The sequence below is a fragment of the Balaenoptera borealis genome, assembly GCF_965194805.1.
Source record: "Balaenoptera borealis genome assembly, chromosome: 15".
In the NCBI taxonomy this organism is placed as follows: Eukaryota; Metazoa; Chordata; class Mammalia; order Artiodactyla; family Balaenopteridae; genus Balaenoptera; species Balaenoptera borealis.
Genome location: NC_138871.1, coordinates 82326816 through 82398904, shown reverse-complemented (window position 1 = coordinate 82398904; position 72089 = coordinate 82326816). Strand labels below are relative to the sequence as shown.

At 35.8% G+C, this 72089-nt stretch overlaps 1 long non-coding RNA gene across 1 annotated transcript; it reads right to left on the bottom strand.

Annotated features, from left to right (window-relative positions):
* Positions 1-35392: 35392 nt before the first annotated feature.
* LOC309612173 lies at positions 35393-63056 on the bottom strand. The gene is made up of 2 exons (XR_014235027.1): positions 54944-63056; positions 35393-54374 (listed from the first exon to the last, which is right to left on the bottom strand). It is a non-coding gene; the product is annotated as an uncharacterized lncRNA (long non-coding RNA).
* Positions 63057-72089: the final 9033 nt, after the last annotated feature.

Below are 72089 nucleotides of genomic sequence, written 5' to 3'. Positions count from 1 at the left end.
AAACGGAGCCACAGACACTTCATATATTTCCAACACCGATATCATTATCTTGCTCCCATAAACCTACTCTTCACCCTGTATTATCTAGATCTACAAATTTCACCAGTTATTTATTTAATAATTACCTATTGATAAACTAATATGTGCAAGGCACTCTGGTAAGCTTATAGAAAGAAAGAAAAGTAAGTGCACTTGCAAATACAGCATGACCTAATAAGGGTTTTGGAAGGTCATGGAGAAGTTAGAAGTCAGGAAGTCATTTTATTTGCCTTATTTTCATTACTCCCTGCATCTAATTAGGCAACAGGTTCTACTAATATTTGTTCATTAAAAAAAGACACACACAGCTCTGGTATTAAGCTACCTATTTCCATGTCCATTTGCCATTATTTCTTTCAGGTTGCCATTGACTCTTACCCTAGGTTGTTACAAAAATCTCAACACTGGTCACCCTTGTTTTTTTCCTTAAATCTTACAAATATCTGTTTCTCAGTGTCCTATTATTGAAATAATCTTTCCATTATGCAAATATAATCATGCCACAACACTGTTTTAAATTATTAAATAAACCTTTATTAACAGGAGCATACCTTAAATTCATTGGTTGGACAAATAAAGATCCAGCCTGCCTAATGAGTACTAACACTTGCCACTTAACTCCCAATCTATATTTTACAGAAATATCAAGCCACTTGCTTAAAAACACAACAGTATTTCTCAACATCTTGGATTTTGCTTATGTGTTTTCCTTTGATTCCATCTTCAGGTTTGTACGTCTGGGGAAAAAAATGTGTACAACTTCAAGTCTCAGATCCTAGTCTTTGAGTTTTGAAGCTTCCCCATATTCTGCCAGGCAAATCATTTTTTGCTTCCTCTATGCTGTCATTGCCTTTTTTACATTTCTTAAGAAAAAAAGAATCATTCATGGCTTTGTCTACTAAGTAGCCTATGTCATGACTCACTTATTCTCTCATCTCCAGTTACTTCTGCTATTGTCCAAAATGTATTTGAAGTTACTAATTTTTTCATCTCTTGAAGTCATTATTTTTGTACAGACTGTTTCTAGCACAGTGCTCAATAGATATAAGGTGCAAATAAAATATTTTTGAAATGAGATAGAAAACAATGAAAAACGGATTTTAAAAAATATAGCCTCAACTTTAAGAGAGTCAGCAACACTTTAAATATATTAATAACCCAAGAGATAACAATTACTGAATGCTTATTACATGATTTTTTTCAAGAGCAACTGAGATTATAGGGCTGGTAATTATTAGAGATTAGAGATTTGAATAGGAGCAGCTTGATCTGAGAAAGATCTGAGTAATAGAAATTAATATATGTATATAATTGCATATCTATATGTACACACACACATACGTACATCAGATGTAGCAGATAAAACCTCAAGTGGCCTTTACTTGGTTTGGCCTGTTTTGTTTGTTTTGTTTTGTTTTTGTTTTTGTTTTGAGATTGGTCTGATTTCCTTGGAAAGTCTAATCTGTATAAGTTACGGATTAAACCTCGATGCTCATCCTTGATTTAAAAAAATAAAAAATAAAAAAGGAAAGCAATGAAAGGAAACCACTATGTAATGTGAACTATAATTTTCTAGGCACTCTCCTAGATGCCTTACATTTGTGATTTTAATTCATATTCCTAATAAATCTGTGAGGGAGGAATCACGACTCCCATTTCACAGATGGAAGCATGGCCAAGACCTGAATAAGGATACCTAGCTAGTGCTGACAGACGTTTAGTGGACCAGAAAATACCTATTGGTCTAAGGCCTCAGGGCATAAGAAAAGCAGTCACTATTAAGTGACTTAGGTAGCCTAAGTTGTTCAAGGAGAAACTGTTTTAAGAAATTTTTAGAGACCATCCAACAGCTTTTAGCATGTGTTCATTTTATCCCCTGGTGAAAAGAATCAGAGTTCAGCAAATTACATATTCTGATTTGTTGCACATTCTTGGATGATTTATGAGTATCTTTGAAGAAATAATATGGCATCTTTCTGAATCCAATAATAGACACATGTTTCATCTTGATTACCTAATTGATTCTACCAAGAAGGAATAAAAATGACTATAATAAGCTGATTACCCAATGCAGCAATAAATCCCAGGCCTAGCCATAATGCAGAACCAACCAATGAAGCACAATTCTTTATATCCTAAACATACTGGAACGCAAAAAGAACATTTTTTCTCTCTAATGTGGCCTAGCAAGGAATGAGTGTGACAAGATCAACTACCCTTGTGCTTTAGGAACTGGTCATCTAGTCAATGAATATTTATGGACTCCTTCTTGGTGCCAAATTCTCTGCAAAAATTTGGGAAACAGAAGCAAATAAGGAATGCTCCTTCCTTCTGAGAGGCTCGCAGTTTAGTGAAGGAGAAAGGAAGTTAGGAAAGGAAATAAAACACCGTGTTAAATAGTATAATGGAGGCAAGTAAATGTATTGTGAAAACAAAGATTAATAAGCCAGTGAAAGCAGCCCCTTTACTTATCTCTCACAAGCTGCCATGCTTTACAAGTTGTCTTACAGTCACTTGCTTTAATTCTCATGTAAAATTATGCAAGGTAAGTATAACTAACCCAAGTCACAAATAAGGTAATGGGAACTTAGATTAGTTGGCACAAAGTCACAGAAAATTAAGTGGATAAGTCAGATTTTGAAACTACTTCTATGTTGCTTCAAAAATTGATTTTTAGGGGCACACTAGTCCTTCAAGAGCTAATTCATGAATCATTCATACTTTACAATGTACTTTCTCACATATTACAATAGTATCCTTTTAGTGTTATAGTCATTTTAATACCAACTCTCCACTCCACAGCTTTGTAACTTTGGCCATGTTACTAAGTATCTCTTTGCTTCAGTTTCTCATTTGTAAAATCTCAAAGTGGTGTTATAAGGAATAAATGAGTTATGTGCTATACATCAGAGGTTGGCAAACATTTTCTGTAAAAAGCCAGATAGTAAATACTTCCGATTTGCCGGTGATGTCATGTCTGTAATGACTATTCAAATCTTTAGTTGTAGCATGAAGAGGTAATAGATAATATGCAAATTAATACATTTTTTTCTGCAAAAACAAACAAACAAAAAACTTTACTTGCAAAAACTGGTGCAAGGCAAGATTTAGCATGTGGGCCTTAGTTAGCCAACTTTTGCTGTAAAGTATGTACTGAATAAATATTAATTAACATTATTAGTATTATACTGTTTTTTTTTCAAGCTAGAAAACTTTGGATGTGAAGTACCTTATTCAGGGTCAACCATACAGTATATTTACTAAGATTGAAGCTTGCATCCAATTTTCTAAATTCAAGACCAATGGTCTCTCTGCAAAGGTAACTTGTGTAACTCCAGTGACCTTTCTGATTTGTCTATTAAGAGCATACCTTCGTTATAGTGTTTCGTGAGAAATAAGTGCACCTTTTCCATTTCAGGCTCCAACTGCTTACTGACTGAGGCAGAAGAACAGGGATTTTAGATGGAAAAACTCTAATATGTTGATAACAAATATAAGACCACTGAGTTTTGCTGACTCTGAAGATTGCCATACAGAGTAAAATTATAAAAGCAAAATTTTTTGTCATAGCTTTGACTGCCATTTTCAATTAAACCTCAAACAATATGTCATCAAATAAGCTATCACTTGAATAGTCTCATCTTTCTCACTTCTATGTCTGAATTCTGTGGGAAATGTTTGAAATCTCCACTGATCCTTAGTTATTCTACCCTACTTAAAAGCTATATTTCAAACCCTACTACTGCTGGCTATTCCTCTGAGCACTCTTGTCAATTATTGCATGAATTTTATTGGCCCTTATCATTAGCATCTCATATTCCTTTAATTTTGCTGTTTACAAAGCGCTTAAGTTCTTTCAATTACTTTAATTCTTTGGCATCACTTAATTGAGGTTATGTTATGCACATGTCAACTTCTCTCCAACTAGAAGGAAGAGTCTATGGATGTCTGGGCCCCATGTGATGGATTTGCCTCTATGGAGACCTGGCTTTGAATCCAGCCTCTGCTTGGAATTAGCTCTGTGACCTTGGGCAAGTTATAGAACTCCTCTGATCTTGCTTCTTTATCTATAGAATTGAAATGCTATCTTAGTATTCTTTTAAGGATATATAAAATAACAAATGCTAAGAACCTTGCTCCGTGACTGCAACCTCAGTTTTTCTCACAATATGTTCCCTTTCTTCTACTTTGTTTTTTCATGCTATCTTGCAGAGAAGAGGCTCTTAGAATTTGTTCATTGTTTGATGAATATACTATTGGAGAATTGTCCATTAATTGTATACTTAATGTTTGTAAAAATGGCTCTAAAAACTTATTTCCATATTCTTCATCTACCTTAGCCAAAGTGTGATAATATGGTGACTATAATAGAGAACTACTCAGAGTGGCACATATTGCATTGTGTGTCCTTTAAGATGCATTTAAAAACTCATTCTATTTTTCTCAAACCACCCGATTTTCTTATACATCTTTTTATTTACAGCAAAACTACATTATTTTGCTCCTTATGACTAAATAAATAGATTATCTAGGTTTATCTACTCTATTTATTGTGGCATATTTTTCAAAGTAATTTCACTTCTGCCTTCATAAAAACTCCCTGAAATAAGCAGGGCAGGGATTTATCAATCTGATTTCCACACCAGGAAACATGCTGATGGAGTTATAGTGACTAGAGAAATATGTACAATAAAAGTGGAACTTGGGTCTTCTCTTATTACATATTTTAAAGTATGTACCACATCTCTGTTGCCACTGTAAACACAAGTCAAGGTAAACAAAGATGGCACCATAAGAAAAACGTTGGTAAAGATAAGAGCTAGTCTAAGCATATATAAGACACAGTTCTACTTTCAAGCAAACCACATACTGAGCTATGTCCATTTTCTGAGGTAATAGGTTTTGGGCAGGTAAAAAAAAAAAAAGAATATTTGGAGAAGACACAACTAAATCACACAAATTGCCAGACAGGTAGATTGTTTTCTTTCATTTTTACTGCAAATTATAGAATTGTTTCCCAGACTCAATTCCCACCAATACCTGTTAAAACATTTATACAATCATGTGAAGTATATGCCAGCATTGTCTTACCCAATGAGGTAGGTATTATCATCCCCATTTTATAGATCATACAATTGAGACACAAATAGGTTATGTGGCTATTGTGCCCAAGATTATACTAGGTTGCTAACATACCCAGGATTTTAACCTATGAATTCTATTTCTAGGGCCCACAGTCAACTACTATAATACTTTGTTATCCGACAAACTAATTCTCAGCTGCCAGATTTTTGACTTGTTAATTACTCTGTAGATCTTCTAAAACTCATCAGACTACTTGAAAGCATGTGCCCGAAGGCACTGAGAGGAAAAGGACAGATGGAAGCACCCCTGATTCCCTGGGGCAGAGCTTCCCGAGAACCCGAGGGTTCTTCCTTTGTGCCTTCACTATGAGACCCCACCACAGCACTGACAAGGAATAGGGCTGTGGAAGGGGGTGGGGTGGTGGAGTCTATCCTGGGTTTAAATTCTTTCTCTTTAATTACTAGAAAAGTTAAAATAACCAGAGTTTATTTCTCAGTGTGTATAATGGAGTTAATAATGGAGTGTTAGAATTGCTGAAAGGAAATCATCTGTTACTGTGCCTGGTGTTTACTGGGTGGTTAATAATGGTCAGCAGACATGCATAGATATAAGCCCATATTCTCAAGCTTCACCAGCCACTAAAACATGCTTCATTCAGTTTTTCTGGAGAAGTAACAAAAGATTACGGTTTAAAACAGAAGCACAAGGGTCAAAGAAATCTGGGTTGGAGTTTGGCTCTTCCATAGGCAAATCGCTTAATTTGGGTCAAGTTACTCATCCATCCTCATTTTGAAATGAGGAAATTATTATCACTCACCACAGTGAACATTAAGTGAGAATATTTGTAAAGGTTTGGGGTAGTGCCTGATGCGTAGCAAGCAAAGTGTCTAATCTCTATTTAATAATCACCAGCAATATAATTATTAAAATTTTACAATTTACAATTGTGAGTTCTCATTTATTGATTTGTATGTTCCATGTATTCCTAACCCAAACATTTCTGAAAATCCCCCAATGTCCTGGGTAAAATGAAGTTACCTTTAGAAATGTATGGGACCAGGAAGAGATGTAGGATGAGGCAAAGGTATCTCTTGGATAATCACCATTCAGAGACAGATTAGCAGCTTCTCTGCTTCACTGTCCCTTGTTTGAGGAGTTCTTCAGTTGCATTGCCTGTCTGATTCTGCTGCTTTTGTTAATTCTCTTTAGACTCTGCTTATCTCTGGGTCATTTCTGTCCCCCGTCTGTGCCACTGCTGATTTAATTTTTTACTTTATCTAAGGCAGAACTTTGCAAACTATCTGTGATGAAGGACTATGTGTGTTTGTTTGCCTATCCTTGGCTATATTAGTTTCCTTTGTTGTCTCACAGTTACGGAGGCTAGAAGTCTGAAATCAAGGTGTTGGGTGGGGGTCTGTTCTAACAGAAACCTGTAAAGGGAATTCGTCATTGCTTCCTCGAGCTTCTGGTGGCCTGCTGACAATCCCTGACATCCTTTTTTGCAGCTGCAGCACTTCAATTGCTACCACCATCATCACGTGGCTTCCTCCCTGTGTGAATGTGTCTTCACGTGACATTCTCTGTGTATGCCTGTGTTCAATTTTACCTCTTCTTCTAAGGACACCAGTCATATTGGATTAAAGCACAGCCTAGTGACTTCACCTTGATTGGATTACATCTGCACAGATATAGGTATTGGGTACTGAGGTACTGGGGTTAGGACTTAAGCATATCTTTTTTTGGTGACGTAAAGAGTAGCAGAGAGACCTTTTTTTCTTTTTTTCCTTTTTTTTAATATCCTGTTCAAGGAGACAAAACAACTGATCAGGTGCTTGAATATCACAGTGATGCAAAGGGTTATTAAAATCCTAAACACTATTGATTTCTGGCTTAACTCATCACTATTCATTAACAGTTGGTAGGTGGACACCTCAACCACAGTTTAGGAAGCACTGGTCTGAAGGATGAACTGACAAGAACACAAATGCTAGTTGCTTGGTCTGCATCAGAGCAATGAAGTTGGATATGCTTAAGAGTTGAGCCTGCTCAAGGTGTGCCAGCAGGATGGATGGGGCTCTGATAAGTCCTCACACTTGGCCATTTCTCCTCTGAATTGCCCTTCCCCTTATTTTCATCTAGGTAACTCTTGCTCATCTTTTATAACACAAATTAGGCTTTTCCTAATGCCCCAGCAAGTGTAATTTAGTTGTATCTCTTTTGCATCCCTTGAGCAGCCTGGTTACCCGTATGCTTGCACTGTAATTGTTGATCAGCTGTCCCTCCTCCCCTCAATAAGGTGAATTAGTGCCCATGAAGGCAGGGATCATGCCTTATTCTACTGATTCTCTCCCAAGGTCCTTTTAGTACCCGGTGCATGTCCTGTTTGTTGTTTATATTCATAAGTGATAAACAAATGAATTCATTTCCTCTCCTGGGAATAGTGCTTCCCATCACACAGGATGGCTCGTGTCTCCTTTCACCAGAGGTTCGAGCTGTCATGGACCATACCAAATTCAGAATAGTCATTTTCAGACTTCTGGTGGACGCAAGTCTTCCACCAAAAGAGTAGTGGCCACTGATGTTTAAATAGATCATATTTCTCAATACTAATTATCTTGTTGGCCTGTAAGATACTCTGGTGTCCATGATTATATTTGAGAGATACGCTGTGCCCAACGGCTAATGTCCAGTTACATATTGTACTGACAACCCCTTATTTCATGTATTTTATTTAGCATTTAAACAGTCATTATGGCAAAAACGTAATAATTTCTATCTCTGTCCTCAAATTTGGAGAGCATACTATTATTGAATATTGCAGAGTATATATGAGTGAGGCTTTTCATTTTTAGTGCACTGACTAGAGATACATTTACCTTTATTCTAGGGAGTAAACCTAAAAGTCTATTGAAATTCTGAATTGGTTTTCAGATACGATGGTTTCTCACATCAGCGATCCTTAACCCCCAAGTCTGTGGAGAATTGTCATGACGGTAAGAAATGAAGCCACAGAGTCTCAAAAACAGTTGGCATTCAATTAATATTTGTGGAGCTGTATTGAACTGAATGTAATAGACTTGCCTACACTCTCATTAGGCTTTTCTTTTTCTAAAACCAATGTGTCATCACCTTTCATAAAGCAGTTCCTTTCAGGAAGTTGCATTCTAAATTTGTATGTTACCAAAATTATTCTATTCATTCTTTTCAACAGACAATTATAGGCCACTAAGAGACCTAAGAATGTAGCATTAATCAGGTCAGAGATTGGTTGATTTATCATTGTCAGTTTCAGGTCCACATTTAACAAGTTCCCCTTTCAAAGGTCACTGGCAATGGTGAGTACCCTTCTCTTTCTTGTGATCCTATGGTTGTAAGAAGCACAATAAAACCTTTGCCTAGGGATCAAGGGGGAAATTAACTTCTACTGATTGTTTTCATCCCAGCAGGACATATGATGGACACGCATGAGTGTCAGCACACATTCTGCAGATTTAGCTTTCCTCTCAATCCTGTCTGATAACCTTGATCCCCACTCTGGCTTCCTCCTCCCACTGATTTTATCGACTAAATTGTCACTTGTTTATTTCAACACTAGACAGTGATTAGAAAAAACAAAAGGGGCTTAACACAGGAGGGAGGAAAATAAATTATGTTCTTTTATAAAGAAGCTTTCCATTTCTGGCAACCTTAACAGTACTGTTTTGCTTTCCATGAGTGTCTTACTTTGCCACTCAATTTTATATAATAACCATGTCAAAAAAATCATTTGAAATTTATAGTAACTTTAGCTTACTTTTGCATACTAATTCCATTCATGAATTACATTGAAAGTGTTTCTTTTTAATTAATAAATGCAAATTTTTAAATCACAGGAGCGATCTCTAGTGGCTATTTCCTGAATTTTTCCTGAATTCTTCACATATGTGATCTTCTCTTTTTTCTCATTCATATGCAAGTCTGAATCCTAAATACTTCTTATTTCCAACAGTATACGTAGGGCCAGTGGAATATTATTCTGGTGGGTAGCAGGGGATCATTCTGCAATCCACTTAGCTCTGGGTTAAGAGGATTTCAAGACAGCAATCATGAGAAAAGAGGAGAAGCGAGGCGGTGCTGTCGAACCTTTCTTTCTATCCCCACTTCTGTATGCTCCTCAATGTGCTACTCATCTCTCATTTCCAATATCGTAACCTTTGCCTCGCTAGCCTGCCTTCCTGTCAATTCTGTCTCTCCTGTCACTTGAAAACCGCCACGTGAAAATTGACTTTTATTGCTGCCAATTCACAATTTGTGTGGTAGGTAGGTGTGTGTGTCTGTGTTTGTGTAAGTATGCCTTTTAGATTCATCCTGGCTTTTTTTGTAAGCTAATGTTGTTCTTCTGTAACTGTTTGTCCCCACTCACCTTCTTTGTCTATCTGCTTCCACTGGGATAGATAGAGAAGGGCATTATCAGTGGAGGCTTTCGATCCAACAAGTCCTGGCCGACCCATGCAGTGGTACACGTAGTAGCTTCCACAAGAGGGCTTGGTCATGAGGGTTACGGGCACCTAAATCCAACCCGTTTCTGTTGACAAGTGTTTCCCTGAGATTTTTTTGGCAGGAGAGTGTCTGTGTCTGAAACTGCCCACTTAGAACAGGTAACTTTCTATCCTAATTTATGCAAAGTCACAATATAAGCTAGCAGTGCCACACAGTGAGGGCCTAAGATGAAATTCTAGATGAAGCAAGTTTAAAAGTTAAATTATTTCAAAGTCCCCTGATTCTATTTGCATAATGATTCAAAGAGCCTGCCCTTGTATCCTATTGATAGAGATGAATTTTTTTTTGCAATGGGAATACATTCATTTTTATTATTAGTTAATAACCTCATGCAATTTATATCTTGATTTGATTCACATTGTTTATATATTTCAACATAGTCTATTAGAATTTAGTAAATAGATTTCACTAACTAGAATAAACAAATAGCTCTCTGTGTGTGATAGGCATGTAATTAGGACATTGTTCAATTTTTATTTATGAAGACACTCTTGATGTCATCAAATGTAAACACTGCTTTAATTACCTTTCCAAATATATTTGCTGAGAACATTGATTTGATTTGGCTTCTACAAATATCTGATAATATTAATTTCAATAGATGTCATAGAAAAATGTCCTCAAAATGGTCTCTTAAAAAGACTAAAAATGGGTTCTTATGTAATTTATAAAGCTAAAGTTATATGCATTAAGCCTGGAGACAATCCATTGCAAGAGGTATTTTTTTTTTCACGAGTTTGAAATCTCTAGTTGTTTTAGCTTACTATAAATCACCTTCCTTAAACCTTGCCTCAGCAAGATGGAAGAATAAGAGGTTCTTCACTTGTATCCTCTCTCAGCAACAATAACTTGGCAGCCATCCACACATAGAAGTTTCCCTGTGGGAGTTTTGGGATCCAGATAGGAGATTTTGAAAACTTGCTGGAGTACAACACTGAGGAGAGCCATTCTGAGAAAGCAGGCCCATGCCCAGACAGCTGACAGTGGTACCAGTTACAGACCCAGAAAAGCTTTGCACTCCTCCAAACTTGGCTACAGCCTCATCTGACCTTGGTTCAGCCAGGAGCACCAAACACCATGGAGCCCAGAAGGAATCAAACTTGCTGGTGACTTGGTGATGGGCACACAGACTTAAATCCCAGATGTAGACTCTGAATCTGGCCCTAGCCCCTCTTGATTATGGTCTGAGAGTCCCTGGAAGCAAGCCTGCCAAATGCAAGCTGACTGTAGATTCTGAAATAGCCCTATAACTGAGCTCCAGCCCTTACCAGCCAGTCTACAAGCAGACGTGCTGGCCCAGGGTCCCACCAGGATATACAACTGTCTGCACCAGAGATTCTGAAACAGTTTTATTCTCGGCTTTATTCTCCTTCCAGCTACCATCCATAAGTAGTTCTGCGAACCCAGGCTTTCTCCAGGAAACATGTCCATCAGTGCCCCTAGAGGCAGGCAAACCAAAATTATGCTGATAGCAGATCTTTAAATGATCTTGCAGCTAGGCTCCAATCCTTTTCAGCTGCAGTCCATGAGCAATTCTGCCCACCCAGATGAGAAAACCACCAGAAGACATGCCTATCTGTGCCTCTGGAGGTAAGCCCACCAACATTGGTCCAAATGCAGATCCTGAAACAATTCTGTAATTCAGCTCCAGTCTCTCCCAGCCATGGTCAGGGAGCATTTCTGGCCACCTGGGGACTTGACAGAAGACACACCCATCCATGCCTCCAGTGTCAGGTCTGCAGAACTCTATCTAGGCTGTGAACCCTAAAGCAACTCTGGGACTCAGTTAGAGCCCCTCTCAGCCATGGTCTGGGGCCAGTCCTGCCCTCCCAGGGACATGCCCAGTGACTTGGAAGAAGTTCTTCAAGGGACTTTGTGGGAGCCACACCCATCCATGAACCTGGTAATGGGCCTAATGTCTGCAGATCCAGCTGTGGAGCCTGAAGCAGACATATGGTAGGGAGGATATCCCAGCACCTCCCTACCAAGCAAGGTGCTTACTGTTCACCCAGTAACCAGACAGGATTCATGCTAGCCTGAGCCCCTGGTAACAGGCCCACCAACTACAGACCAGACTTAGGCCCAGCAATAGCCTCATGACCTGGATCCAACACAGCACAACTTTGATTCCAGAGATAATCTCATTAGTCCAGGGAACTGACTGGAGAAAGTCTTTACTTGCCAAAACCAGTCTGTAAAGACCAGAAGAGGTTTGCTCCTTCAAATGCACAGACACCAGTAAAAGTATACACAGATCACAAAGAATCAGGCAAATGTTACACCAACAAAGGAATCTAATAAACTCCAGTTATTGACCTCAAAGATATGGAGATCTATGAATTGCCTGACAAAGAATTCAAAATAATCATCTTGAAAAAGCTCAGTGAGATGTAGGAGAACACAGACACATAAATGAAATCAGGAAAATAATGCATGAACAAAAGGAGAAGTTTAATGAAGAAATAGAAACCATAAAAAAGAACCAAAAAGAAATCCTGGAACTGAAGAATACAATGACAGAACTGAAAAAATTCAATAGAGAGCTTGAACAAGAGACTCAATCATGCAGAAGAAAGAATTAGCAAACTGAAGATAGATCATTGGAAATTGGCAATTAGAGGGACAAAAAGAAGAAAGGATAAACTAGAGTTAAGAAAACTTTCGTGAATTATAGGATACTATCAACTGAACAAACATTTGCATTGTGGGAGTTCCAGAAGAAGAAAGGGGGAAGAAAGCTTATTTAAAGAGAGAAGTGAAAAATTCTCAAATCTTGGAAGAGATGTAGAAATCCATACATAAAGGTCAAAGAACCTCAAACACTGGACATGAATTACATTTTAGAACAAATTGACCTAACAGAATATACAGAATATGCTGGCCAGGGCTTCCCTGGTGGCGCAGTGGTTGAGAATCTGCCTGCCAATGCAGGGGACACGGGTTCGAGCCCTGGTCTGGGAAGATCCCACATGCCGTGGAGCAATTAGGCCCGTGAGCCACAACTACTGAGCCTGCGCGTCTGGAGCCTGTGCTCCGCAACAAGAGAGGCCGCAATAGTGAGAGGCCCGCGCACCGTGATGAAGAGTGGCCCCCGCTTGCCACAACTAGAGAAAGCCCTCGCACAGAAACGAAGACCCAACACAGCCATAAATAAATAAATAAATAAATAAATAAATAAATAAATAAATAATTAATTAAAAAAAAAAAAAGAATATGCTGGCCAACAATAGCAGAATACACATTTTTCTCAAGTGTACATGGAACATTTTTCCAAGATAGATATGGTGAGCCACAAAGCAAGTCTTAATAAATTTAAGAAGATTGACATCATCTCAAGTATCTTCCAGCCACAATGTTATGAGACTAGAAATCAGTAAAATATTCACAAATATGTAGAAATTAAACAATACACTTATGAACCACCAATGGGCTGAAGGAAAAATCAAAAAGTATCTTGAGATAAACAAAAATAGAAATACAACGCACCAAAATTTACAAGATGCAGTAAGAGCAGTTATAAGAGGAAAGCTCAGAGTGATAAATGAAACATTATAATGATACACTAAGAAAAAAGAAAGATCTTAAATCACCTAATAATAAACCTCAAGGAACTATCAAAAGAATAACAGACAAAGCCCAAGGTTAGCAGAAGAAAGGAAATGTAGATGAGAGCACAAGTAAATGAAACAGAGACTAGAAAGATAATAGAAAAGATCAACAAAATAAGAGTGGGTTTTTTTGAAAAAATAAATAAAATTGACAAACTTTTAGGTAGACTAACAAAGAAAAAATAGAGGACTCAATAAAATTACAAATGAAAGCAGAGACATTATATCTGATACCCCAGAAATAGAAAGGAACATGAAGATTACTATAAAAATTATGTACAAACAAATTGGATAATCTAGAAAAGATGGATAAATTCCTGGAAACATATAACCTATCAAGATTGAATCATGAATAAATAAAAAATCTGAACAGACCAATAATGAGTAAGGTGATGGAGTCAGTAACCAAAAACCTCCCAACGAAGAAAATCCCAGGACCAAATGGTTTCACTGGTGAATTCTACCAAACATTTTACAAAGAATTAATGCCAATCCTTCTCAAACGCTTCCAAAAAATTGAAACAGGGGCAACACACCTAAACTCATTTTACAAGGTCAGCATTACCCTCATACCACAGCCAGATAAGGACACTACAGGGAAAGAAAAGTACAAGCTAATATCCCTGATAAGCATAGATGCAAAACTCCTCAACAAAATGCTATCAAACTAATTCAACAGCACACTGAAAAGATCATACACCATGATCAAGAGGGACTTTTATCCTTGGGATGCAAAAAATGGTTCAACATCTGCAAATCAGTAAATATAAGATACCACATTAAAAAATGAAGGATAAAAATCATACGGTCATTTCAAAAGATGCAGGAAAAGCATTTGACAAATTTCAACATCCTTTCATCATAAACATTCTCAACAAATTAGGTATGGAATGAAGGTACCTCAGTATAATAAAGGCCACATATGATAAGCCCACAGCCAACATTATACTCAATGGTAAAATGTTGAAAGGTTTTCCTCTAAGATTAGGAACAAGAAAAGGGTATCCACTCTTACCACTTCTACTCAACATAGTACAGGAAGTCCTCATCAGAGCAACAAAATTAAAAGGCAACCTAGGCAATGAGAGAAAATATTTCCAAACCATATATTTGATAAGGGGTTAATACCCCCAAAATATAAAGAACTCATGCAACTCAATAGTTATAATAATCATCACCATCATCAACAAATTAAAAAATGGACAGGGGCTTCCCTGGTGGCGCAGTGGTTGAGAATCTGCCTGCCAATGCAGGGGACACGGGTTCGAGCCCTGGTCTGGGAAGATCCCACATGCCGCGGAGCAACTGGGCCCGTGAGCCACAATTACTGAGCCTGCGCGTCTGGAGCCTGTGCTCTGCAACAAGAGAGGCCGCGATAGTGAGAGGCCCGCGCACCGCGATGAAGAGTGGCCCCTGCTTGCCACAACCGGAGAAAGCCCTCGCACAGAAACGAAGACCCAACACAGCCATAAGTAAATAAATAAATAAATAAATAAAAATTTAAAAAATTAAAAAAAAAAATGGACAAAAATCCTAAATTGATATTTTTCCAAAGAACATACAAATGGCCAACACATACATGAAAAGGTACTCAACACTGCTAATTATCAGGGAAATGAAATCAAAACCACAATGAGATATCATCTCACACCTGTTAAGATAGTTACTATCAAAAAGACAAGAGATAACAAGTGTTAGCAAGGGTGTGGAGAAAAGGGAACTCTTGTACACTATTGGTGGAAATATGAATTGGTTCAGCCAGTATGGAAAACAGTATGGAGATTCCTCAAACAATTAAAAACAGAACTATCATACAATCTAGGAATCCCATTATTAGATATATATTCAAAGGAAATGAAATATCTCAAAAATATATCTGTATCCCTATGTTTACTGCAGCATTATTCGCAATAGCCTAGATATAGCAACAATCTAAGTGTCTGTCAATGGATGAATGGATAAAGAAAATTTGTATATATACACAATGGAATATTACTCAGCCATAAAAAATAAGGGAGTCCTGCCATTTGTGTCAACATGAGTAAACCTGGAAGACATTACACTAAGTGAAATAAGCCAGACATAGGAAGACATATACTGCATAATGTCACTTACATGTGGAATCTATAAAAGTCAAACTCATAGAACTAGAAAATAATTCAGTAGTTACTGGGGCTAGGGAGTAGGGAAAGTAGGTAGATGTTGGTCAAATGGTACAAACTTTCCATTATAAGATGAGTCAGTTCTAGGGTCTAATGTACAGCATAGTTAACAATACTGTTTCGTATATTTGAAATTTGCTGAGAGTACATCTTAATTATTCTTACTACATACCCACAAAAAAAGAAACTATATGAGGTGATGGATATGTTAATTAGTTTGATTGTGGTAATCACTTCACAATTAATATGCATGTCAAACCATCCTGTCATACTTTAAATACATACATTTTTATTTGTTAATTATACCTCAATAAATCTGGAAAAAATTTAAAAATTAAACAAATATATTTAATCTATTAAAAAAATCAAACAAACTGTGGCTCACTCAGGTTCAGTCTCTTGCTAGTTGTGTGATCTGGCTTACTCAACCTCACCAAGCCTTCTTTTCATCATTAGTAAATGAAATTTAAAACATACTTCGTATTTTGTGCTGAGAATTATATGACACAATGCATATGGTTGTGTGGAGCTATCGATTTTGAAAGTTTTTATTTTTCAAAACCTAGTTTATGTTTAGAGTTGACCGATTTGACAAGTAATATTAGAAAATGCCCAGTTAAATTTGAAAATCAGATGAACAACAAACTTTTAGTACAATAAGTCACTATGGTATGGAATACACCTATACAAAAACAAAAGCATTATTCATTTGATTTGAATTTCGAATTTAACTGTGCCTTCTATATTCTATCTGGCAACCCTACTTCTCTCTTATGTTCTCCCATGAGACTCTTTCAGATTTAAAATTAATGAATTTGGCAATATTAATTTCTTCTTTCTTCCCTTCTAGCTATGCTTCCACTTACCCAAACATTTTATGGTGCTTTTCATAGCCTGCCTCTACCTCCTTATTTACTTTGTGTCTCACTGAAGGATGGATATTATGCTTTATTCATCATTATCCCTCTTCAGAATGGGTAGTTTCCTATAACATTGTACCTGCTCAGACTGTGGGAGTGACAATACATTTACATTCATTCCTTTTTCCTTCCTAAGTGAATTGTTTTTAAAATCATTCTGGAAAGACATTCATTTTTGAGTACTCATGCACTCTGCTAGTTAAAGACTTAGTAGATGTGAATTTACAAAACACGTTATGAGTTGTAATTTGCACTACAAAAGTATTATTTCCGTTATAAAAATAGTTCCTTTCTTTAAAGTGCTATTCCCTGGTTAATTTAAAGTTGTCTGATTTATTAAAATTCAATATGCTCTTACTTTCCAACTTCAGAATAAAGTGAAGTACAGCTAGAATACTTTCCTTTGCCGAAAGATGATTTATTTGCAGCACTCACTAAAAAAAATCTTAATGCTTTTCAGTCTAAAAAACAAATTGTCTCTAAAGATTTTCAGAGCAAACAAAAATATTAAGATTCTTTTCTAGCTGAGGTGTATCATGTTATTTTATTAATCCCTTGGAGTGCCCTTCTTTCAAAATTTTCAAGAAAAAGAAAATTTTAAGTTAGCACGTTCCTGTCTGCTATAATTCCTCAAAGTCTGATTCAATTCTGTTTCTTTCTCCAGTAACAAACAGCAGTTATCTTCTCAAGCACAAAAGTTATTAAGCAAACCCTGCACAGAACTTTTCAGTGGTTCCCTATTGCTTATTCTAAACTCCTCAGAGCCAGAGTAGGATGATCATAAAATTTATTCTCAAAACAAGGACATTTTGAGAGTTAAAAGAATAATAAAAACACATAAAATGATGTACTTATTAAATCATTATTTCTTATACCCCAAATACACATATTATATATCAATTATATCAATAAAAAATGATATACTTTTCGATTGACAAATTGGTGCTATTTTATTCGTGAACCTAAAAAAAAAGTGCTCTATTAAAATTATATTTTTAAACAAATTTTAAATTAAAAAATGTATCTACAAAAAGTTAAAAAATGAACTTCACATTGTTTAGAACATAGCAGTTACCAAAGTGGAAAGGGTAGGGGGAGTGATAAATTAGGAATATGGGATTAACAGATACACACTACTATATATAAAATAGATAAACAAAAAGGATTTACTGTATAGCACAGGGAACTATATCCATATCTTAAAATAACCTATAATGAATCTGAAAAAGTATATATATATATGTAAATATATATATATTACTGAATCACTTTGCTCTACACCTGAAACTGACACAATATTGTAAATCAACCATAGTTCAATTAAAAAAATAAAAATAAAAATAGTAATCTTGAAACACGTTCAATATATTATAATCAGTTTCTTAGCCATATCTGCCATCATTAATTGCATGTTATTCGTATTTTCTTGAGCAAGGTACATTTGTTTTCATACGGCTTTGGCATTTTAAGCATTTTTAATTAAAAATATTATAATCTTAAAATCTGTACTTAAATAAAAAAATATTTTTGCCATCTTCAGCTTACTCTTCTCTATATACCATATTCCTGATTGAAAAAATACCTGTTATATGTGCTGAGATAATTGGTAAGTTCAAAGCAAACTATATTAAAAGATGGTATCCTCAATTCTATTATTTTTAAGAAATATATAAATATTTAGTTCCTAATATGTTCACAAAAAACTATCCTTTTGCTTCTATTCATTGTATTTTTCTTTGAAATATATTTTTATAAAACAAAGCTTGTCAAATTAGTTGTATCTATGATTTTTTAAATGCTTTAGCAAATTAGATGTTGAAAAATCATTAGCTTTTTCAATTTCACTTTACACTTACACAGATATAAATTTAACTGTTAGAAATGAGAAATCTAGCAGAACTTTCTTTTCAAAAGTCAATACATTTCAAAATGCAATTATAAAATTCCAAATGAAATCCTCTGTATCATTTTGGCTTACAAAATTAAACTTATTCAACCTATTACCTGCTTTTGTAGAGAGAGTTTTCAGTGTCTTCTTTTTTTAAAATTCATTTTATTTATTTATTTATTTTGGCTGCGTTGGGCCTTCATTACTGCGCATGGTATTTCTCTAGTTGCAGTGAGCTGGGGCTACTCTTTGTTGCGGTGCCCGGGCTTCTCAATGCAGTGGCTTCTCTTGCTGCGGAGCACGGGCTCTAGGCACGCGGGCTTCAGTAGTTGTGGTGCATGGGCTTAGTTGCTCTGTGGCATGTGGGATCTTCCTGGCCCAGGGACCCGTGTGCCCTGCACTGGCAGGCGGATTCTTAACCACTGCACCACCAGGGAAGCCCTCAGTGTCTTCTTGTTTTTAAGCTTTATTTTCTGTAATTACAACTTGCTAAAACTATAAAAACTGAAGTTTTGGGCTCTTGAAGTTGATATAATTGCTTTTTCTTTTAAAAAACTCTCAGTTGGCCTCTCCCCAATTTTTCAACGTTCCTTAATGAATCATTTTTGTTATTGTTGTTCTTGGGGATCTTCAAATTAACTCCCTCAACTTTTTCTTAAAGACTTATAAATATAAGAAATATATAAAATATGAATGTGATTTCTATGATTGATGATGTAAAAGTGCCTCAAATGCTGCCTCACTGACTCTCACAAATGTAAAAATAAATATGTTAGTCACAAGGTTTTTTTCTTCCTGAAATCCCCTAGTTTTCTCTATAAGCCAATGAATAAAATTAGGTAACAGAATTAACTATATAAATTTATCAAAATTTTTGGTGTAAGGAATTCCAGGGATGGAATAACACTGAAATAGTTTTGTGTGTACATAGATCATAATGAGACTTGAATAACATTCATAATTTCATACTGTATTTAGAGCTGAAATTAATCATAGATATCCTAACCCATATTTTATGGATGAAGATACTGAAGATGAGAATTTGATTAGCTCAAACGAGTTGATTCCTTTCTAATAACAAGATGAGACTGGAAGTCCCATTTAATGGCCTGGTTTCTCAATTCCTTGACTTTGTTTCTGACAATATTCTACTCAATTCCTCTCTCTCCACTCATTTTTACGGGCTCATTCTGAGCCTTCTCTTTACCTAAACTACTCAAACTCTGAAGCTGTAAAGACTCTCTGATCTCTTCTTCCTTTGCTTTCTCTCAATGACAAACACATTATCTGTGTTTTAATGTAATTAAAACCTTTTGTCCTATACTTTTTCCTTAAGCAATTTCCTCTTTCTTCATGTCCATTTCCAACGTGCTTAGATTATGGGATTAGGAAAGGTGTTCTATGCTCTGACTGTATATCAGGGATTTGTAATTTTTTAGACAGATTTTCGTGAGAGTCCTTACTCATACAGTAAGACTCTTCTTCCACAAGGTAGGTCATAACTTGTGTATAGCTTGTCTGTTTTTTACATAGCTCTATAAGTGATTTTGATGTAAATCTGGTATTCTGATACATCGTCCATGTCTTATACCTCCTTTTCCCATTATCTTTTTTGTTTCCCCTACTGCCAAAACACTTTAAAAAATATCTACCCTTGAGACCCCTGAATGCTAGGCATCTAGAGAAAAGATAAATCATATAACCACACAGACTGATGCTATTAAAAATCTATGGTCTTTTTCAAACATTGACTTAGAGTTCCCACAGTAAATTTTTTTTTCTAGTAAGTTTGCTTTTCTGTTCTTTCACACTGCTCTTCAATTACCTAATCTCTACAAATGTCCTATGCTGCATTCTCCTTTTCTTTTATCAGGTGGACTTTTCTCTGATTTTCTCAGACCAAGAGGGGATTTGCCTCTGCCCCTCATTTCACTCCAGGCAAGGGGAAGGAGATCTGTTTTCCCACTTAAGACTTGAACTCTGAGTCCTTCACCAGGAATTTACCTTATTCATTATCTGCTCCCTTGTCCACTGATTTCTTCCTAAAGGCATTTAAAGATCAGTATGTTTTTTTCTTCTTAAAAAACATGGCCAATATTAAAACAACCGCACAACTACTTTTATTCAGGGTTCCACTTCAGCTATCATTCTCCTCTTTCATCTTTACAAATTCTTAAATCTCTAGTGAAATTCTTCTATTCAACTGACCTAATAAATTCCTTAATTTCAAATTCTTGTCATATTTTTCGTCAGGGGCATTGTGGCATTTCCCCCACTGATCACTATCCTTTTTTTTTTTTTTAACTACAAGTCTCACTTGGCTCCCATGAAGCCACTCACTCCGGGGCTTTCCATTTCAAATCATTCTGTGTGTTCTACCTATTGTTTAAATCAAGGTGTCTCAGAACACAGTCCATGCCCTCTTCTCATTTATTCTGCATCTACTTTCTCTCACATCACTCAGGAAGCTAATGGATTGTCTGCTTCAAATAAGAGAATGTAATTTCACTAAGGTCAATGGTACACACGTCTTACCTGCATGTGTCTTAGTAACTAGCAGCCTGTCTAATACACTGTATATGTTCAATAAATGTCTGTCTAATAAATAAGTGAATAAATAAATGAGTGCTCGCTTGGGAAACAATGGGTGACCTTATTTACTATTTCTCTGTAATTTTCTTAAACTTAAGTGTTGGCTTTCTCATCTATTTCTTAAGTTGTTTAAATCCTTTCAGGTTTGTCATGAAATTTAAAAAATTAGTCATACGTGGTGCCAGGAAAAGACTAGACATACAAGTGATCCTGTTTGGATTGCACAATTCTTTACTCATAACCACTGAGAACAACACAGTCCAATAATGTTCAGCTTCTTGGACCTGCTGATCAAGAGGAGGGGAGGCAACCAGGCAAGGAACTCAACAGTTTCTAAAGTGGAAGAAGGGGAGGAGACTATTACAGCCAGTGATCTTTAAACAGAAAAGATGTTTGCAGAAGTACCAAACCACTCATTCAAAAATAAAGGACATAAACCATCATTTGGTTTGGACATGTATTGAACAGCTTTTCTCATAAAGCCTATCCTGCTTTATGGAGCCATCTGGAAAGGACATTAAGTATTGACGAGGTATTCAGAGAGACAGAAAGGTGAATAAGATAAGATATTGCTGATAGGAGGGAGCAGCTGAGTACAATGGTTTTCTTCTTCAAGTCAATTTAAAAAACTCAATCACAGAACAATTCAGAAATCCAGATTGATTGGAACCAGACTCAATTTTAAGAAAAACAATCTTAGCAGGCTGAGCAGCTGCTCATTGTGTGTCTTCTTATGGGGCAACAGAGATAGAGAGGAAATGGCACTGTCCTGGAAGTGAGGAAATCACCTTTATGATTTCTCTGAGTCTAGCTCCTATTATGTAAAATACTGAGATTGTACCACATAATTCCAGACTCCTTACAGATCTGAAATCATATAACTGTATGACTGCAATTAACCTCTTCCCAAAGTATAATTCTTAATAAGATTGATGTGGAACTCCACTTTACCTCATGTCATTACCAAGGAAATCAATCACATGGATGTATGGTTTACTTAGTAACAGAGATTAATTGGACACTATTATAAATACTTAGTTATATAGCTCCTAAATTATACTCATACCAGTTAACTGAATATATGAACTATTTCCCCTATATTTATAATACTATGTACATTAATAATAATGTATTGTATACTTGAAATTTACTAAGAGAGTAGATCTCAAGATCTCTCTGCACACAATAACACGGTAACTGTGAGGTAATGCATATGTTAATTAGATTGATTGTGGTAATCATTTCACAATGTATACATCACATTGTACACCTTAAATATATAAAATTTTTATTTGTCAACTATGCTTCAATAAAGCTGGAAAAATATAGAGTGTACCACATCCTGGAAGATATTGCCCCTTCTCATGAAGTATTTCTTACAAAGTAGTGCTTCACCTGAGCCTTCAACAGCCTTATTCAATTTCTTATTAGGCTGGGAGGGTCTGTGTAGTATGGTATGTGATGTAACTGGTAGAATCCAAGCTATGGTCCCATTTCCACACCTCTGTGGCTATAAAATGCAACCTTTGGACTAATGAGATTCCATGTGGGCTCATGTACAATTGGGACATTAAATCTCTTAAGTCCTCAGATAGTGGTGCTAGCTAAGTCCTCGAGGAGAGGAAAGGCAAAACCATGGCCAGAATATGTGAAAGGTGGGCTCTTCTAAAATAGAAAATGTCCTATGTGAAGAACTTGCCAACAGGAAACCTGTTGGTCTTTTTGAAAGTGTTGGTCTCTGCTCCGTTAAGTTTGGATATTTGGTGATACCAGTAGCTAATAAGACTTGGTAAGTGAGAGCTCGTACTCTTGGACCCATACATAGCTTCCATGTTTACTTAATATATGAGTCCATTGTACTGACACTGGCTGGTCAACACAGACTCTCTGGTAGCTCTGCCAGCTTATCTACTTGGTTGTTTGGACCACCTGACCTTATGACTTGGTGGATCTCACAAAACGCAGCCTATGGTGGACATTTACAGCTTTATAATCATTTGATGACTCATGGTCAGGCTCTCTTACTCTAGCAGAACCTGATAGCGTGCCAAGGATTATTTTTCAAATGTGTATAATCTCTCACGCATTTGTCATGGTCTTGCTCCAGAGCCTTAGTGGTTCTGATTATTCTTAGTAGCATTATGGTTCTTCCATTGGTGCTTATAATAAACTCTTCAAAACATCTTTTCCCATCAATGATACTTGTAATATCACAACATCAGCTGGATCATATGGGCCAAACGTCAGGGCTACTTTTAGCACAACCTGCATTTACTGCAAATCTTTTTCCTCCTTTGAGCTCCTTTCAAAGGGGGCAAACCGGAGGGTAGGGGCAAGATGGCGGAAGAGTAAGACGCGGAGATCACCTTCCTTCCCACAGATACAGTAGAAATACATCTACACGTGGAACTGCTCCTACAGAACACCCACTGAACGCTGGCAGAAGACGTCAGACCTCCCAAAAGGCAAGAAAATCCCCCCGTACTTGGGTAGGGTAAAAGAAAAAAGAAATAACAGAGACAAAAGAATAGGGATGGGACCTGCGCCAGTGGGAGGGAGCCGTGAAGGAGGAAAGATTTCCACGCACTAGGAAGCCCCTTCGCGGGCAGAGACTGCAGGTGGCAGAGGGGGGAAGCTTCAGAGCCGCGGAGGAGAGCGCAGCCACAGGGGTGCGGAGGGCAAAGCGGAGAGACTCCCGCACAGAGGCTTGGCGCCAACCAGCACTCACCAGCCCGAGAGGCTTGTCTGCTCATCCGCCGGGGCGGGCGGGGCTGGGAGCTGAGGCTTGGGCTTTGGTGCTAGCCGGGAGGGAGTCCGGGAAAAAGTCTGCAGCTGCCGAAGAGGCAAGAGACTTTTTCTTGCCTCTTTGTTTCGTGGCGCGCAAGGAGAGGGGATTCAGAGCGCTGCCTAAACGAAATCCAGAGACGGGTGCGAGCCGCGCGGCTATCAGCGCGGATCCCACAGCAACAGGGGCGCAGAGGGAAAAACAGAGAGATTCCCGCACAGAGGCTCAGCGCCGAGCAGCGCTCACCAGCCCGAGAGGCTTGTCTGCTCACCCGCCGGGGCGGGAGGGGCTGGGAGCTGAGGTGCGGGCTTCGGTCGGATCGCAGGGAGAGGACTGGGGTTGGCGGCGCGAACACAACCTGAAGGGGTTGGCGTGCCGCGGCGAGCCAGGAGGGAGCCGGAGAGGAGGTCTGCAGCCGCCGAAGAGGCAAGAGACTTTTTCTTGCCTCTTTGTTTCGCGGTGCGCAAGGAGAGGGGATTCAGAGCGCCGCCTAGACGAACTCCAGAGGTGGGCGCGAGCCGCGGCTAACAGCGCGGACCCCAGAGACGGGCGCGAGCCGCGGCCATCAGCGCGGACCCCAGAGACTGGTAGGAGACGCTAAGGCTGCTGCTGCCGCCACCAAGAAACCTGTGTGCGAGCACAGGTCACTCTCCACACCGCCCCTCCTGGGAGCCGGTGCAGCCCGCCACTGCCAGGGTCCCGTGATCCGGGGACAACTTCCCCGGGAGAACGCACTGCACACCTCAAGCTGCTGCAACGTCACGACGCCTCTGACGCCGCAGGCTCGCCCCGCCTCCTCCGTACCGCTCCCTCCCCCGTCCTGAGTGAGCCAGAGCCCCCGAAGCAGCTGCTCCTTTAACCCCGTTCTGTCTGGGCCGGGAACGGATGCCCTCAGGCGACGTACATGCAGAGGCGGGTCCAAATCCAAAGCTGAACGCTGGGAGCTGTACAAACAAAGAAGAGAAAGGGAAATCTCGCCCAGCAGCCTCAGAAGCAGCCGATTAAAGCTCCACAAACAACTTGATGTGCCTGCATCTGTTGAATACCTGAATAGACAACGAATCATCCCAAATTCAAAAGGTGGACTTTAGGAGCAGGATATATTAATTTCCCCTTTTCCTTTTTTTTGTGAGTGTATATGTGTATGCTTCTGGGTGAGATTTTGTCTGTATAGCTTTGCTTTCACCATTAGACGTAGGGTTAGGTCCGTCCATTTTTTTTTTTTTTTACTTAAAAAAAATTTTTTTTCCTAATATATGTTTTCTTAATAATTTTTTCCATATTTTCTATTTTTAGAAATTAAAAAAATTTTTAATAAGTTTTTTCATATTTTTTATTTTAAAAAATTAAAATTTTTTTTCTTAATAAATTTTTTTCTTAAAAATTTTTTTCTTATTTTTTACGATAAAAAATTAATAAATCTATTTTTAAAAATTAAAAAAAAATTTTTCTGAATACATTTACCCTTAATAATTTTTTTTCTTATTTTTTATTATAATAACTTTATTTTATTTTATTTTATCCTCTTTCTTTCTTTCTATTTTTTTCTCCCTTATATTCTGAGCTGTGTGGATGAAAGGCTCTTGGTGCTCCAGCCAGGCATCAGGGCTGTGCCTCTGAGGTGGGAGAGCCAACTTCAGGACACTGGTCCACAAGAGACCTACCAGCTCCACATAATACCAGACGGCAAAAATCTCTCAGAGATCTCCATCTCAACATCAAGACCCAGCTTCACTCAACGACCAGCAAGCTACAGTGCTGGACACCCTATGCCAAACAACTAGCAAGACAGGAACACAGCCCCATCCATTAGCAAGGAGGCTGCCTAAAATCATAAGGCCACAGACACCCCAAAACACACCACCAGACGTGGACGTGCCCACCAGAAAGACAAGATTCAACCTCATCCACCAGAACACAGGCAATAGTCCCCTCCACCAGGAAGCCTACACAACCCACTGAACCAACCTTACCCACTGGGGACAGATACCAAAAACAACGGGAACTACGAACCTGCAGCCTGTGAAAAGGAGACCCCAAACACAGTAAGATAAGCAAAATGAGACGACAGAAAAACACACAGCAGATGAAGGAGCAGGGTCAAAACATACCAGACCTAACAAATGAAGAGGAAATAGGTAGTCTACCTGAAAAAGAATTCAGAATAATGATAGTAAGGATGATCCAAAATCTTGGAAATAGAATAGACAAAATGCAAGAAACATTTAACAAGGACGTAGAAGAACTAAAGAGGAACCAAGCAACGATGAAAAACACAATAAATGAAATTAAAAATACTCTAGATGGGATCAATAGCAGAATAACTGAGGCAGAAGAAAGGATAAGTGACCTGGAAGATAAAATGGTGGAAATAACTACTGCAGAGCAGGATAAAGAAAAAAGAATGAAAAGAACTGAGGACAGTCTCAGAGACCTCTGGGACAACATTAAACGCACCAACATTCGAATTATAGGGGTCCCAGAAGAAGAAGAGAAAAAGAAAGGGACTGAGAAAATATTTGAAGAGATTATAGTTGAAAACTTCCCTAATATGGGAAAGGAAATAGTTAATCAAGTCCAGGAAGCACAGAGAGTCCCATACAGGATAAACCCAAGGAGAAACACGCCAAGACACATATTAATCAAACTGTCAAAAATTAAATATAAAGAAAACATATTAAAAGCAGCAAGGGAAAAACAACAAATAACACACAAGGGAATCCCCATAAGGTTAACATCTGATCTTTCAGCAGAAACTCTGCAAGCCAGAAGGGAGTGGCAGGATATACTTAAAGTGATGAAGGAGAAAAACCTACAACCAAGATTACTCTACCCAGCAAGGATCTCATTCAGATGTGATGGAGAAATTAAAACCTTTACAGACAAGCAAAAGCTGAGAGAGTTCAGCACCACCAAACCAGCTTTACAACAAATGCTAAAGGAACTTCTCTAGGCAAGAAACACAAGAGAAGGAAAACACCTACAATAACAAACCCAAAACATTTAAGAAAATGGGAATAGGAACATACATATCGATAATTACCTTGAATGTAAATGGATTAAATGCTCCCACCAAAAGACACAGACTGGCTGAATGGATACAAAAACAAGACACATATATATGCTGTCTACAAGAGACCCACTTCAGACCTAGAGACACATACAGACTGAAAGTGAGGGGATGGAAAAAGATATTCCATGCAAATGGAAATCAAAAGAAAGCTGGAGTAGCAATTCTCATATCAGACAAAATAGACTTTAAAATAAAGACTATTACAAGAGACAAAGAAGGACACTATATAATGATCAAGGGATCGATCCAAGAGGAAGGTATAACAATTGTAAATATTTATGCACCCAACATAGGAGCACCTCAATACATAAGGCAAATACTAACAGCCATAAAAGGGGAAATTGACAGCAACACAATCATAGTAGGGGACTTTAACACCCCACTTTCACCAATGGACAGATCATCCAAAATGAAAATAAATAAGGAAACACAAGCTTTAAATGATACATTAAACAAGATGGACGTAATTGATATTTATAGGACATTCCACCCAAAAACAACAGAATACACATTTTTCTCAAGTGCGCATGGAACATTCTCCAGGATAGATCATATCTTGGGTCACAAATCAAGCCTTGGTAAATTTTTTTTTTTTTTTTTTTTTTTTTAAAGAAATTCACGTTCTTTTATTTATTTATTTATGACTGTGTTGAGTCTTCGTTTCTGTGCGAGGGCTTTCTCTAGTTGCGGCAAGTGGGGACCACTCTTCATCGCGGTGCACGGGCCTCTCACCATCGCGGCCTCTCTTGTTGCGGAGCACAGGCTCCAGACGCGCAGGCTCAGTAATTGTGGCTCACGGGCCCAGTTGCTCCGTGGCATGTGGGATCTTCCCAGACCAGGGCTCGAACCCGTGTCCCCTGCATTGGCAGGCAGATTCTCAACCACTGCGCCACCAGGGAAGCCCAAGCCTTGGTAAATTTAAGAAAATTGAAATCGTATCAAGTATCTTTTCCGACCACAACGCTATGAGACTAGATATCAATTACAGGAAAAGATCTGTAAAAAATACAAACACATGGTGGCTACACAATACACTACTTAATAACGAAGTGATCACTGAAGAAATCAAAGGGGAAATCAAAAAATACCTAGAAACAAATGACAATGGAGATACGACGACCCAAAACCTATGGGACGCAGCAAAAGCAGTGCTAAGAGGGAAGTTTATAGCAATACAAGCCTACCTCAAGAAACAGGAAACATCTCGAATAAACAACCTAACCTTGCACCTAAAGCAATTAGAGAAAGAAGAACAAAAAAACCCCAAAGCTAGCAGAAGGAAAGAAATCATAAAGATAAGGTCAGAAATAAATGAAAAAGAAATGAAGGAAACAATAGCAAAAATCAATAAAACTAAAAGCTGGTTCTTTGAGAAGATAAATAAAATTGATAAACCATTAGCCAGACTCATCAAGAGGAAAAGGGAGAAGACTCAAATCAATCGAATTAGAAATGAAAAAGGAGAAGTAACCACTGACACTGCAGAAATACAAAAGATCATGAGAGATTACTACAAGCAACTCTATGCCAATAAAATGGACAACCTGGAAGAAATGGACAGATTCTTAGAAATGCACAAACTGCCGAGACTGAACCAGGAAGAAATAGAAAATATGAACAGACCAATCACAAGCACTGAAATTGAAACTGTGATTAAAAACCTTCCAACAAACAAAAGCCCAGGACCAGATGGCTTCACAGGTGAATTCTATCAAACATTTAGAGAAGAGCTAACACCTATCCTTCTCAAACTCTTCCAAAATATTGCAGAGGGAGGAACACTCCCAAACTCATTCTACGAGGCCACCATCACCCTGATACCAAAACCAGACAAAGATGTCACAAAGAAAGAAAACTACAGGCCAATATCACTGATGAACATAGATGCAAAAATCCTCAACAAAATACTCGCAAACAGAATCCAACAGCACATTAAAAGGATCATACACCATGATCAAGTGGGGTTTATCCCAGGAATGCAAGGATTCTTCAATATACGTAAATCAATCAATGTGATACACCATATTAACAAATTGAAGGAGAAAAACCATATGATCATCTCAATAGATGCAGAGAAAGCTTTCGACAAAATTCAACACCCATTTATGATAAAAGCCCTGCAGAAAGTAGGCATAGAGGGAACTTTCCTCAACATAATAAAGGCCATATATGACAAACCCACAGCCAACATTGTCCTCAATGGTGAAAAACTGAAACCATTTCCACTAAGATCAGGAACAAGACAAGGTTGCCCACTCTCACCACTATTATTCAACATAGTTTTGGAAGTGTTAGCCACAGCAATCAGAGAAGACAAAGAAATAAAAGGAATCCAAATCGGAAAAGAAGAAGTAAAGCTGTCACTGTTTGCAGATGACATGATACTATATATAGAGAATCCTAAAGATGCTACCAGAAAACTCCTAGAGCTAATCAATGAATTTGGTAAAGTAGCAGGATACAAAATTAATGCACAGAAATCTCTTGCATTTCTATACACTAATGACGAAAAATCTGAAAGTGAAATTAAGAATACACTCCCGTTTACCATTGCAACAAAAAGAATAAAATATCTCGGAATAAACCTACCTAAGGAGACAAAAGACCTGTATGCAGAAAATTATAAGACACTGATGAAAGAAATTAAAGATGATACAAATAGATGGAAAGATATACCATGTTCCTGGATTGGAAGAATCAACATTGTGAAAATGACTCTACTACCCAAAGCAATCTACAGATTCAATGCAATCCCTATCAAACTACCACTGGCATTTTTCACAGAACTAGAACAAAAAATTTCACAATTTGTATGGAAACACAAAAGACCCCGAATAGCCAAAGCAATCTTGAGAACGAAAAATGGAGCTGGGGGAATCAGGCTCCCTGACTTCAGACTATATTACAAAGCTACAGTAATCAAGACAGTTTGGTATTGGCACAAAAACAGAAATATAGATCAATGGAACAGGATAGAAAGCCCAGAGATAAACCCACGCACATATGGTCACCTTATCTTTGATAAAGGAGGCAAGCATATACAGTGGAGAAAAGACAGCCTCTTCAATAAGTGGTGCTGGGAAAATTGGACAGGTACATGTAAAAGTATGAAATTAGAACACTCCCTGACACCATGCACAAAAATAAACTCAAAATGGATTAAAGACCTAAGTGTAAGACCAGACACTATCAAACTCTTAGAGGAAAACATAGGCAGAACACTCTATGACATACATCACAGCAAGATTCTTTTTGACCCAGCTCCCAGAGAAATGGAAATAAGAACACAAATAAACAAATGGGACCTAATGAAACTTAAAAGCTTTTGCACAGCAAAGGAAACCATAAACAAGACCAAAAGACAACCATCAGAATGGGAGAAAATATTTGCAAATGAAGCAACTGACAAAGGATTAATCTCCAAGATTTACAAGCAGCTCATGCAGCTCAATAACAAAAAAATGAACAACCCAATCCAAAAATGGGCAGAAGACCTAAACAGACATTTCTCCAAAGAAGATATACAGATGGCCTACAGACACATGAAAGAATGCTCAACATCATTAATCATTAGAGAAATGCAAATCAAAACTACAATGAGATATCATCTCACACCGGTCAGAATGGCCATCATCAAAAAATCTAGAAACAATAAATGCTGGAGAGGGTGTGGAGGAAAGGGAACTCTCTTGCACTGTTGGTGGGAATGTAAATTGATACAGCCACTATGGAGAACAGTATGGAGGTTCCTTAAAAAACTACAAATAGAACTACCATACGATCCAGCAATCCCACTACTGGGCATATACCCTGAGAAAACCATAGTTCAAAAAGAGTCATGTACCAAAATGTTCATTGCAGCTCTATTTACAATAGCCAGGACATGGAAGCAACCTAAATGTCCATCGACAGATGAATGGATAAAGAAGATGTGGCACATATATACAATGGAATATTACTCAGCCATAAAAAGAAATGAAATGGAGGTATTTGTAATGAGGTGGATGGAGTTAGAGTCTGTCATACAGAGTGAAGTAAGTCAGAAAGAGAAAAACAAATACAGTATGCTAACACATATATACGGAATCTAAGGAAAAAAAAAAAAAAAAAGGCCATGAAGAACCTAGTGGCAAGACGGGAATAAAGACACAGACCTACTAGAGAATGGACTTGAGGATATGGGGAGGGGTTGGGGTGAGATGTGACAGGGTGAGAGAGTGTCATGGACATATATACACTACCAAATGTAAAATAGATAGCTAGTGGGAAGCAGCCGCATAGCACAGGGAGATCAGCTCGGTACTTTGTGACCACCTAGAGGGGTGGGATGGGGAGGGTGGGAGGGAGGGAGATGCAAGAGGGAAGAGATATGGGAACATATTGTATATGTATAACTGATTCACTTTGTTATAAAGCAGAAGCTAACACACCATTGTAAGGCAATTATACTTCAATAAAGATGTTTAAAAAAATAAAATAAAATAAAAAAAAATAAAGAGAAAAAAAAAAAAAAGGGGGCAAACCTTTGTGTCACTCAGTATACAGGTCAAAACAATATTCCCAGGGGTAAAATATAATATTATGCCTCAGAAACTGAAAGCAATTTACCAGGAATTGTGTCTTCTTCCTCCTTGTAGGATGTACATGATGAACAAGTGGTCTTTTACTTTTGAAGGATATTCTAGCATGCTTCAGACCTCTGCTCCCTCTAAAAATTTTACTGATGTGGCAGGCCTTTGTTTCTTAGTAGCATGTATCTCCCACCCTCTGGGGGACAAATGTCTTGCCAAGACCTCTAACATGCCAATCATTTTTTGCTCATTGGTCTGAATATATGATTTTATTGACATAATGCACCACTTTGTTATGTTAGGGAACTACCAGATGGTCCAGATTCCTTTGGACTGTATTGTGACAGAATTCAGGGCACTTAACAGACCTCCAGAGCAAAATTTGTCATTTCCATGTAAATACAAATAGTTTTTAATCCTCTTTTCTGATAGGACTGAATTCATTTTCCCCATCAATGGCTGTAGTTCATGTATCAAAGGTCATATTAATCTTTTCTAGCCAGGATACCACATCTGGACAGTAGCAGTAATTAGAGCTACTAACTACTTGGTTGAGTCTGCAGGAATCCATTATTATTCTCCAGGTTCCATCTGCTTGTTTTGTAGGGATTGTTGAAATTTATAGAGCTATAAAAGGAAATTCTATATCCTTGAGGTCTTTAAAGGTGATACTAATTTCTGCCATTTAACCTGAGATGTGGTGTTTTTCATCTTTTTATCTTGGCTGAAGTGGGAGGTTCAAATTAGTGGCTTCCTTGTGGCCTTCCTCAATATCACAGCTCTAATCCCAAAGAGTGGGGAGCCCTTTGGTGCTTGTACCAATAAACAGGTCTATTTGGGGATTGTATAAATGACCACAGGGTGGGCCCAGTATTCAATGGACCCATTCCTACAGGGAAGCCCTGATGACACTTTGGTCAACTTTGTGTTCAACAGTGCTGAAAAGTTTGCAATATTTTTCTTTACCTAGTGTACAGTTAATCCAAAAAAATGGTTTAGCTCCCTGTAGGCAAGAACTAGGAAGCACTTTTAAAAATAGAACTATCATATGATCCAACAATCCCACTCCAACAATCCCAACAATCCCACTCCTGGGCATATATCTGGACAAAACTATGATTCAAAAAGATACATGCACCCTTATGTTCATAGCAGCACTATTCACAATAGCCAAGACATGGAAGCAACCTAAATGTCCATCAACAGATGAATGGATAAAGAAGATGCAGTTACATATATACAGTGGAATACTATTCAGCCATAAAAGAGAATGAAATAATGCCATTTGCAGCAACATGGGTACAACTAGAGATTAAAATACTAAGTGAAGTAATTCAGAAAGACAAAGACAAATACCATATGATATCACTTATATGTGGAATCTAAAAAATGACACAAATGAACCTATGTATGAAAGAAACAGAATCACAGACCTAGAGAACAGACTGGTGGTTGCCAAGGGGGAGGGGGTTGGGGGAGGGATGGAGTAAGAGCTTGGGGTTAGCAGATGTAAGCTTTTATATATAAAATGGATAAACAACAAGGTCCTACTGTATAGCACAGAGAACTATATTCAATATCCTATGATAAACCATAATGGAAAATAATATTTAAAAAAGAATGTCTATATATATATAATGGATCACTTGGCTGTACAGCAGTAATTAACACATTGTAAATCAGCTATACTTCAAAAATAAAGAGAAAAAAGTCCTCTGAGTTTAACATTTAGCTTTGAATTGCCAGTTAATCGATCTCAATTATTCATTATCTTTTTTTTTCTTAGTAATACCCATCTGATCCCATTGTTTTTACAATTATTAATTCACTCATGTTTCTCAAGTCCTTGATAAATTGAACCAGTCAAGGAATTTCTTTTCACTGGTATACCATCTTAGTACACCAGTGATAAAGTTCCAACAGTTGCATCACTATTTCGTGCCAGAGGTGATATGTGCTTTACTTACCACTTGGAATGTAGTCCTTCCTGGCTGGGTAACAGATGTTCCAGCTCCATCCAAGTAGCTGTTTTCTTATACCCCTTCCAGTCCCAACCATCAGAATTGGGTTTCCTGGGAAATAGAATCAGAACTCTTACAAATTAGAGTGAAAGGGTGTCTTAGTCAGCTCAGGCTACCATAACAAAATATCAAGGCTGGGTGGTTTTACAATGGAAATTTATTTTCTCATGGTTTTGGAGAATGGGAAGTCCAAGATGAAGATTCTGGCAGGGTGCAGTTTCTGGTGAGGTCTCCTCCTGGTTTACAGAAGGCTGCCTTCTTATTGTGCCCTCACATGAAGGAACAAGACTGAGCTCTGGTCTCTCTTCCTCTTTTAAAAGAACACCAGTTCTACCAGATCAGGGATTTGCCCTTATGATCTCACTTAACCTTAAGAGTATCCTTAAAAGTCCTATTTTCAATACAGACATATGGGGAGAGTAGTTAAGGCTTCTAAATAAATTCGGGGAGGGGGGTGTGCTATAATTCAGTCCATAGCAAAGGGTCAGGCCTTTATATCCTTATATTGATCAATCAATCGATATAGGTCACCTGGGAATGTGTCGTAGCCTTGGACAAGCTGGTTCCCTTCACTTGACGCAATCTCCGAGGAAAGCTGACCCCTGAGGGCCCCCTACCACTGTCACTCTGAGCAGCACCCATCGGATGCCTTGTGGGGTAACTGCCCTCAGCTGAGGAGACTCACCTCGCACAAGCCCATGCTTTCTTTCCAGAGGCAACCTGCATTCAATAACTGGTTGAGAGGGCTAGAAAAAAGAGCCAGTCACCTTGCCCCAGTTCAGCACAATTCTACAAGGCTCTCCCAGCTCTTGAACCCCTTTAGGATTTTCTGAATCATTGTTGTTACTGCTTCACAGAGTATTTCTCTTCCTGTCAGGTAAGAGAAGTACTCCTTCACTCCCTGCTTCACTCTCTCCTGCGGATGTTGATCCCCTAGTAAACTCTCTGCACATTTGATCTCCATCTCAGAGTTTTCTTCCCAGGAAACCCAACCAGTGCCATTGGAAATCAATAAATATATTTTTTAAATTGAAGGATTCTGAAACCAGGAAGTTTTCTTGGTTGCACTTAGGCCTTCATATATCAGAAAATTGCCTAAAACCTTATAATAATATAGCCATAAGAAATATATCCACAGGGCTTCCCTGGTGGCACAGTGGTTGAGAGTCTGCCTGCCAATGCAGGGGACACGGGTTCAGGCCCTGGTCTGGGAAGATCCCACATGCCGCGGAGCAACTAGGCCCGTGAGCCACAACTACTGAGCCTGCGCGTCTGGAGCCTGTGCTCCGCAAAAAGAGAGGCTGCGATAGTGAGAGGCCCGCGCACTGCGATGAAGAGTGGCCCCCACTTGCCGCAACTAGAGAAAGCCCTCGCATAGAAACGAAGACCCAACACAGCCATAAATAAATAAATAAATAAATAAATTGAAACAGCCAGCTTAAAAAAAAAAAAGAAATATATCCACAAATGTGTAATAAGCAGGCAACCAAAATGCCATAACACATGATTATAATCACTGATAAATATGGTGCAACAGTATCATTTATGCAATAGTCTTTTTTTTTTATGAACCAGCACTTTACACTTGGAAATGCAAAGTAAGTAAATTATAATTCATTGAATCATAAGCTTAAAAGCTGAAATTCAAAGTCAAATATAGAAGTACCTTCTTTATTCATAACCACATATCATGCTGAAAATAATTTATATTTTATTAGAAAGAACAATTTAAGAAACTCTTAAGAGAATTGTTTAACCTAATATTTACAAGTGTATTATATTTCTTAATATTAATTAAATTTAAATTCAGCTATTTCTCTCACCTATATCTCTCAGAATACAAACAGTCACAGCAAAGTTATTTTGCATCAACATATATGCTTCTAAAAATCTGATGATGAATATAACATTGATGTTGAAAATTGACTGGGCAATATTATCAATTATTTTGCGGCTTTCAAATTCCAAAAGGTCATTGTATGCTATGAAAATAGTTTCTGAGTTTTTCAAAACCTTCCAAAAAATATACAGAAATAATAAAAATATTACCAAGGTCACCCAAACTTAGTGTCATTTGTATGAGACATATTCTGGTTTAATTCAGTCATATTTTCAGCAGGTAGTATTGTTCAGTGCTTACAAACTCAGCCTCTGATGTGAGAAATAAGATGCTGAATTTTGGCTCACCACTTACTAGGAACTTTCAGCAACTTAATCTCTCTAAGACTGTTTCCTTATCTCTAAATCAGGGCTTATATTAATAATGCCTATACCAAAGAGTTGCCTTAGAATGAAATGAGAAAATGGATGTAAAATGATTAGCAAGGTGCCTATCACATAGCAAGCAGTCAAGAAAAGTGAGCTGTTATTATTATGCCTTTACTTACCTTATATAAAATAGGTATTGCATATGAAAAGACCCTTGGAAACTATAAAGCATTATGTATAATTAAGGGTTATTAAACCTCTACCACGCAAGTCATAGCTTCATGATTAATAATGAGAGCTAGTCTCTGTCATTGTGCCAAGGACTAATATAATTATGTATTAATAATCTTCATAACAGCCTTAACATTAAGCTTCATTTTCTCCTTTCTATGTATGAGAGATTTGAAAATCAAAGGGGTAAATGATTTGTCCAACTCAAATACCTCGCACATAATGGAACCAAGCGTCAAATTTATAGTGTTCTGAATTCAAAGTTTGCAGTTCCTTCCTTGTACTACATTAGGTGTCTAAAAGAAAATGGTGATAATAATGGCAATTAATTGCATTTGTTATCCTCTAAAATCTCTTTCAATGCCAACGTTTAAAGATACTTTAATTGGTGAATTTCTCATGCCTTCTATTCTCACTTAATCTCAGAAATTTTTCCACAAAGGGAAATTGTATCTCACTGGCTTTGTGAAATTTTATGCATTCTAATTTGTAATGTCCATGTTCTTAATTTCAAAATTGCTGCAAATTTTATGGCTCATAATAAGACACTAAACTGCACACTGGCAAAATACCAAAAATAATGAAACTTGGGTATTCATGCGTCTCTATTTTCAACACAGACACTTGACATAGTTTGTTGATAAAATAGCAAATAAGAATTTTAAAAGTACTCATAAGAAAACAGCACTTTCTTAGTGTTATGTTTCCCCTTTGTTTTTAAGAGAAAGTCAACTGTGGAAGAAGAGATAATAAATTAAATATACCTATTTTTTAAAGGCAGGCAGAGATAAGAAAGTAAGAAAGAACAAACTTTGTGTGCATTGTTTAGAAGTCAGGCTTACTAAAAGTCACTGAAAGAGTCGTGTATTAGTGTATTACCATTTCACGGACACAATTTATATCTACCTATCGTCTATCTCACAACAACTCAGTGAGCTGGGTGGTGATGGTGGTTTTTTTTTTTTTTTTAAAGAACATAAGATGAAAAAAGGGTAATAATATTTTTCTGCGGCACAAAAATGAGTAAGGGGTTAAGAGAACAAGTTCTCTCTCTTTCTCTCTCTCTCTGTTCATGGGCCATATTCTGGAAGAAAAATCTTTATTCTGTAAATTAGAACTATTTCTATAGATATAATGACAGGGAGAATGGGCCAATCTAGACTTTTAGGTATTTGTATATCAACGTATGAACTACTTATTTGAAATAGTCCTTGAAAACTCTTAAACTAACTCTACTTAGTTCCTTAAATCTCTCTAAAATTTATGTTTCATCTGCTCTTTAATTTCAGGTATGTAGTGCAGTAAGACATGACACTGGAGGGAAAATTCACTAATGATTAACAAAAATTATATGTATGTTTGGTGTGATGTTAACTGTTAATTACTCTTCACTAGATGCTAGGGAATTGGTGAAAGTCTTACCTAGGAGTAGCAGTCATGTTTCTCTCTCTGGATTTTCATTTGAAAACAATCTTTTGTTGTCCTAGTTCTGGGTCTATACTACTTGCTCTGTGCTTTTATATAATATTTGGACCAAAGCTGGTCTTTCATTTCTTGCTAAAAACGTTACTTTCTTAAATTAAGCAAGTTTTGTAGTCTCTGAAACTATCAGTCCATGTCTACAAATTAAATTTCAGGCTTGTACTTTAGTCCAGTAATTATACTGCGAGTTCCTGCTTTTTTTTTTTTTTTTTTTTTCTTCCAGGCCGCACTGTGGGGCACGTGGTTTGCGGGAACTTAATTACACAACCAGGAATGGAACCCTTGCCCCCTGCATTGGGAGTGCAGAGTCTTAACCACTGGGCTGCCAGGGAAGTCCCCATGTTTTTCTTTCAGATCCTGCTTTTTACCAGCTGTCTCCACTGAAATCTGCAACTTTTGCATTCAGCCACATTCAGCTCTTCATTCATGACTAAGGCAAGCAATATGTGAGGAGTAGTATATTCCACAATGGCTGGATCCCAAATTAATGCTGTTTCCACAAGACTGGAAATGTGTCCACCTTGCCTTTTTCCTCTACTGTGCATTGCCCTTTTGGCAAGATTGATTGGACTTCTCTCTTGGTGTATAATCATTGCTTTCTTGGGATGCTTTTTCTCATATTAGGACTGACACGCCGTTGCTGGCCTAGATTTGTCCCTACAACCTAGAAAGGCATGTGCCTATCTTTTATAGTCCCCGTTATCATCTGCACTTTTGTTGCCAAGAGGTTCTTCGCCCAGATCACCATGAAATTAATCTGTGAACCTGAATATCTGTTGCTCTCTATTTCTGCAACCTCACACTTCCTCATAAATCCCATGGAATAAAGCATTTATTTTTCAATGTCAGTTTAGGTCATGATTACCAAACATTCTGGGCAAAGGTTTTAGGTTTCTGATTCTCACATTGATACTAATCCCCAATGCATGTAGAAGTCCACATTTGAATTCTCCTTCTCTTCATTCTAACTCCCGACATAGGCTCCAACTTTGGTAATTTGAGCTAAGCTGGATAAAACGTTTGAAAATCCCTCAAGTCATGCTAGTACCAGGTCAGATCTAGTAGTTGAGCAGAATAATCTGCTCTGCCCTTTTTTCCTGTACTCGCCAAGACCCATCCCAGTTTTCCAATCCTTACCACTCCATTAGTGAAAAGATGGATAGATAGTGACAAATAGACGACAGACCTAGTTAGACAAACAAAATTGTTTTGTGTTCCATATGCCAGTTTAGAAAACATTAATACATAAATTAAGGTTTTCTTTCTTTGCCATTTGTAACTCTCTTCCAAGAAGTCATCACTTCATGATGTAAACCCAATTGATGTTCTTTATCATTTCATTTTGACTTTGAAGCATAACAAAGGTTCTTCTCTCTGGGGAGGGAATAACTGTTAGAACTTTGAAATTCACCTGGAGAAATTCAAACCAAATTATTAAGAATACAGCCAAAAAAACAAAAAATCTTGTTTTCAAGGAACTTAAGATCTATTGTAGTAGACAGATAGTAGACAGTGAAAGTATGACTTTCCACTAATGTCAAGTATACTTCAAATTTTTCTGAACTTTATTTCATGCATCCTTAAATTGATGTATGTTATATTGTCCTTATCACTCAGGGGTCCAGGATGGATGTGACAACTGCCCTGAAAAAGAAAGATCCCCCCAAATTAGTGTCCCAGTAAATGGAACTTTCTAGGGTAAAGTCTTTATCTAAAATAGCTAGAGAAACAAGAAAATTTTAAAAGAAAATGCAAGCTGAGTCCCTAGAGATAAATGAGTCAAACAGTGGAAAATAAGAACAGTTTCTAAAAATCCAAGTTATAAGTACCTGAACAATGAGAGGCAATAAAAACATTCTGAAGAAAGGAAAGATTGGAACAACCTGGGAAATGCATGTGAAAGTTAAAATAAGAAGAAAGAGCTGAAGAAATTTATCTCCATAATAGCCGGAGTGCCCAAATATGCTTTAACTGGCCATTAGTTTCTAACCAGTTTGAAGTTCAAGCTACAGGTCAAAATTGTGTTTCTATTTTCTCCACACACATCTGTCTTACATTTGTCAAGACAGTTAATACATGTCTGTCCTATTCATGCCCAGTATACTAGAGGTGATGTCTGATGGTTTAGAATCAGTGTGTTTCTCATGTATTGAATGTTTAGGAGGCTCAGGATTTAAATTTAAAGGTAGATAATCTAATATGACTCCCATACTATAAATCTCTATCGTGCAACTTGTAGATGAATATAGAAAGAAAATAAAAAATGGAAACGTCTCCAATCTTTAAATCACAGAATACCAGAGTAAGAAAGGAACTAAAAACACAAATTCAGCCCTTTAAAAATAAAGAATCTTGGATACATGATTCTGGTGGACTTTTGGTTATCCATCTTCCATTTGACTGTCTCAAGGAGCAGAGGTAGCTTATCATTCCTTATAATAATATATCAACACTTGCTTTCTACAATATCTCTCCCATGTGAGATATATGGGATGACACAGCACATGGTATTTTCTTATGCATATGACAGCCATTCAGAGATTTGGGAGTGTATCTAACACCTCCCCTGAGTCAACAACACACCCAGATATGCCAGTTTTTTCTATAATTCTATCTATAGGTGGGCTTCTCAATCCCTTCACCATCCTAGGCATTCCCTGGTAGTTTTTCAGTGTCTCTGTTTTTGTAGTGTTTCACCACTCATTCGTATCTAAGATTTAATCACCAAGACTGATACTGAAGATCGTGCACATTTTTTTCATGTGTTTGTTTTGATAGTGTAAGGAAACATGGAAACATTTGTTCTTGGGAGATAATGTCAGAAGTAGATCTATATGCTTTTCTGCAAATAGACTCAACTTTATAATCTAACTCATTTATTACACTGGAGCATAGGGAGGTACAAAAATAAAATTCTAATAGCTGTTGAAAAAGTGATTCTGCTTCAAAGCAGAGATAATTTGCTTTAGCTCTAGCATAAAATATGAGAGGGAACTACTATAGACTTAAGTGAATCAGATCACAAACTGAATTATGCTTTATACCTATTAGGACTCTATGCATATTTTACTGAGATGTAATAGCAGAGTCTATGCCCTAAGAGGGCAGTGAAATGAGAGAAATGTGAGTTGCAAAGTCAGGTAAGACTGAACTTGAATCTCTACAGCTGAACTGTTTGGCTGTGTAAATTCAGCCAGGTTAATTAATCTTTCTGAATTTTACATATGTAAAACAGAAAAATTGTACTAGCCCAATAGGATTGAAATGTATAAACAGGGTCAATACTTAAATGTGTCACACACAAAAAATGGCATTTGGTAGTGTGCTACTGTATCTGATATAATTACTACAATGCTGAGTTTTTTATTTGTTTACATGTGTTTGATATGTCTTTGACCATTCATATATGAGTATATACAGACAGTTATACATGGTGCCAGCATACACATATAGATGTAATAAAAGTTTAAAAATAAAAATTTTGTATATAACTTCCAAAAGGTGGTTAATAAACCTTTGCTTTAGAAATGAATTTGAAATATATTAATTAACCACTAATTTCAATTTAAAATTAACTTGAAAGCAGCATAACCATATTAGGGAACTGAATTATACAAGTAATGAAATTATTCAGTTATAAGGTAAGTCGATGCTATTCAATAAAGGTATACAATGTATTCAGTATGGTAAATGAGGAAGTGAGAAAAAATATGGCACAATGTAATAAACACATTATAAGGCTTAGAAGTAAATTTCCTTGATCAAAGGAGGATTTCCTGCTTTTAAGAGCTGATCACAATTTTGAATAGTTTTACATTAAGGGAGAAATTACTTCATCAACCAGATTAGTGGAATTGAGCCTAGAGATTAATGGGGTGACAAATGTTTCAGTCAGAGTTCTTTCATGTGAATTATATTCCCAATTCAGTCACTTAATTCAACATAATCTTGGGCAAGTAACTCAACTGTGATGTTCCTTAATTTCCTCAGCTATTTTATGAAGATGAATTTATTAGCACAACACTTTGCTTAAAATTAAAGAATATAATATTATTGCAACAGTTCTGAATAAAGTTTCTTATTGTTTTGTGACCATAAATCCCACATGCACGTGTTCCTTGCCACACTTTTTTTTGCTTTAAACCAGCTCACAACTCAAGTGTGCCCAAAGAGACACCAACTAGGCAATCAAGTACTGAAAAGTTATTGTCTTGAAGTCATCATACATATATACATGTATAGTTATTTCACTCTTGAAAAAAATAATTTCTGAATTATAAGGGGATCTAAGTAATGTACAATGGTGAGCAGGAGGTAGGTGGAGAGATAAGGAAATGATGTTAGTTCTTTTACTTTTTTAACCATACCCAGATAACCAAGCAATTTTCTTGGTTGAACACCTGCTATAAAGAGAACAATTAGGCCAAAATATGGATGAGGCCAGACAAAGATTGCCCATTGCTAGGTTAGATTTACATCCTGATTTTTTTAACTAAGAATCTAGAAAGGCAGCTTAAATTGCATGGCTATAGAGAATAGAAACATATTCGGTTTGTCCCAGTTTTGCTTCCCAAGGTACCTCAGAATCCCTAATGGAAATGCACAGCTGGTATTAATACATGATCTTGCTGATTCTAACATGCTTAATTTTTGCTGTGCTACAGTCCTGTTATGCCTTAGTTTATATTGTCATTCAGGAAGGATTTATACAAGCTAACTTGCACTTATTTTTTTCTATTTAAGGAAATATCTACAAATAGCCAAGCTCAACATCAGCAAAATCATATCCTTAGACTGAGTAAAAAGCAATCACTAACCTGATATACCTGAATCTAACTGGTTATTGATTGTTTCCTGTAATACTGGCTTCTGCTACCCTGTTCCTAATATACTGACAAGACAGCCTGGGAACATTTGATAAAGCCAGTCAAAAAGGTAACCTTAAACTAAAACTCTATGCTGATTTCAGTAGATGCAGCTAAAAGAAAATAGTCATACGATTAAATAAAAACACTGGAACAATGATATGCCAGGTAAAAAAACAGTAACTTTGAGTGGCAATATTCATATCATAAAAATATAGGGTAAAAATACAAAATAGCATGAACTGGGCTGATTACTACTATGTTGACAATATAGCTATACACAATTGATATTTGAGCAATACTGCTGAGCTTTCATTTTCTAATAATCTAGGATAAGGTAAGGAGAAATGTCACAAAACCCAGCTAATCTTGGAAATTTTAACATGCCCCTCTTAGTTGTTGACATTTCAAGGAGAAAATAACCCATATATTTTTTTAAAAATGGAGAGACCCTTACTCTTACGAAAATCACAAATATCTTCACATCAAGAAAAAAGAAACTGCAAGCAAAGTAAAGAGAATATAAAGGATGAAAAATTGGTCAGGAAATCAGATGCCAGATTTTAACAATACACACAGAGATTTTAGAGAAAAACTTTGTGTTCCAAGAATTTTACGCCCTGACAAGTTGTCATTCATTTGTGTGAAGGCAACAAAAAGACATTCTCTGCTTTCTATGGGCTTAATTTTCCTATTGTCTGCTTTTTGTGCGATAGACTGAACACATGCTGGATTTGCCCATTTCTTACCAAAAATCAGGAAAATGACAGAAAAGTCATTTTAAATGTAAGCTAATGAATGCTTAGCAGCTATCAAATACATGAAAGAGAATTCATACACATCACTTCATGTGCTTAAAATACAACTTTCTTGGTTTTCTTTAACTGTCTTTGTCTTCCTGTATAGCCCTATCCTCTCTAGGGTAGTTAGGAATTTGGATTTGCAAGCCACTTGCCCAAGTCTGCATCCAAGTTCTGCCATTTCCTGATGTTATGAATTGGAAAATTTCCCTGTGCTTGTTTTCTCATTTGTAGAACAAGGATAACTATAGTTCCCTACCTCCTGTGCTACTTTTTGGGATGAATAAGTTATAGTACGGCTAAAATATTTAGTCATTTCTGATTTATAAGAAGTGCTATATAAGTGTTAGCTACTATTTCTTTTTACATTGGAGGCCAAATATTGTTAAAATTTCCAGTAAAATATAAAGAAAGCCTTTCTGTTTTAAACCATTGTCTTTGGGGCAATTATATAGTCACTTCAAAGATAACATTTCCTATTAAAAGTATTCTATCACCTTGGAGTTTAATGTCAAAAATGATTTTTTCAGGAACACAGACATGTTTTCTTTTTTAGAAGGCTCTTAATTATTGAATATATCTATATCTATATCTATATATCTATATATATATCTATATCTCCAAGTAATCTATTTCTCTTCCTGTTTGGGTAGCTTGTGTCTCTCAAATAAATGATCCATTTCAACTATACTATAATATTTATGGGTATAGTTTTATTCATACTATTCCTTTATTAACTTTACTATCCTTTTTGGCTCATTTATTATCTTTATAATCCATGGAATCAGTAGTAATTTTCAGTCTTTCATTTCTGATAGTGGTCATTTGTGTCTTTTTTTTTTTTCTTGGTTAGCCTAGCTGGAGATTTATCACTTTCACTGATCTTTTTAATAAAACCAGATTTTGGTTCCTTTTTTTATTACTTTCCTGTTAAACCATTTAGATATTATAAAAATATATTTTATTTCTAAATTTGTACATGGCTATTTTTTAAAATCCATTTTGTTATTTTCAATAGCTTTCTTGCATTCTCATTTTATTTTCATATTTTATTTCTTTAAATATTTGAATAATTATTTAATCAGTTTTTGATTATTCTAAACTCAAATGTCCTTTGCTTACCTAAATCTATCAGTCATTTGTTTTTTATTTTGTTTTGATTTGTTTTTATTTCTCTAAAAGTACCTTGCCTGTTTAAATATGTTATTCAATATAAATTTAAATATAAGATTTTTCTTTTTCTTTCTCTCTTTCATATGTCAAAAACATTGGAGTGTAAATTGGCTATAACTGGTAAATGGAGGTCACAACTCAGACATTTTACTCTTTTCCAGTGTCTCTGAATTAATCTGGGACTAATTTATTGCTGTCTGAAGGCTCAGTTTCCAGATGATAGTGCTGATAATAGGCATTTGTTTTCAGTTTGACCCCCTGATTTCATGTTTGCTTACTCTTCATTCCAGTTTCAACTAATAATTATTTTTGTCCCTGGAGATCTTCTTTATTTCTTGAAACCTTCAAAAAAAGGTATAGAAAAATATTTGTGTAGGGTGCCTCAGAAAATCTTTTTTTCCATACTTTCATAAGTAAAATCTCTGTTTAAAAAAATATAAACTTCAGAAAGTAAAGCTAAAAATTATTTTGTTAGAATGAGGAACTAAACAAATAGGGCACAATAGAACAGACGTAAAAATTTATAAAGATGGCATGCTTACTAGATCCATGTCATATGTATTTTGTTATCTATACACAGCAAGTTGCAAAAATATGGATGATTGATAGTTTTTATTATAATTACATGTCACACACTAGGTATGACATAAAACTGGAATCTTCTTAGTTAAACATGAATATTATTTTATTGCTACTATAACTCAAAATGGGACTTGAGCTCGGAATTTCTCTTTATTAATGTTGTTCTTACAATTTCCCTTTTTTTCCCATTTTTGAGGATAAGATCATTCAAACTAGAAGCCAAAAATATTTTTAAGATCAGATCATTTTTATTTGGCCTAACACCACAAAGAATTTGTCAATAATATACACACACAGATTATTTAAATATGTACATTTTGTTGAAGGATGACTGCATTTTTTTAGGATAGAGAGACCATGTCCGTTTCCTTGAATGCTATACACCTATTACAGTGACCTGCACATAAAAGGATCATAAAATTATTTTAACAAAGAAACAAATGCCATTGCATGGTTCATTGATCTAGAAATTCGGTACAATGCAATGTCATAGTCTCTCATTTATTCTGTTGTGTTTTTTTTTAACTCGTTTAAAGTGGTTGAAGACAGTGGCAAAAATATCAAAGTGGAGATTTTCTGCAGAGTCAAATTTTTATATTACAAGAGATTACACAAAATAAAAACATCATTTCAAATTATTAAAAGACTGAGAAAGTTTATATGATAGAGAATTCCAAATAATAAATAATCTTATGTCAGTTAAGAAATTGGTATCATTTGCATTCTGTATAATATCAAAATTATCTATAAAGAAAAATGAGAAGACTTTCAATAACAGTAATTTTTCCAATTCCAAATTAAATTATGGAATTTATAGTTTAAATAAATATAATTATATGTTTGAAACACTTTTTAAATATCTTTTTATGAAAAAATCTAGATCTGAAAATATTTGTTTGAGATATTTATACTGAAGATATGGTAGAAGAAAAAGAAGAAATATTATTTTATCAAAATCTGGTTGCTACTACCAAAGCTGATCCTGACTTTGAAATTGTGTCCTAATCTTTTTCAAATAAATGACCTGACATGGAGGAAAAGGATGATTGGGCTGTAGAGAGATGATTCCTCCATAATTCTGGAATTATAATCATATTTTCAGTAGGGAAGCATTTTGTTTGTAGGATGTATGGTATCCTTTCATAAAAAACAAATTGCTGCTCAGTGCTTCATAAAACATATGTTTAATTATGAAAATAAATAGGACAGTGCTTTTTGATCCATATTTCCTGGAACAGAATAATATGCTGATACGTAAGTACCACTCTCTGGAATGTGATATATATAAAATAATCAGATGTTTCTAAAATTCCATTACATTGGTTTCCTCTTCTTAATGTTTACTTTCATTATTTATTTATTTATTTTTTGGCTGCATTAGGTCTTTGTTGCTGCACGTGGGCTTTCTTTAGTTGCGTCAAACAGGGGCTACTCTTCGCTGTGGTGCGCGGGCTTTTCACTGCAGTGGCTTATCTTGTTGCAGAGCACGGGGTCTAGGTGTGCGGGCTTCAGTAGTTGTGGCATGTGGGCTCAGGAGTTGTGGCACTCAGGCTCTAGAATGCAGGCTCAGTAGTTGTGGTGCAAGGGCTTAGTTGCTCCGCAGCATGTGGGATCTTCCCAGACCAGGGCTCGAACCCGTGTCCCCTGCATTGGCAGGTGGATTCTTAACCACTGCGCCACCAGGGAAGCCCTACTTTCATTTTTTAATTTGAATTTTTAAACACCGTTTGTATCTTTCTTTTTAAAGAGAGAAATCACAGTAAGATTGAGAAAGTCTAAATTGGTTAGGTTGGCACTAAATATCCATGGTTTTATGTGTCATCATGATATTTTGGAGCTAACAGTGAACTATGCACCAAGAGCTTAGTGGGTTCCTTTAAGATGTTCATTACTTCTTTGTTCACTTTGTTTCATTGCATCACTCCTTGAGCTGCTGTTTCACTTCAGTAGCAGCAGAAGAATGTACTACACAGATTGATCTCCAGGATCTCTTTTAGCTCTAATGGTCTATGACTCTGCTTTGAAATTAAACTTTTCCCATCCAACAATTTATATTATGCAGAGAAAGACAGATTTTAGGTTTGTTTGAATACTATATTTATATTAATTAATATTGTGGGTGAGAATTTTACAAATAATGCAGTAATACAAAAGCAATTATTCATTACCTAATTTAAATTTATGAAACTGCTCAAAAATTTTCTAAGATAACACATTTTTGTAGATTTTTATAATATTATATAGTAACTAAGCATCTTTATTATGACTTCTGTGGTCCAGAAATGCCATATTAGATAAATCTAACTGTCTACTCATCAAATATACTTTGTCTGAGAGGAATTAAGGGGCAATTTGGGGGATAATCAGATAGATACATTTTTAATTCCTTTTAACTTTATTATTAAGTATATAAGGATTGGTCAAGTATTTTGATTAAGTATATAAGGATTGGTCAAGTATTGGTCAAGTATTTTATATACTGTGTGGGTCAAATATTTTATATTATATCTTTATATTAAAGAACCTGGCTCTTTATTCAAAGCCAGCAAGAGAATCTCTCTCTACCTGCTATGAAAGAGTCTTATACACTTAATGTAATCATGGAAGTGACTCCATCATATTAATAGAACCTGCCTACCCTTGAGGAGAGGGGATTACTTAGGGCATGTATACCAGAGGGTGGGAATCTTGGAGATTCTTTTAGAATTTTGTCTACCCGATTACAAAATGGAAGAGATGACAAATAATGAAAGGAAATGTATGCTATAAACTTGATATTTCTGAAGAAAATAGTAGAACAAATAATAAGAACAAATAAGAATTTCTGACTTTAAGATGGCAAAGAACTTTGGATTTTTTCCCCTACCCTCAATAACTGCAGAAAACAACAAGAATAAGACACAGGAAAGAGATGGCTGAAGCTTCAGTCTCTAATTTATGAATGGAGAACACTGATGAGGATAGAGGACAATCAATCTCAAATGTCTGCACACACTAGCAAGAAGCAAGCTTGTAAACGCTGCAGAATCAACAAAGCTTAGCAATGAGGCACTAGCATTACTGTAGTTGGTGATGGTTGGAGTGAAACTGCACCTAAGGAGCAGAAAGTTGTTCCATTTCCCACCGATGTCCCCAGAAGTCAAGTGCCTATTCTTTGCAGAATCATGACTAGGATTAGATATTTATTTTCTGGTGGAATTTAATAAGGGAAGTGTCAGGCTTGGGGACACAATTCACAGAGCACAGGAGTAAGTTGCTAGACTGCAAAACAGAAGGATGTACCCTGTACTGATATTAATTGTAATCTACTCTCATGAGTTCCATGTGCTGGTGGTCAATATTATACCTCCATGCTAAAGCTGGCAGTGCCAGAATACTAACATTTATGGTTACTCAGTTTTAAAGCCACCTGATAACTTCTCCAGCCACAGAGCAATCCACCATCAAACATGTAACTTCCCACACATACCACCTCCAGTAAGTACTGTAGTTCCCCTCTCTTAAATATGAATAGATAGAACATTGGGGTGCATGCACACTTTCAGACCATGTTTTTCTCCGAATACATGCCCAGGAGTGAAACTGCAGGATCACATGGTAGCTCTATTTTTGGGTTTTTAAAGAACCTCCATACCGTTCTCCATAGTGGCTATACCAATTTATATTTCCACCAACACTGTAAGAGGGTTCCCTTCTCTCAACACCCTCTCCAGCATTTATTGTTTGTGGAGTTTTTGATGATAGCCATTTTGACTGGTGTGAGGTGATATCTCATTGTAGTTCTGATTTGCATTTCTCTAATAATTAGTGATGTTGAACATCTTTTCATGTGCCTCTTGGGCATCTGTATGTCTTCTTTGGGGAAATGTCTATTTCGGTTTTCCGCCCATTTTTTGATTGGGTTGTTTGTTTTGATGATATTAAACCGCATGAGCTGTTTGTAAATTTTGGCGACTAATCCTTTGTCGGTCACATCATTTGCGAATATTTTCTCCCATTCAGTGGGCTGTATTTTCGTTTTGCTTATTGTTTCCTTTACTGTGCAAAAGCTTTTGAGTTTAATTAGGTCCTATTTGTTTATTTTTGTTTTTATTTCCATTACTCTGGGAGACAGATCGAAAAAGATATTGCTGCAATTTACGTCAGAGAGTGTTCTGCCTAAATGTTCATCAACAAAGGAATGGATAAAGAAGATGTGGTACATATATACAATGGAATATTACTCCTCCATTAAAAAGAATGAAATAATGCCATTTGCAGCAACATGGATAGACCTAGAGATTGTCATACTGAGAGAAGTAAGTCAGACAGAGAAAGAGAAATATCATATGATATCACTTATATGCGGAATCTAAAAAGAAATGATACAAATGAACTTATTTACAAAAGAGAAACAGACTCACAGACTCAGCGAACGAATTTATGGTTACCAGCAGGGAAGGGTGGTGGGCAGGGATAGTTAGGGAGTTTGGGATTGACATGTACACACTGTTATATTTTAAATGGATAACCAACAAGGACTTACTGTATAGCACAGGGAACTCTGCTCAGTATTATATAACAACCTAAATGGGAAAAGAATTTGAAAAAGAATAGACACATGTGTATGTATAACTGAAAAAAAAAAGATAAATAAAGCCTAACCCATGCCCTCAAAAATATGAATAGATAGACAAGATTTGACAATAACCTTAATAATTATATAAATTCATAATAAAAGATGAAACATAAGGAACAGAAGAAAACTGTGTATCATTTTTTGAAATTAATAATACAATTGCTAAAATAAAATATTCTGTAAGAAGAGCTGGAAGTCTAGCATATTCTTAGAAGAAACTGCCAAAATTGATAAAAATGAATGCCTCTGAAGTGGAGAACTCTCCACAGTAATGCTCAATGCCAAAAGGCAATGAAGCAATGACTACAAAGTTCTGACAGAAAGAAATGTGACCCTAGAATTCTTAAGCCAGTCATGTGTTCTTGCAAATGTAATGGGTTAAAACACCCATGAGCTTTACTTTAAAATCTTATTGAATGATGAGAACTAGTCAAGCCAGACAGATATTAAAATAAGGGATCAAAGAATGTGAAGATTTAGCAAAATGAATGATACTGAAAACTACTCTATAAGCATGGAAATAAAATAGAACAAAATTTGTGTAAATTATGATTAAGGGGAGAATGACTTTTTAAAGCATTGGCAACATAACCTTAATAATATACCAAAAATATCCATCCATTTGAAAAACAGAGGGAAAAATTTTATGTATTCTATTAAATAAGGATTTGAAGAGACACTACTTAAAATTGAATCCTAGAAAAAAAATTCCAAACTCTTACCTTATTTTATCACCTTCTTATTTATGTTGTTTTTGTTTTTAATTTAGATATTTGTTTTAGTATTTAAATCTCTCATGATGAAATACTTAAGTAAAGTTTATTTATCCTATGATATTATCTATTTATTTTTTTAACATCTTTTCTGGAGTATAATTGCTTTATAATATTGTGTTAGTCTCTGCTGTATAACAAAGTGAATCAGCTATAAGTATACATATATCTCCATATATCCTCTCTCTTGTGTCTTCCTCCCACCCTCCCTATCCCACCCCTCTAGGTGGTCACAAAGCACCGAGCTGATCTCCCTGTGCTATGTGGCTTCTTCCTACTAGCTATCTGTTTTACATTTAGCAATGTATATATGTCCATGCCACTCTCTCACTTTGTCCCAGCTTACCCTTCCCACTCCCCGTTTCCTTGAGTCCATTTTCTACGTTTGCATCTTTATTCTTGTCCTGTCCCTATGTTCTTCAGAACCAGTTTTTTTTTTTTCTTTTTTAGATTCCATCTATATGTGTTAGCATACAGTATTTGTTTTTCTCTTTCTGACTTACTTCATTCTGTATGACAGGCTCTAGGTCCATCCACCTCACTACAAATAACTCAGTTTCGTTTCTTTTTATGGCTGAGCAATATTCCATTGTATATATGTGCCCCATCTTCTTTATCCATTCATCTGTTGATGGACACTTAGGTTGATTCCATGTCCTGGTTATTGTAAATAGTGCTGCAATGAACATTGTGGTACATGACTCTTTTTGAATTATGGTTTTCTCAGGGTATATGCCCAGTAGTAGGATTGCTGGGTTGTATGGTAGTTCTATTTTAAGTTTTTTAAGGAACCTCCATACTGTTCTCCATAGTGCTGTATCAATTTACATTCCTATCAACATTGTAAGAGGGTTCCCTTTTCTCCACACCCTCTCCAGCATTTATTATTTGTAGATTTTTTGATTATGGCCATTCTGACAGGTGTGAGGTGATACCTCATTGTACTTTTGATTTGCATTTCTCTAATGGTTAGTGATGTTGAGCATCCTTTCATATGCTTGTTGGCAATCTGTATATCTTCTTTGGAGAAATATCAATTTAGGTCTTCTGCCCATTTTTGGATTGGGCTTTTTGTTTTTTGATATTGAGCTGCATGAGCTGCTTGTATATTTTGGAGATTAATCCTTTGTCAGTTGCTTCATTTGCAAATATTTTCTCCCGTTCTGAGCTATGTCTTTTCATCTTGTTTATGTTTTCCTTTGCTGTGCAAAAGCTTTTAAGTTTCATTAGGTCCCATTTGTTTATTTTTGTTTTTATTTCCCTTTCTCTAAGAGGTGGGTCAAAAAGGATCTTGCTGTGATTTATGTCATACAGTGTTCTGCCTAAGTTTTCCTCTAAGAGTTTTATAGTGTCTGGCCTTACATTTAGGTCTTTAATCCATTTTGAGTTTATATTTGTGTATGGTGTTAGGGAGTGTTCTAATTTCATTCTTTTACATGTAACTGTCAAGTTTTCCCAGCACCACTTATTGAAGAGGCTGTCTTTTCTCCATTGTATATTCTTGCCTTCTTTATCAAAGATAAGGTGACCATATACAAGTGGGTTTACCTCTGGCTGTCTATCCTGTTCCCTTGATCTATATATCTGTTTTTGTGCCAGTACCATACTCTCTTGATTACTGTAGCTTTGTCATATAGTCTGAAGTCAGGGAACCTGCTTCCTCCAGCTCTGTTTTTCTTTCTTAAGATTGCTTTGCCTATTCGGGGTCTTTTGTATTTCCATACAAATTGTGAAATTTTTGTTCTAGTTCTGTGAAAAATGCCATTGGTAGTTTGATAGGGATTGCATTGAATCTGTAGATTGCTTTGGGTAGTCATTTTCTCAATGTTAATTTTTCCAATCCAAGAACATGGTATATCTCTCCATCTATTTGTATCATCTTTAATTTCTTTCATCAGTGTCTTAGAGTTTTCTGCATACAGATCTTTAGTCTCCTTAGGTAGATTTATTCCTAGGTATTTTATTCTTTGTGTTGCAATGGTAAATGGGAGTGTTCCCTTAATTTCTTTACAGATTTTTCATCATTAGTGTATAGGAATGCAAGAGATTTTGGTGTATTATTTTTGTATCTTGCTACTTTACCAAATTCATTGATTAGCTATAGTAGTTTTCTGGTAGCATCTTTCGGATTATAGTATCATGTCATCTGCAAGCAGTGACAGTTTTACTTCTTCTTTTCCAATTTGGATTCCTTTTACTTCTTTTTCTTCTCTGATTGCTGTGGCTAAATCTTCCAAAACTATGTTGAATAATAGTGGTGAGAGTGGGCAACCTTGTCTTGTTCCTGATCTTAGTGGAAATGGTTTCAGTTTTTCACCATTGAGAACGATGTTGGCTGTGGGTTTGTCATATATGGCCTTTATTATGTTGAGGTAAGTTCCCTCTATGCCTACTTTCTGGAGAGTTTTTATGATAAATGGGTGTTGAATTTTGTCAAATCTTTTTCTGCATCTATTGAGATGATCATATGGTTTTTCTCCTTCAATTTGTTAATATGGTTTATCACATTGATTGATTTGTGTATATTAAAGAATCCTTGCATTCCTGGGATAAACCTCACTTAATCATGGTGTATGATCCTTTTAATGTGCTGTTGGATTCTGTTTGCTAGTATTTTGTTGAGGATTTTTGCATCTATGTTCATCAGTGATATTGGCCTGTAGTTTTCTTTTTTTGTGACATCTTTGTCTGGTTTTGGTATCAGCGTAATGGTGGCCTCGTAGAATGAGTTTGGGGGTGTTCCTCCCTCTGCTATATTTAAGAGGAGTTTGAGAAGGATAGGGGTTAGCTCTTCTCTAAATGTTTGATAGAATTCGCCTGTGAATCCATCTGGTCCTGGACTTTTGTTTGTTGGAAGATTTTTAATCACAGTTTCAATTTCAGTGCTTGTGATTGGTCTGTTTATATTTTCTATTCTTCCTGGTTAAGTCTTGGAAAGTTGTTCTTTTCTAAGAATTTGTCCATTTCTTCCAACTTGTCAATTATTGGCATATAGTTGCTTGTAGTAATCTCTCATGATCCTTTGTATTTCTGCAGGGTCAGTTGTTACTTCTCCTTTTTCATTTCTAATTCTGTTGATTTGAGTCTTCCTTTTTTTCTTGATGAGTCTGGCTAATGGTTTATCAATTTTGTTTATCAATTTTATCTTCTCAAAGAACCAGCTTTTAGTTTTATTGATCTTTGCTATCGTTTTCTTCATTTCTTTTTCATTTATTTCTTATCTGATCTTTATGATTTCTTTCCTTCTGATAACTTTGGGGTTTTTGTTTTTCTTTCTCTAATTGCTTTAGGTGTAAGGTTAGATATTTTATTTGAGGTGTTTCTTGTTTCTTGAGGTAGGATTGTATTGTTATAAACTTCCCTCTTAGAACTGCTTTTGGTGCATCCCATAGGTTTTGGGTCATTGTGTTTTCATTGTCATTTGTTTCTAGGTAGTTTTTGATTTCCTCTTTGATTCCTTCAGTGATCGCTTGGTTATTTACTAGTGTATTGTTTAGCCTCCATGTCTTTGTATTTTTTACACATTTTTTTCCTGTAATTGATATCTAGTCTTATAGCATTGTGGTTGGAAAAGATACTTGATATGATTTCAAATTTCTTAAATTTATCAAGGCTTGATTTTTGACCCAAGATATGATCTGTCCTGGAGAATGTTTCATGAGCACTTGAGAAGAAAGTGTATTCTGTTGTTTTGGTTTGAATGTCCTATAGATATCAATTAAGTCCATTGGTCTAATGTGTCAGTTAAAGCTTGTGTTTCCTTATTTATTTTCATTTTGGATAATCTGTCCATTGGTGAAATTGGGGTGTTAAAGTCCCCTAGTATTACTGTTCTACTGATTTCCCCTTTTATGGCTGTTAGTATTTGCCTTATGTATTGAGGTGCTCCTATGTTGGGTGCATAAATAGTTACAATTGTTATATCTTCTTCTTGGATTGATCCCTTAATATTATGTAGTGTTCTTTTTGTCTCTTGTAATAGTCTTTATTTTAAAGTCAATTTTGTCTGATATGAGAATTGCTACTCCAACTTTCTTTTGATTTCCATTTGCATGGAATATCTTTTTCCATCCCTTCACTTTCAGTCTGTATGTGTCCCTAGGTCTGAAGCACCCAGCATAATATTTTTTATTGTTCACAGTATGACTTCATGAATTGGTAAAAACATGAATTAAAACTGTGTGAGGGAAGTTTTCTGTGTAGGCCCCAGAACCTTACCTACAAAATGTGACACCCACCAAGTACTATAAAAGAATGTGTTTCTATATGGTTTTAGCTTTTCCAAAAATGTTTAATGGCTTAAAATTGACATCTAGAGAACCAAGTGCAGAACATACTTTATCATATTTTTTAAATGATCTCTCTTAAGTGCCGCAGACCGGCTGCAGAAAGCTAGAAGTTCCTGGCGGTGAGGGGTAAGGAACTGAAAAGCACCAGTATGGGGTCAGAAGGGCCAAGACAACTGATGGTTGCAAGGCTAGTTTATTCAAAGAGCATGAATGTATATATAGGTTTAGTACGGAACGAATACCAGACAACAAATCAGCAAACCTTGTATTTCCACATAATTCTGTCGCCATTATCTATGCGCCACTATCTATGCGCCATTATCTATGCGCCACTATCTATGCATCACTATCTATGCACCACTATCTATGCACCACTATCTATGCATCACTATCTATGCGTCAGCATGCCTTATGGGCCATTCTTTGGAGATACAGACTTCCCCCTCAGGGCAGCACGTCCTTCTTCTGGGGAACAACCAGGGGCTCTTAGATCCAGAGCAGGCACCTGGAACGAAACTGGCCGCAAGCCATTTTCCTTTTTTACGCTCAATACCGCAGCGTCAGGAGTGCATACCAAGAAAGAGACAAGCAGTTCTCCGCAAAGCAGAAAGCTGAATAAGCTTACAGCTTGGGGGCCACCACACTTAAGTCTCTTATTTCTTGGAATTTCTGAATTCTAGCTTGATGGACATTATTTTTATATTATTTTTTTCTCTTGATGTCAAACTTCTGGAAGTTTCCAGGCAGATGTGTGATACTACTATGGATTGAATGTTTGTATCCTCCCCAAATTCACATGCTGAAATCCTAATGGTCAGAGGTGGTGGTATTTGGAGGTGGGGTCTTTTCGGGGTGATTAGTCACAAGGGCAAAGCCCTCATTAAAGGGATTAGTGCTCTTACAAATGAGGCCCCAGAACTCCCCAACTCATTCCTCCATGTGAGGATGCAATGAGACGTCTAGGATCAGGAAGAAGACCCTCACCTAACTATGCTGGTACCCTGATCTTAGACTTCCAGACTCTGGAATTCGAGAAATAAATTTCTATTATTTATAAGCTACCCAGTCTGGGGTGTTTTGTTATACAGTCCAAAGGGACTAAGACAAGTACCTTCATTTTCAACAAATAATTAGAAAGTAGAGTAGTGGTCATATTGATACAAATATCTTAGGCAATAGTGTCTGATTATTATTAGGCGATGTCCAATTATATGGCCTTGTGAGATATTAACATGCTGATACATCTCCACTTAGAGATATTCAACCAAATGAATTTTCATAAATATAAACAAAGATACTCACAAATGAAAAATGTTAAATCTGTCTGCCAGTCACTCACAAATATAACAGTGAGCATTATTACTCTGGATTGAAAGCAATAGGATTTAAAAGCTTTGCAAATTTTAACCTGTTGACGGGTATTGTTTTTGTTACCATTGTGATGGTTCTAATTTTTTCATGGAATTGCCTCAATGGATAAAGGAGTTAATGGGTCATTTCAAACACAATACTTTTTTTAATCTCTAGTTATCTTTTTAAAATATGTTTGTGTTTTATTCTATAGAATATTAATGATAATTTTAACATAAATCTTAATTTTTTAAAGTCATAAAATTGTTGCTTTATGAAGATCAAGTTGATGCATACAGTTTCTGCCTATGCCAACCAGCACACTTCCCCTCTGGGGATACACAGATTTGTTTATTAAGAAACAGAGGTCAGAAAAATGATGACTGTGGCAGAGAAAATTCAGACGTGGCATGCTTAGAATAATCAGAAGCTATAGTGCCACACAACCTCTCCTGGGGTTAAGGGATTAAATAGCAAGAAATTTGCAATGCAGAAAATGGCAGATGAAGATTCAGTGCCCAAATTCTGAACCTCGGCCAAATACCTTGGTGTGAAAAGTTAAGATCCTACTGTACAGCACAGGAAACTATATTCAATATCCTGAGATAAACCATAATGGAAAAGAATATAAAAAAGAATGTATATATGTGTATAACTGAGTCACTCTGCTGTACAGCAGAAATTAACACAACATTGTAAATCAACTAAACTTCAATTGAAAAATAAATTTAAAAAATTAAAAAAAATAAAGATGTGCAATTGAATAAAAAAGAGTTTGAAAGACTGGAGTAAGATATCCTAGATATCAAGTGAGAGCAGGAGATAAGCCTGCAGGAGCCACACACAGAACACAGGAAAACAGTCTCACCCAGCACAGAATCATCCCCTCAGCCACCCTGGGTAACAATTCTTGTGGAATTGAAATATGATAACAGAATGTGCGTAGTAAACCCCATGTATCTCTCTTCCAGAGTGTGGATTTGGTCATTGCCAACAAATCCTTTTGTTGTTTTAATGAAATTCTATGTCAGAGAGACCCTGCTGTTCTTTAATAAATAACTCAGGTTTATGAAGTCTACCTGAGTGGTACCCACAGTAGGCAAATGAGAAAAGTAGTACAATTCAGAAAACCATATTAACTGGGGCTTAACTCTGACTGAGTGTTACACATACCTTATTATTGCAAGATATTTTTCCTTTGAATGACTTTCTTTTTTCTTTTTTGTTAAAGAAAGAATGGATCTGTATGTGGTCAATTCACTTCTCAACAATTCTTCCTCTAGTGACAGCCTGAAGTGATTTCACATTAGGGAAAATGAGTTTTGCTGCTCTTCATAAATTGTTAATGAGCTTTTTTGAACAATTGTAGCCCTAACCTGATTCACAAAAGAACCTTCTCAGATTTGCCATTAACATGTTTATAACAATAAAGGGAGAGAAAACTGCCAAGTAAGTTGATGCCACTTGCTGAGAACTATTTTCCTCCCTTCATTTTAGCCCATTAGATTATTTCTCACCATGACACTGCCAAGTAACCTGGTTCAGTTTGACAGTTAAGGTTTCAGATGTCTCTACCAGTAGCCTGTCTCACTTTGCAAAGGGAGGAAAGCTTCAATGCTGTGTGGCAAGAAGGATGTCAGGAGAACAAGATTTTATTTTGAGCTCTGCCACTCACCAGCTTGTGTGATGCTGGGCGATTTTTCGTATGTTCTAGACTAGTTTCTAAAGTGCCAAATGTGTAAAATGGACCTGTTTCCAAAGAGCTTAAAGATCTCCAAAGTCCCTTTCCTTATTAAGATACAATGATGCTAATACATGCATAACTTCTGAAACTCTATCCATTAATTTTTTTGCAGGGATTTCTCCCTGGGCAGTTTCATGTTGCTTACTTCCATTCCCCCTCAAACAAGTCAACAACTCATGAGATGCTGCATTTAAATTGGAATGGACTAAGAAGACATACAGATGGCCAAAAGGCACTTGAAAAGATGTTCAATATCACTAATTATTAGAGAAATGCAAATAAAAACTACCATGAGTATCACCTCACACCAGTCAAAATGGCTATCATCAAAAAATCTACAAACAATAAATGCTGGAGAAGGTATGGAGAGAAGGGAATTCTCCCACACTGTTGGTGGGAATGTAAATTGGTACAGCCACTATGGAGAACAGTAACGAGGTTCCTTAAAAAACTAAAAATAGAGCTACCACATAATCCTGCAATCCCACTCCTGGGTTTATATCCAGAGAAAAACATGGTCTGAAAGGATTCATGCATCCCAATGTTCATTGCAGCACTGTTTACAATAGCCAAGACATGGAAGCAACCTAAATGTCCATCGACAGAGGAATGGGTAAAGAAGATGTGGTACATATACACAATGGAATATTACTCAGCCATTAAAAAGAATGAAATAATGCCATTTGCAAGAACATGGGTGGGCCTAGAGACTGTCATACTGAGTGAAGTAAGTCAGACAGGGAAAGAGAAACATCATATGATATCACTTATATGTGGAATCTAAAAAGAAATGACACAAATGAACTTATTTACAAAAGAGAAACAGACTCACAGACTTAGAGAATGAACTTTTGGTTACCGGGGGAAGGGTCGGGGGAAAGGAAGTGTGGGAGTTTGAGATTGACCTGTACACACTTCTCTATTTAAAATGGATAACCAACAAGGACCTACTGCATAGCACAGGGAACTCTGCTCAGTATTCTATAATAACCTAAATGGGAAAAGAATTTGAAAAAGAATTGATACATGTATATGTATAACTGAATCACTTTACTGTACACCTGAAACTATCACAACATTGTTAATCAACTATACTCCAATATAAAATAAAAAGTTAAAAAAAAATTGGAATGGGCTGAGACAAACTTGAGAAAAATATCAACAGTTCCTTCTTTATCTCACCTCACTTTTCACTTTATCATCTAGACAAATAAAGAAGCCAACTGGTACTTTCACCACTCTCCCTGGGAATTTCCTTAGTCATATTCATAAGCTTCTTAGGTGCACTTTCCATCTTCCACATGACGGTGGTGGGCAGTTTCACTAATCTTTCTGTCAGTACATATTAAGGTCCTTTTTCTCTAGCTGCTACTAACAGTCTCCTCCAAGTTCTTTAGGTCCATACCTCTTTCTTGATCCTAAAGTCAGTGCTTTATATTTTGAGTTTTTGTTACTGCAGCACCCCTCTTCCAGGTACCAATTTCTGTTTTTTATCTTCTTCCACATAGCAAACTACCCCCAAAACTTTGTACTTTAAAATAGCAATCACTTTCTTTCTCCTGATTTCACACAGGACAAGAAACTTGTCGGTTCTCACGTCAATGGCTGTGAGGGCTGGGAAGTCTGTAATGGCTTGGCTAGCCCTGTGCTTAGAGCCTCAGCTAGGAAAGTTCTAGTGGTTGAGGGTTGGCTAGAAGAGCTAGGTTGGAGTCATGTCTGGATTTTCAGTTCTGCTCTATGTAATCTCAAGGCCTCACCCTCTCCACATGGGCTCCAGATTTTCTTTTCATGTGGTCTTATCTAGAATTCTGACATGAGAATTTAGGATTCCTAAGGGTTCAGAAGTGGAAGATTTAAGGAGGTATAACTTCTTAAAGTTTAGTCAAGGATTGACACAGTAATATTTTTGTTGTGTCAATTCTTAAAGCATCTTACTTCAGGCTGCTCTAACAAAACCATTGGCGGGTATCTTAGAAATTAAAAAAAATATATATTTCTCAAGGTGCTAGAGGCTAGAAGTCTGAGATCAGGGTCCCAACATGATCAGGTTCTAGTGAGCAAGGTTTTCTGGATTGCAGAGCCTCTTTCTTATTGTATCCACACATGGCAGCAGGAGAGAAATAACTCTCTAGGGTCTCTTTTATAAAGGTACTTATTCCTTTCATGAAGGCTCCACCCTCATGACTTATTTACATTCCAAAGGCCCCACCTGCTAACACCATCACATTGGGGGTTAGGATTTCAACACATGAATTTGGAGGGGACACAAACATCCATTCCATAATAGCAAGTCATAAGCCAAGCTTTGACTTGAATTCAAAATGTGAGGGTTACAAAATGTCATGAATACCAAAACAAGATTCATTCAGTACCCCCAATTCAACTGACTTCTAAAGTGACAGAGAAAATTAACAAAGACAAATGATGTTTATTTTGAAGATTAGGAAAATTGGATTTAAAATCATAGAGTTGATCATTGTTTTGAATCAGAGGGCAGCAATGGAGATAGAAAAAAACTGGATAGTTCTGCAAGGTCAATAAGAAATAAAGTTGATAGGGTTTGGCAATTGTCTGGATGTTAGAATGAGGAGCTGAGGAAGTGAGGAGGTGAGAGCATATACAAAAAGCTAATAGTCACGTCAATAGGATACAAATAAAGATATAAAAATAGAAAGTAAATTAGCTCCACTATCACAAGTAGCACTTAATTATCCCCTACATATGGCCCTGGCAGGAAGTGGAGGTCCACATAAAGCAGGTCACACATTGCACTTCAAAAGTTCACATACTACAAAATAGGCACATCTGTGGATGTACATCAAGGAGAAAACAAGGTGGGACAACCCAGTATGAATTACTTGCCATTGAACTATAGTTTACTGACAGAGATAAGAGGACTACAGCAAAGGAAAGGTATTCAATAAGGGGTGAGTGCCAACTCTACCAGCAGCCATGTAGTTTCACTCCCTCACCAAGACTGGGGAGGGAAAAGGAGTGGGAGTCTCATAGTGACTTGGGCTGAAGTCTTCCTGATTGGTGGACCCTCAGAATTTAATGGTGTGTACCTGGAATAGCCTACTCCAAATATCTTACAGTCTTAAGATTTTGGAGAGCTTTATATTTGTAAGATGTTAGGACTGACAGGGAGCTTTACCTGATTTAACAGATGGATATAAAAAGGGATAGAGAAAAGGAGAGAAAGAGAGACCACTTTGGCTCAGTAGTGATGCACTTTAAAATGTGAGAACCACTCATTTATTAAAAGACATAGGAGTCATACCAATCATTTTTTCTTTCTGTGTAGACCTTGTTGGATTTTGATTTGAACAAATAAATTACAAAAAATAGTACCTAAACAATGACTGGATGGATTATTTGATGATGCTAAGGAATCACTTTTTGTTTAGCAGTAAAATAATCCTGTTATACTTAATAAAAGCATTCATAGCTTTTAGATATACACCAAACATTTATAGATGAAATCATATTTGCATGGGATTTAATTCAAAATAATATAGGCAATGTGGTGTCAACATGGTGAGAGTATACATAAAAAACAAGATTAATCATGACTTGATAATCATTGTAGTTGGGTTTTGGCTATATAAATTCTTTTTTTAACGTTTGAAATTTTTCATAAGAAAAAGTAAACTTCTACAAAAATAAAAAAATTATTTCAATATTAGGAATAAAAAAATGGATCACCAACATAGATCTTACAAATATTAAAAGTATAATAAGACTATTATGAATATCTTTAAGACAAAAAATTTGACATTTGGGATAAAATATACATATTTCTTGAAAAGAAAAACTTATCCAAACTGACTCAAGAAAAAGAAAACCTAGATAGTCCTATGTAAAACAATGAATTCATTAATACCCTAAACACAAAGCACATTTTAGGCACACATGATATATGCAATTAATTATCTTAAATGTTTATAAAAGAAATACCACAGTATTAAAAAACTCTTTTAGCAAATGAAATATATGAAATAAAATATAAGAAATAAAATATATGAAATAATAATATATAAGTAACAATACATCATAGCCAATTGGATTTTATTCTAGGAATTCAAGGGTGGTTTAACATTTTTAAATCAATATAATTTATCATGTATTAACAAAAAATGACAACGTCTTTTGATATATTCAGAAAAAAGTATTTGATAAAAATTAACAACCCACAATAAAATCTTCACAGTAGTATAGAAGGTGAGAATTTATATAATATGACAAAGAATATTAAATAAAAACATACTGTAAATGTTACATTTAAGTTAATTATTAAAAGTATTTCTTTTGAGATGACAAATGTCATTAAGTATCCTTGTTCTCACAATTTCTATTCACTACTTTAGAAGGCATCCTAGCCAGTATAATAGTAGAACAAAAATATAAAGAGCATAAAGTTGAAGAGAAAGAAATAAAACTCTCATTATTCATAGATCATCCGATTACATACACAATATAAAAAAAATCCAAAAGTGTCCCCTGGCAAACTCTAGGAATTAATAAATTTAGCATATATACCAGCTAACTCCAACAGAAACCTACAAAAAGACTGAAACATGTACATTATAAAATAGAATATCCAAATGCAAAGGTACTGACCTTCACTGTAAATGCAATTACATGTTTAATCATAACCAGATTATGAAACTTTTATATACCGGAAGATGGCTAAAATGAAAACACAAAAATGTCAGGTGTTTATGAAAATGTAGAACAATTGACACTCTCAGAAGTACTGCTGAATTTCCACATGCAAAACAATAAAGTTAAATCATATTTTAAAAATTACAATGAATATAAGACTTAAATATAAGAGCTAAAACTAGAAAACTCTTAAAAGAAAACATACAGATAAATTTTCAAGACCTTAGATTTTGCAAGGAATTCTTATGTGACACCAAAAGCATGAGCAACAAAATAATAAGTAAAGTGGTCTTCAACAAAGTTAAAAAAAATAAACTTTTATGAATCAAAGGAGATTGATAAGAAAGGGAAAAGACAACCTATAGGATGGAAGGAAATATTTCCAAATCATATATCTGATAAAAGTATATCCAGAATATACAAAGAACTATAATTCAACAACAAAAGAGCATCCCAATTGAAAATTGAGCCATGTGCTTGAATTGACAGCCCTCAGTAATTCCACTTCTATGTATATACTCAAAATAATTTTGAAACAGGGACTCAAAAGGTACTTGTATGTAAATATTCACAGTGTCATTATTCATAAGTCAAAAGGTTGAAAAAACTCAAGTGCTTATCAATAGAAGAATGTATCAACAAAATGTGATGTATGATACAATGAAATATTATTTAGTTCATGAAAAAGAATGAAGTTCTAATGAATGCTACAATATGGATGAAACTTTAAAATGTTATGCTAAGTGCTATAAGCCAAACATGATTGGAAAATATGGTAAGATTCCACTTATATAAAATATGCCTTGCAGGACATTTGATAATGTCCCAAACTACCATAAGATATTTGGTCCACACCAAAAAGTCCCTGATATTTGGTCCTGTCTAAAACATCCATGAATAGCCAAGACATGGAAGCAACCTAGATGTCCATCGACAGATGAATGGATAAAGATGTGGTATGTATGTATGTATGTATGTATGTATGCATACACACACACACACACACACACACACACACACAATGGAATACTACTCAGCCATAAGAAAGGATAAAATAATGCCATTCAGAGCAACACGGATGGGCCTAGACATTATCATACTAAGTGAATTAAGTCAGACAGAGAAAGACAAATATATGATATCACTTATATGCAGAATCTAAAATATGATACAAATGAACTTACTTACAAAATAGAAACAGACTCACAGACATAGAAAACAAACTTATGGTTACAAAAGGGAAAAGGGGGTAGGGATAAATTGGGAGTTTGGGACCAGCAGATACAAACTACTATATATAAAGTAGATAAACAACAAGATACTACTGTATATCACAGGGAACTACATTCAATATCCTGTAATGAACCATAATGAAAAATAATATATATATACATATATATATATATATAAAACATAACTGATCACTTTGCTGTACACCAGAAACTAACACAACATTGTAAATCAACTATACTTCAATTTAAAAAAATAAAATATCCATGAGTATATTTGTTTCGTGCCAAATGGTTTTGGACAGGACCAAATATCAATGACATTTTGACGTGGACTGAGAGTCTAAAGGACGTTTTGGACAGGACCAAATGTCTGCTAATTGAAGTATGTCAAATAAGCAAATTCGTTGAGATAGAAAGTACAATAGAGATTACCACAGACTAGAAGAAGAGAGGAATGGGGAGTTATTGCTTAACGGGTACAGAGTTTGTGTTTATGTAATGAAAATTTTGGGAAATAGATTGTAATAGTTGCACAAATTGTGAATTTAACTAATACCACTGAATCGTATGCTTAAAAATGGTTGAAAAACTGTACAAATTTTATATTACATATACTTTATCACAAAAAAAAATCTACTTTTGGGAATTTCAATTTATAAAATCACTTTGATACACTGAGAGTATCTATTGAACATATTCATACACTATGGCTCAATATTTATGCTCATGCCAAACATAATTGTGTACTACATACTTCTATCAAGAGACATTTTCTAAAATTATCACTGAAGCACTGCATACAGTAGAATGAACACATAAGCTGTGGTATATTTATACTCTACTGCAGTGAAAATGACCAAAGTACAAATATGAACATAAACTTGCAAAAAACTCACAAGCATGCATTTGAAAGAAGCCACAGGCAAAATATGTATTTTATAATTCCAATGACATAATACATATCAAATATAAGCAACGTTAATCTATGGTTTGAGGTAAGAATAAGGCTATCCTCAGGGTGAGGGTTAAATACTTGAAAGGATTATGGGGTTGAGAGGGCTCTGGATTGTGATAACATTCTGTGTTCTGATATGGTTGTCAATTTTTCCATATTTATGTTATGCTTCAATAAAAAGTTTATATAAAAATACAGAACATAAAAATGTACATTGTAAATTAGTAAAATTATGTTTCATTTATATAAATGTTACACCAGAGAGGCAAATGTGATTACATTGGCAACTAACAGCTATGTGAATTGCTGCCAGATTCCTTGGTAATGTTAGATTCAACTAATATAAGGTTTATTTCAAAATATGCTACAAGAGAGAAATGGGATTATGAAGTGACTCATGAATAGCTGGAATTTATGCGCACGCTGAATGGCATAAATATCTCTGGCTAGCCACCCATTCATAGGCACCAGTTACATGACAAAACTTACCTCCTCTTCAGTTACAATGTAATGCACATTTCACCAAATCTTCTCTTGCAGTTTATCCCAAAGTCATTGGCAGTTTCCAAATGGTTATCCAATTTACCGGATAACCATTTACAAATGTTTTTACACTTAAATAATACATAATACGAAGAAGTGCTTTGGGTCCTTAGGAAGACCCTGAGGGTGTATAAATTTTTATTTCTCTGAGCTGTTCGGATGACAACCACTAAAAGTGTCTGAATTGGGAAAGTGAATAGTTGGTGACATTGTGGGCATGTTGTATTTTTTGCTTCCTAACTGAGAAACAAGTACAACTGTTACCCAACATAATATTTTTGAACATTAATTTGATAATATAAAGAACTTTCAAAGTGTTATTCTTTTTGCACCAATAATTCCTCTAATGGAAGTCAAACCAAAGAAATAGTTTATGCAAAGTATTAAGCACAAAGACCTCCATATTGATATGAATTGCAAAGATGAAGAAAAGTGGAAGTTACATACTAAAAATTTCTAACAAGAAGGGAATGGTTGAAGAAACTATGGTGAAGTCAGTCACTTGATAGGATTATTTTTTTCTGTCAATAATCATAAATCATAATGTTTATTTTTTAATTTTTCCATAATTAAAACAACTCAATATTAATATTAGGGCAGTAGGAATTTCAGTGAGAAATTATACATGTCTTTGATTTTTATAATAGGAAATAAAGTTTAATACATGTAGCTTAATATAAAAATATTAAATTCTGAATAAATATGCTTACAAAGAGTTTCTAGTATAGAATATGCTTATGATAATGTAAAGATAAGTAATATATATAAAATGTATGTAATGTAATGATATATAAAGTTATGATAAAGGAAATACAATATTTATAATAATGTATAATCATGTGAAACAGATATTAAGGCATTTCAATAAAATAGCAAATTAATTAGGTCTCTGTTTCTGGATTATGTAGAATAAATGTCTCTTAAGCAACTTAATAAAGTTGTTTACCTCAGATGACACATCAAATAAACGACCAAGTTGATGCTTGAATGAAGTTCTTTGATCTATAAAACTAGTGTTCTAGTTGAGTTGTAAAAAAGATTTGACTGTGGCAATAAAAAAAGGAAGGAGTTTTAAATGTTGCAAAAAGAACTGTCAGATGAAATGAATATGTGAGTTGTTGGCCACGCTGAGGAAATAGTGAATATGGATATCAAATTGCAATTATTTCAAAAATGAATGGGAGTTTAGTAAGATGAAGAAAATCAGTGTAGATGGTTCCTGTGAGAAATCAGGTTCAGTAGGAAATAGAATGATTTGCATGCTAAGAGGTATTTACTTATATTAGAAGACAAATTTTTTTGAGGTAAGAAAAAGAACTAAACATTATAGCAGGTACATTGAAAAGCACCATAAGAGATAAAATGATTAAATAGTTTGGACACTTGTAAGTAATGAGACTCAGTTAACTAACTCTTATTTTCAAATAGGAGGTCATTTATTGTCATTTACTACTCAAAAGGAACTGAGTTTGAAACAGTAAGACTGTTAAGGGCATCTTTTTGTACATCTACTACTGTCTCTCTTTGTACTTTTTATTATTCCACAGACACAAATTTAAGAACATGTTTCAGTAAATTTACCATATCTCAGGTTTATTACTTTTATTGTTGTATGTGGATCTTTTTATGTTATTTGTTGGCCTTGTAAAAGCAGGTAGATTTATTATTCAGACTGTGAAACATTAGGCGATTTATGATTAAAAAGTGATCCATCATCATCACCATCATCAGTGCTATAAGGAAAAATTTATTGACAGAAAATAATTTCATGACAGTATCCTAGGCTCTGCAGGATTCTAGAAAGCAAAAGTCCAGAGGAGCATTCTAATTCAGTATAAATGTTTCTCACCTCCTTCATGCACTACAAATTTCTGCATAAGCGTAATTGCTAACCCCTATTAAATTAAGGTTTGTAAATATAAAGCAGCATCAGAGGGGTAGGATCAGACAGATCTGATTTGGATATAACCTATGTAATATATTAGCTCCCTAATATAGGAGAATGGAACTACTCTTGTTGACCATTTGTAAAAGGGGTTTATTAATTTCTTAAAGTTTATTTTGTGAAATGGGGTGTATGTTTATATACATATATATTGCTTAGCCTGACAAAAATTAGTGTTTAATAAGGAAGTCCCCATGATTTTTAATAATCTGAGAAAAGGTAGAAAAATTGTTTAAATCACAGAAAGTTCAATTAGCTACCCCATCACTGAAGTAAAATTTGGCTGATATATTAATTCACAATGACATGTATAAAATATATTGTAATTTGAATTCTCAACAAAATTATTTTTGAAAAGTAAATTTTAATCATTAGCTGACTCTAAATCAAACTTTAATTCAAATTTGTTTTTCTAAGGCAATTGGACTGTAGATCAAGTGTTTTCCTTTGGAAGTATCCAAAATATAGTCTCTCAAAAAGTCAAATGATTCATTATTACCATTTGCATATATTTTTCAAATTTAATGAAAATGTCTTATTAATAAGATATGATTTGATTTGATAGAGTATCAGCTTACTATTAAAGTATTAGGAAATTCAAAATATCCATGACTGTTCTATCCATATTGGGATACAATTGTCTCTACAGTTATTTTCTCTAAATATGGTAGGGATATTTTAAGACATTTATATAGTATTTATTGAATAATTTACGTTGTATTATTCCCTCAGCATAGAAATATGAAAAAGACATTCCTGACATGAAAAAATTCTTGTAGATCTCTTTCATTACTTTCATTTCTTGATAGGAAAGGGGAAATGGTATTTCTTAGGGGCATAAATCAAACCACAGAGGAGACATACTCAATACAAATATGGAAGCAAGATTTGTATGATCAACGTGAATTGTACTTGCAGCTGAAATGGTAAAGTGTGTTTCATATAACATCTTACTCCAAGAATTCACAATATGAACAACTAAGTTTTGATGAAGAGAGGGGGACAAAAATGTACACCAGCAGCAATTAAACAAAAAGGGCAATCACCTGCATAGGAAGAAATATCCAGGCTTAGATTGTTACAGTTGCATATAACACTTAGCTGAACCCTGCAGAGAAATGCAAAGAGGGAAGAAGGGTGGAAAGAGTGAAAATAAGTGGAAATGCTGAAAATGCTCAAAAGACATACTCCAATGTATAAAGCAAAGGAAAGGTGTCTACAGAAGAATAATGGTATTACACACAGTAATTATAGACAAAAATTCCCATTCTAGTAGGATCTCCCTCAAAAATCCACGTACAAGATAAAAGACAATATTACTGTGGACAGGTATTTTGTGAAAATTTTGATTTTTAGGTTGCAATAAAAAGAAATTTAACCAAATTAAATACTAAAGAGTTTTGTGTGTATGTATGTGTGTGTGACAGACCAACAGACAGAAAAGAAGGGGACAAAGGAGGAGTTGCAGACAATTCATGCAATATTGTCTCTGTCCATAATGTCATTAAACTAGAAGTCAAGAGAGGAAAGATAACAGAAAAATGTCCAAACTCCTGAAAACTAAACAACAGACTTCTAAATAGACTATGTGTTGAGGAAGTCCACAACAGAATTAAATACCAAGTCAGTAAGATAAAGAATTCTGGAAAATTTCCCAAATATTTGGAAATAAAGTACACTTCTAAGTAATCTATTAATTAAATAATCTAAATAATCTATGTAGATGCGTAAAGGAAGGGCACAAAAGTCATTTACCATTTCAATAAAAAGAATAAAATACCTAGCAATAAACCTACCTAAGGAGGCAAAAGACCTGTACTCAGGAAACTATAAGATACTGATGAAAGAAATCAAAGACAACACAAACAGATGGAGAGATATACCATGTCCTTGGACTGGAAGAATTAATATTGTGAAAATGACTATACTACCCAAAGCAAGATACAGATTCAGTGCAATCCCTATCAAATTACCATAAGCATTTTTCACATAATTAGAACAAAAAATTTTACAATTTGTACAGAGACACAGAAGACTCCAAATAACCAAATCAATCTTGAGAAAGATGGAGTTGGAGGAATCAGGTTCCCTGACTTCAGACTATACTACAAGGCTATAGTAATCAAGACAGTATAGTACTGGCACAAAAACAGAAATATAGATTAATGGAACAGGATAGAAAGCCCAGAGATAAACGCACACACCTATGGTCACCTAATCTATGACAAACAAGAATATACAATGGAGAAAAGACAGCCTCTTCAATAAACAGTGCTGGGAAAACTGGACAGCTACATATAAAAGAATGAAATTAGAATACTCTGTAACACCATACACAAAAATAAACTCAAAATGGATTAACGCATAAAAAAAAAAAATAGATTAAAGACCTAAATGTAATGCCAGACATTATAAACTCTTAGAGGAAAACATAGACAGAACACTCCATGATATAAAATCACAGCAAGATCCTTTTTGACCCACCTCTTAGAGAAATGGAAATAAAAACAAAAATAAACAAATGGGACCTAATGAAACTTAAAAGCTTTTGCACAGCAAAGGAAACCATAAACAAGACGAAAAGACAACCCTCAGAATGGGAGAAAATATTTGCAAACAAAGCAACTGACAAAGGATTAATCTCCAAAATATACAAGCAGCTCATGCAGCTCAATATCAAAAAAACAAACAACCAAATCCAAAAATGCGCAGAAGACCTAAACAGACATTTCTCCAAAGAAGACATACAGATGGCCAACAAACACAAGAAAAGAGGCTCAACATCACTAATTAGTAGAGAAATGCAAATCAAAACTACAGCAAGGTACCACCTCACACCAGTCAGAATGGCCATCATCAAAAAATATACAAACAGTAAATGCTGGAGAGGGTGTGGAGAAAAGGGTACCCTCTTATACTGTTGGTGGGGATGTAAATTGATACAGCCACTGTGGAGAACAGTATGGAAGTTCCTTAAAAAACTAAAAATAGAACTACCATACGACCCAGCAATCCCACTCCTGGGCATATACCTGAAAAAAACCATAATTCAAAAAGATACATGCACCCTAATGTTCATTGCAGCACTATTTACAATAGCCAGGACATGGAAGCAACCCAAATGTCCATCAACAGAAGAATGGATAAAGAAGATGTAGTATATAGATATATACACAATGGAATATTACTCAGCCATAAAAAGAAACAAAATGGTGCAATTTGCAGAGACATCAATGGACTTAGAGACTGTCATACAGAGTGAAGTAAGCCAGAAAGAGAAAAACAAATATCATATAATATCGCTTATATGTAGAATCTAGAAAAATGATACAGATGAACTTATTTGCAAAGCAGAAATAAAGACCCAGACATAGAGAACGGACGTATGAATACCAGACAGGGAAGAGGGGGTGGGATGAACTGGGAGATTGGGATTTACATATGTACACTACTATGTATAAAATAGATAACTAATGAGAACCTACTGTCTAGCACAGGGAACTCGCTTGGTGCTCTGTGGTGACCTAAATGGGAAGGAAACAAAAAAAGAGGGGATATATGTATATGTATAGCTGATTCACTTTGCTGTACCGCAGAAACTAATACAACATTGTAAAGCAACTATACTCCAATAAAAATTAATTTAAAAAAGCAAATCAAAGGGGAAATTAGAAAATATTTTAATTTAAGAAATATAAAACAGAGCATATCAAAATTTATCAGATGCAACTAAAGCCATACTTGGAAATTTAAACCTTTTAAATGTCTATATAACAAAAGAAAAAAGGTCTCATGTCGAAATTTTAAATTTACATTTTCAGAAACTAGTTAAAAAGGGAACAAATTAAACACAAATTATGCAAAGAGAATAAAATAAGAGCATAAATGAATGAAACATAAAGACAATAGAAGAAATTATTGAAACTAAAATTGGTTCTTTGAAAAGATAAAGAAAAGTAACAAAACCTCAGCTAGACTGGCCAAGAAATAATGAGAGAAAACATAATCTAAATCAAAACTGAAATAGGGAAAAAAAAAACCTGAAATAGGAGAAGTTTCTACTGACTGTATAAAACATAAAAGAGTGTTATAATCAACCTATGTCAAATAATTTGACAATTTACATATAATGGACACATTTCTAGACAGACAAACTACTGATACTGACTTAAGAATTTTAAAAATATGAATAAATCTATAGAAAATAAAAAATTGAATTATTAATTTAAAAGCTTTTCCAAAAGAAAAGCCTAGGTCCAGATGGCTTTGTTGTGAATTTTATCAAATATTAAAAGAAAAATAGTAATTATCGATCACAACCCCTTTCAGAAAATAGATGAGGAGAACACATGAACTTATACTACTATGTCAGTATCATCTTCCCAAAGCTAGACAAAAATATTACTAGAAAACAAAAGCACAGAGAAATATCCTCATGAAAACAGATGCAAAAATCTAACAAAATGGCGAACAGAATCCAGCAACATTTATAAAGAATTATAACACATGACCAAGTGGGGTTTATTAAGAGATGGCAAGATTGGTTTAGTACCTTAAAACAAAGGAATAAAGGATAGAAACCACATGATCATCTCCTCTGAAACAGGAAAACACACACACACAATATCCAACACCAGTTCAGGATAAAGACAAAATATAATACCTTTTCATATAAAACAAAAACTCTCATCAAATAAGAATAGAAGGGGACAACTTATGTTCCACAAAAGTCATCTTTCCCAAATCTACAGCTTATATCATAACTGAATAGTGAAAGTGTAAATGCTTTCCCCACAAGGTAAGCAATAATCCAAGGATGTCAAGTTGCTTTGAAACCTGGGTAGTTCCTGAGGTGAAATCTGAAACTGCATCCCATACACAGAGGGCAAGGAAAGACCAGAAAAAGAGGCAGTCCACTCTAGACAGGTCGGAGGTAGATTTTATAAGCAAGGGGACTTACATGTGGCTTGTCTTGAGTGGCCGCATGACAGTTAGATCTTTGAACCCATCTGCCAGAATCTTAAAAGTTTATAGAGAGGCCTTAACTGGGTTCAGTCACATATTCAGTGCAGGTGGTCTCAACCACACCTTACTCTCTCAGGTCTGCATCCTAGTTACTCCTAGCGGGAATAGTAGGTGGAATGTACATTCCATGGACAGGAGAGGAAGTGAGGAACCTCTAACTTCCCAGGTCCAGCTCACAGGTCAACCAGCAGTCACATCCTCTCAATGACGACCTCCTCCCACACGTCCTCACTCTTCGCTTCTACTCAATATCTCAATATTGTGCTGTATGTTACAGCCAGCATGATAAGACATATAATTCATCAACCAATCAGAAAAAACAGTAG